The sequence below is a fragment of the Oncorhynchus gorbuscha genome, linkage group LG23 (assembly GCF_021184085.1).
Source record: "Oncorhynchus gorbuscha isolate QuinsamMale2020 ecotype Even-year linkage group LG23, OgorEven_v1.0, whole genome shotgun sequence".
NCBI lineage: Eukaryota > Metazoa > Chordata > Actinopteri > Salmoniformes > Salmonidae > Oncorhynchus > Oncorhynchus gorbuscha.
In genome coordinates this window covers 65286700-65358123 of record NC_060195.1, presented here as the reverse complement: position 1 = coordinate 65358123, position 71424 = coordinate 65286700, and the positions used below count along the sequence as shown (strand labels likewise).

The following is a 71424-nucleotide window of genomic DNA, read 5'->3' as shown; positions in this document are numbered from 1 at the left end:
TAGATGAATGTGACAGTGGTAGGGTTCAGGGTTAGGGCTAGATGAAGGTGATAGGGTTCAGGGTTAGGGTTAGATGAAGGTGGTAGGGTTCAGGGTTAGATGAAGGTGGTAGGGTTAAGGATAGATGAAGGTGATAGGGTTCAGGGTTAGGGCTAGATGAAGGTGACAGTGCTAGGGTTCAGGGTTAGGGCTAGATGAATGTGGTAGGGTTCAGGGTTAAGGCTGTTGGGGATATGATGTGTTAAAAGCCTATACCCAAGAATCCATGACAGATTAGCTCATGTACTTAACATTGATCAATAAACTTGATAGTGTCGAAATGAACAGAGTAATGGATGGGCGTGAGCTGGCACTAACAGATATCTGTGTGTGGTACAATGACACAATTCAGGGACACTAGGAAATGCTTATTGTAAAAACCAATCAATGAAAACTGAAACCTTTTCATATGGATAGCTGTTCCCTAGCGCAAATGATGATGTCACTGCACTCAGTTCGGACTTTGCACTTGAAGCTTTATCTTTTATCTGTGAGTTGTACTTGAAGTTCTGTTGAGTCAAGACTCACCCACAGACATGTCTGTCTGCCTGTCTGCCTGTCCGTCTGTATTTCTAGAAAGCCTGGAGAAGATTTTTCTTTAAAGGATGAGGGAAGGGACCGTTCTCTCCAGAGGAGTTGCTTGGATGGACAAGACGGAGACATAAAGGTGATTGGATGGATTAGAGAAAGAGAGCTTCTGATTGGAGAAAGAGATTCTGACCTCCCGCCTTCAGTAACAAGGATTCATCCTGTTGTTGTATTCTGAACTAGCAGGGAATCTCTGTTACTGGGGGTGAGGGTACAGAGAGCTCACACAAACACATTCCGTCACACACACGAAGACGCACACACAGACACACACGTTTGTTATTTTTCTGCTTACACTTCTCCTGTACTGTGCTATGTATGTACTGTATCTAATATGATTAAAGATGTGAGAAGATGTTCTTCACTTCTGGGGTCTGTATTACTAACTAGACTATGATTGTGTGAGAAATTGCTTGACTCAGTGTTAAGGTTCTGAAGGGAGACCTTATTGACTCAGTGTATAGGTTTTTCAGGGAGTCAGTATTGACTCAGTGTAGAGGTTTTGAAGGGAGACAGTATTGACTCAGTGTTAAGGTTTTGAAGGGAGACAGTATTGACTCAGTGTATAGGTTTTTCGGGGAGTCAGTATTGACCCAGTGTGGAGGTTTTTCAGGGAGTCCGTATTAACTTGGTGTAGAGGTTTCAGTGTAGAGGTTTTGCGGGGAGACAGTATTGACTCAGTGTAGAGGTTTTTCAGGGAGTCAGTATTGACTCTGTGTATAGGTTTTTCAGGGAGTCAGTATTGACTCAGTGTAGAGGTTTTGAAGGGAGACAGTATTGACTCAGTGTTAAGGTTTTGAAGGGAGACAGTACTGACTCAGTGTATAGGTTTTTCGGGGAGTCAGTATTGACTCAGTGTGGAGGTTTTTCAGGGAGTCCGTATTAACTTAGTGTAGAGGTTTCAGTGTAGAGGTTTTGCGGGGAGACAGTATTGACTCAGTGTTAAGGTTTTGAAGGGAGACAGTACTGACTCAGTATATAGGTTTTTCGGGGAGTCAGTATTGACTCAGTGTGGAGGTTTTTCAGGAAGTCCGTATTAACTTAGTGTAGAGGTTTCAGTGTAGAGGTTTTGCGGGGAGACAGTATTGACTCAGTGTAGAGGTTTTTCAGGGAGTCAGTATTGACTCGGTGTAGAGGTTTTTCAGGGAGACAGTATTGACTCTGTGTAGAGGCTTTTCGGGGAGTCAGTATTGACTCGGTGTAGAGGTTTTTCAGGGAGACAGTATTGACTCTGTGTAGAGGCTTTTCGGGGAGTCAGTATTGACTCAGTGTAGGGGTTTTTCAGGGAGTCAGTATTGACTCACTGTTAAGGTTTTGAAGGGAGTCAGTATTGACTCTATGTAGAGGTTTTTCAGGGAGACAGTATTGACTCTGTGTAGAATCTTTTCGGGGAGTCAGTATTGACTCTGTGTAGAGATTTTTCAGGGAGTCAGTATTAACTCAGTGTCATTAAGGTTTTGAAGGGAGACAGTATTGACTCCGTGTAGAGGTTTTGCAGGGAGACAGTATTGACTCAGTGGAGATGTTTTGCAGGGAGACAGTATTGAGTCAATGTAGGTAGTCTGTATTGACTTAGTGTAGAGGTTTCAGTGTAGAGGTTTTGCGGGGAGACAGTATTTACTCAGTGTAGAGGTTTTTCAAGGACACAGTATTGACTCAGTGTAGAGGTTTTTCAGGGAGACAGTATTGACTCAGTGGAGATGTTTTGCAGGGACAGTATTGCAATTTTCCTGTATGTGTTTTTACATTTCCCTCCTCTGAAATAAATAAATATTGTGTTTATCAACACTGAATCACCACTGACCCCCACAGCCCTTTGTTGGTCTCACCCTGTTGGTTTCAGGACAGGGCCAGAGTATGGGGAGGGTGGAAGGAATAATCCTCATGTGGGTGGGTATTTACTTATCTGACACTTTCATCCAGCACATTATGAACCCCCGGGAACCTCTACACAAATGCACACACATGGCACACGGTTCAGTTCCCGTGGTAACGGTCCTAAACTACCCCCTCACCCAGCCAACACACACACTCAGATCCCGGGAGCAGTCCTGTGAGACCTCACATTAACTCGCCGGTCGACGTTTGGCCATGACACACCGGCAAGGGTGCGATGCGGCGGAACGACCGGAAAAACAAACATGCCAAAACGATGGGCTGGTGAGGGGTAATCAAACAGAGTAGAGGAATACACACACACGCACGCACACACACACACACACACACACACACACACACACACACACACACACACACACACACACACACACACACACACACACACACACACACACACACACACACACACACACACACACACACACACACACACACACACACACACACACACACACACACACACACACACACTTAAAGGTTAAGTAAACAAAACAAAGTGCTGATATGAATATGAGAGGAGTTGAGAAATGCTCCAGAGAGATGTATGTGGACCCTGTAGGTCTGTTAATGATTCCAGCTCTTATTACTGGATGGGATAATATGATATTATGTAGTCATCTGGTGTGTTTTGTAAGTCCCTCCGGAGCCCTTTCCCTTAAATGACCTGGATAGCAGTAAACTTCAAGCACTGCATGAGCTGAACACAGCCCTGCTTCCCAAAACTACACCTGCACGTTCAATATTACTGTTGCCTACTACAGACCTGCCTGGTCAGGTATCTGGAAAGTCACTGGGAATCTGAAATCACTTATAGAAGGAGAGAAAGACAGATAGAGGGAGAGAGAGGGGGGGAGATGATGAAGAGAGACATAGAGAGAGAACGTTTTAATAATAGAAGAAAATAATCATATAATCGTCCCAGGATTGGTCTTCAATGAAGCTTACAGTAAGTTCTAATTGTGTAAAGAAGAAGATTTGGAGACACAAGGACATAACTTACTGTAAATACAAACATGAGAGAGAAAGTTGTCTCTAGCAGCCCGATTTGGATTCCTTTGTGGTTGAATTAAGCCAGCGCTGTGTCTCCTCACTCAGTCTCTCCCTCAGACCTGGCCGGCTAAAGTGTATTATTTTCTGGAAATGTTTTCTGTTCAGACTCAGGGTCGCTAAAGTTAACCCTTATAAGCGCACGCACACACTTGATTGATCGCACACAACACACACACCGTCCCATACAGCCATCCATCACCATGGAAACATGGACATCCCTAAACAGATTTCTTCCTGATATCCAATCAGAGAGACAGGGGACGCAGAGAGACAGAAAGAGAGGGATGGGATGGAGAGATAGAGAGAGGGATGAAGTTCACTGTGACTTTATGGTCGTCAAGGACAGGAGTATAGCGCTGTCTAACCACTAATCCTATTTCAATCACCAGCTCTAACCTTACACATGACCCTTAACCCTAATCAGAACACACCTTTACTTTGTCAACAGCTCTAACAATATCGGCAACATTTTCCTCTCTCGCATGGCCGTCTAGTGCCGAGCAGGGCTCTGTATTGTAGGGGAATATATCATTGGCCAGTGTAATGTATACAGGTATTGTAGGGGAATATATCATTGGCCAGTGTGATGTATACAGGTATTGTAGGGGAATATATCATTGGCCAGTGTGATGTGTACAGGTATTGTAGGGGAATATATCATTGGCCAGTGTGATGTATACAGGTATTGTAGGGGAATATATCATTGGCCAGTGTGATGTGTACAGGTATTGTAGGGGAATATGTCATTGGCCAGTGTGATGTATACAGGTATTGTAGGGGAATATGTCATTGGCCAGTGTGATGTATACAGGTATTGTAGGGGAATATGTCATTGGCCAGTGTGATGTATACAGGTATTGTAGGGGAATATATCATTGGCCAGTGTGATGTGTACAGGTATTGTAGGGGAATATATCATTGGCCAGTGTGATGTGTACAGGTATTGTAGGGGAATATATCATTGGCCAGTGTGATGTATACAGGTATTGTAGGGGAATATATCATTGGCCAGTGTGATGTGTACAGGTATTGTAGGGGAATATATCATTGGCCAGTGTGATGTGTACAGGTATTGTAGGGGAATATGTCATTGGCCAGTGTGATGTATACAGGTATTGTAGGGGAATATATCATTGGCCAGTGTGATGTATACAGGTATTGTAGGGGAATATATCATTGGCCAGTGTGATGTATACAGGTATTGTAGGGGAATATATCATTGGCCAGTGTGATGTATACAGGTATTGTAGGGGAATATATCATTGGCCAGTGTGATGTATACAGGTATTGTAGGGGAATATATCATTGGCCAGTGTGATGTGTACAGGTATTGTAGGGGAATATATCATTGGCCAGTGTGATGTATACAGGTATTGTAGGGGAATATATCATTGGCCAGTGTGATGTGTACAGGTATTGTAGGGGAATATATCATTGGCCAGTGTGATGTGTACAGGTATTGTAGGGGAATATATCATTGGCCAGTGTGATGTATACAGGTATTGTAGGGGAATATATCATTGGCCAGTGTGATGTGTACAGGTATTGTAGGGGAATATATCATTGGCCAGTGTGATGTGTACAGGTATTGTAGGGGAATATATGTCATTGGCCAGTGTGATGTATACAGGTATTGTAGGGGAATATATCATTGGCCAGTGTGATGTATACAGGTATTGTAGGGGAATATATCATTGGCCAGTGTGATGTATACAGGTATTGTAGGGGAATATATCATTGGCCAGTGTGATGTATACAGGTATTGTAGGGGAATATATCATTGGCCAGTGTGATGTGTACAGGTATTGTAGGGGAATATATCATTGGCCAGTGTGATGTATACAGGTATTGTAGGGGAATATATCATTGGCCAGTGTGATGTGTACAGGTATTGTAGGGGAATATATCATTGGCCAGTGTGATGTGTACAGGTATTGTAGGGGAATATGTCATTGGCCAGTGTGATGTATACAGGTATTGTAGGGGAATATATCATTGGCCAGTGTGATGTATACAGGTATTGTAGGGGAATATATCATTGGCCAGTGTGATGTATACAGGTATTGTAGGGGAATATATCATTGGCCAGTGTGATGTATACAGGTATTGTAGGGGAATATATCATTGGCCAGTGTGATGTATACAGGTATTGTAGGGGAATATATCATTGGCCAGTGTGATGTCTACAGGTATTGTAGGGGAATATGTCATTGGCCAGTGTGATGTGTACAGGTATTGTAGGGGAATATATCATTGGCCAGTGTGATGTGTACAGGTATTGTAGGGGAATATATCATTGGCCACTGTGATGTATACAGGTATTGTAGGGGAATATATCATTGGCCAGTGTGATGTGTACAGGTATTGTAGGGGAATATATCATTGGCCAGTGTGATGTGTACAGGTATTGTAGGGGAATATATCATTGGCCAGTGTGATGTCTACAGGTATTGTCAGGTGGGTCATCTCTGTTCTGAGCCTGGAGGTAACCTCATACTTCCTGGGTATTACTGCTCCTCTCATATTGGCGATACACTATTAATATATAGCTGGGAGTCTAAGACCTGATCCACTAAGGTCATTTAAGTTCGACATAGCAGATATTCATGACAGTGAGTGTAGTTGTTAAAAACAATTAGGCATTTATTGTAAATTCCTGGGTTATTCATATCAATTGATAACTAATGTACATGTTGCCAGATTGTACATGTTCATCAATGAATTGTCATTTTAATATGTCTGTAGGAAAATACCAGGTATAGCGGTCTGTAAATTGAAGCATAACCGATAGCATTTACAGAGACTGTAGAAGGCCGCTGTGCCTTTGTCTCTTCCCTGTGACTGTTGTCCTCTATTGCTCTGTATGAGCCAGACCTCAGTCCACTAAAGCACCCATCAATCAACCATAGAGTCAATCAGTGGTATTACTGTCCCACCCACAGCATCACTCATACTGTGGGGAGAAAGAAAGAATGAAAGAGGAGAATATATGGAGAAAGAGAGAGAGAGAGAGAGAGAGAAAGAGGGAGAGCGAGAGAGAGAGAAGGAGTGAGAGAAAGAGTTCTGCTAGAGGGGGAATAGGTGGAGAGAAAAGACTGAGAGAAGGGGAGAGTTATAGTGAGAAAGGAGAGAGAGGTAAAGTGTGTGGGAGAGAGAGAGAGAAAATGGGAGAGAGAGAGTGAGAGAAATTGGAAAATAGAGAGAGAGAGAGAGAGAGAGAGAGAGAGAGAGAGAGAGAGAGAGAGAGACAGAGTGAGAGAATTAGATAAATAGAGAGAGAGCCAGTGAGAGAAAGAGAGAGAGAGAGAGAGAGAGAGAGAGAGAGAGAGACAGCGAGTGTGAGAGAGACAGAGAGAAAGAGAGAGAGAGAGAGACAGTGAGAGAAATAGAGAGAGAGAGAGAGAGAGAGAGAGAGAGAGAGAGAGAGAGAGAGAGACAGAGTGAGAGAAATAGAGAAATATAGAGAGAGAGCCGGTGAGAGAAATAGAGAGAGAGAGAGAGACAGCGAGTGTGAGAGAGACAGAGAGAAAGCGAGAGAGAGACAGAGTGAGAGAAATATAGAGAGAGAGAGAGAGAGAGAGAGAGAGAGAGAGAGAGAGAGAGAGAGAGAGAGAGAGAGAGAGAGAGAGAGAGAGAGAGACAGAGAGAGAGAGAGAGAGATGTCAGCAGCAGTGGTACGTCATTTTTGCAGTAGGACTCTGAGGCGATCGATAGACCAGAACTGTCCCACTGTGACATCATCACCAGAGACATCGCCTGTCATTGGTCCTACATAGATCTCAAAAGTGTTTTACCTGGAGCCAAAAGGGTTCTTTCTACCTGTAACCAAAAAGGGTTCTTCAATGGGTTCTCCTATGGGGACAGCCGAAAACCCTTTTAGGTCCTAGAGTGTTCTCACCCTTTCCCTCATTCTCTTTCCCACCCACCTGTCCCCTGCCTCCCTCCCTCCAGTGGGGGTGTGTATGTATAATTCATCCATGTTAATGGGGGTCAGGAGGAGGGGCGTTGGGTTTCACCCTCCTGACATTTGACACCCCTCCGTGTGATGTTACATACCCTTTAATTACCGCTGCAACTGGAGCCCAGAGCTCAGGTAGCCACTGACCTCGAGCGGAGAGGAGGAGGAGGAGGGGTGAAGTAGGTGGGAGCTTGTCAAAGTCAACTGTTTTTGAGGAGATTTGAAGCCTGTGTGTGATATCCTTTCATGTTTCATAATGAAACCAGATATAGTGAAACATATTACTGTGCAGTCTAACTTTCAGCGGAACACAAGCAAATACATTCATGTTTGCTTTCCCCAATTTAAGGTCATACAGTTTTCCCCTTTCAGTATCGATGAGATGGTGAGAGACCAGGAACAGACAACTAGAGACACACAGAGAGAGAGAGAGAGAGAGAGAGAGAAGTGGTTCAGTGTGAGAGGATGAACTGAGACAATCTCTTTTCTCTCCATCTCCTTTTTCCTTTCTTTTCTCTTTTTTTTCGAGGGTGGGTGATTAAATATTTAGAGTTGTGCGTCGGGGGGCGATGGGGAGAGTGCGAGAATGATTGATGTGCTAGCGGGAATGCAGCAGTTAGCACTAAAAAGCAGGCGACTGTGTTACCCAACCCATCGATGGACCCACCATTAGTGTCTGCTAATAGACAGTGATCACAGGATTGGCCCTTTCCATATCCTTCAGGACACGACACATCGCCAAGCTAACTACATGTCAGCGGAGCCCTCTCCCCACCTATCTATCTATCTATCTATCCTCTCCTCTACCTCTCCTCTCTTCTCATCTCTCCATCTCTCCTCTCTATCTCCCCTTCAATCTTTCCTCTCCTCTCTCTTATATCTCCTCTCATCTCTCCTCTCTATCTCCCCTTCTAACTTCCCTCTCCTCTCTCTATATCTCCTCTCTTCTCGATCTGTCCTCTCATCTCTCCTCTCTATCTCCCCTTCTAACTTCCCTCTCCTCTCTCTATATCTCCTCTCTTCTCGATCTGTCCTCTCATCTCTCCTCTCTATCTCCCCTTCTAACTTCTCTCTCTATATCTCCTCTCTTCTCGATCTCTCTCTCCCCTTCTAACTTCCCTCTCCTCTCTTCTCAATCTCTCCTCTCTATCTCCCCTTCTAACTTCCCTCTCCTCTCTCTATATCTCATCTCTTCTCGATCTGTCCTCTCATCTCTCCTCTCTATCTCCCCTTCTAACTTCCCTCTCCTCTCTCTATATCTCATCTCTTCTCAATCTGTCCTCTCATCTCTCCTCTCTATCTCCCCTTCTAACTTCCCTCTCCTCTCTCTATATCTCATCTCTTCTCGATCTGTCCTCTCATCTCTCCTCTCTATCTCCCCTTCTAACTTCCCTCTCCTCTCTCTATATCTCATCTCTTCTCGATCTGTCCTCTCATCTCTCCTCTCTGCTTCTCAACTTTTCTCTCTCCACTCATCTCTATCTCTTCTCCTATCCTCCAATCTTTTACATTTTCTCTCTCTACTTCTTTTCACACGCTCACATTTTCCTCCTGGTGTTTCCTGATAGTTTCCTCCATTACCATGGAGTCTGGTGTCTGGAAGCCAGTTCCCCAAATCGTGTAGCTATATCAGTGGCTGTCTGAAGGCAAAGGGGGTAGGCAGGCAGGCTGGTGTTCCTGGTCGGTTGGCTCCATCCTACACCGTGTCAAAGAAGGCCGGTGGCCTGCGGCTGTGATTCAAACCACACTGGACACACAGACACACACACGGTGGTTAGAGGTTTCCAAACCCCTCTGAACCACACTGGCCTCTGGTGAGCCACAGCGTCCGCAGGGTGTAGAGTGACAACTGAACTGCCCTCAGAGCACGCACGCACACGCACGCACACACACACGCACGCACGCACACACACACACACACACACACACACACACACACACACACACACACACACACACACACACACACAGTCTCGGTCGAGAGACTCCGTTCAGACAGAGAGACAGAGAGCAGTGAATAGCTGGATGCTCTCAAGCTCAGATAATGATACACACATCACTCTCAGACTAAATCATCCCAAACTGCTTTCCATTCCATCACTTTCCATCAGTCTAAAAGCTTTTATCCCTGCAGTATGAACAGCTGATTCTATCACACACACAAAATCAAGCAGTCACACACACATGATCATAGAGTAATGTCCATTCAATCACAGCACATAGCCAACACACACACACACACGCACACACACACACACACAAACATTCAGGTCTTGCCCTTATTGTGTTTCTCAGTCTCTGGTTTCATCCTGACACATGGTAATAGATTCCGCTGTAGGGCTGCGGCGCTGCTAAGTGGGGGAGAACGCTCAAGTTTCACTGAAAACAAATCACTATTTTATTTTTCTCTCCTCTCCTTCTCAGCCCTGACCTTCCCCACGTCCCCCTCCTCATCTGTCCATCCTGTCTCTTCCCTTACACTCCTTTATAACCCCCTAGTTCCCCTCTCACCTCGTTCCCTCGGGTCCTCTCCTCTTCCTCTCAGTCATTCACTTCATCCCCTCGTTTTCCCTGAGTTTCACTATTTCTCTATTTTCCCGTTGGAATCATTCCTCTCATATCACTTTAGAACGTGTTAGATTCACCACTAATGCAGAAAGAGAGGCTGTACACAGATCTCTGTACCACCTAAAAGTGAAGCTTGACAAAGAAATTGAGCAAAAGCAATGGTGGAAATGTTGTCAGCTATGCTCACCTTGAAACCAAATGTCCCTATTTGGGGACTTAAAACAGAGTATGAATCTGTATCTTTCTTTTTTATATGCCTGCTGAGTTGAAGCCCTAGGCATTATCTTCAGAAGCTAACAACCCTACACCCAGTTGCTCTCCAGGGCTGGAGATGGAGCTCCCTACAGTGGAAACACCTGCTGTTGTCCTATGGAGGAGCAACACTGCCTCTCAGTGGCCACAGGGTGTAACCGCAGAGAGAGGTATCCACTAAAAGGCCCTTGTTATGTTTTACCTTACAGCACGATATTCATATCACGGGCGCAGCTTTAGTTTTAGAAGTGTGGGGGGGGGGCATCATATATATGTGTATATATATATATATTGTATCCAGTCGGATAAACACTCCAAACAGCCTACCCTACCGCTCAGAAGCGCCTGCATGGTCCTAAAGCACACAATTGCCTCGTTTGTATCGCATTCCAATTAAAAAACTGTGTGGGACAAAAATTACATTTCTGAATGTAGGGGGGGGGGGGACAGGTCACCCCATCCCCAGTGAAAGTTGCACCGCTGATTCATATGGTAATTGGAATATAATGAAATGGTAAGTGCATAATGGTTAAAGAACAATTTACCATTGAATATCATCAGCATTTAAAGAATCGTTTGGTCTTCTGGTGAAATAGGCGCCAGAGAGAGAGAGAGAGGTGGGGAAATGTTGAGCTAACGCATTATTCATGGTAGATTAGTCATTAGTAATTAGAACTGCCTCTGACGGCCAACCAGAGACAGATTAGATTTGACATTTGATTCCTTTAGCAGAGGCTCTGACCCAGACTGACAAATACAGAGGCTGAGCCAGACTGACAAATACAGAGGCTGAGCCAGAGAGGGACAGAAAGCGACGAACACAGACAGACATAGGGAGAAAGAGAGAGAAAGAAAGACACACAGACAGACATGGAGACGGACAGAGATAGAAAGAGAGAAAGAGAGACACACAGACAAAGAGAGACAGACAGTCTGGATTTTTTAGGACCATCAGGAATGATGAATGGATAGGAAAGGAACACACCGTCCCTCACTCACCACACACACACACACACACACACACACACACACACACACACACACACACACACACACACACACACACACACACACACACACACACACACACACACACACACACACACACACACACACACACACACACACACACACAAACAAATGCACGCACGCATACATGTGCACACACACACACACACACACACACCCTGTCTCGGTCGAGAGACTCCGTTCAGACAGAGAGACAGAGAGCAGTGAATAGCTGGATGCTCTCAGTTTGAATGTTCTCCTCCCAGCAACAAGTCCAAACCACAAATCACACACACACACACACACACACACACACACACACACACACACACACACACACACACACACACACACACACACACACACACACACACACACACACACACACACATAGTGTGCATTTGGAAAGTATTCAGACCCTTGACTTTTTCCACATTTTGTTACATTATTCTAAAACTGATTAAATAAATGTTCTTCATCAATCGACACGCAATATCAAAATCAAATCAAATCAAATTGTATTTGTCAAATGCGCAGAATACAACAGGTGTAGACCTTACAGTGAAATGCTTATTGACAAGCCCTTAACCAACAATGCAGTTTTAAGAACATACCTTTAAAAAAGTAAGAGATAAGAATAAAAAATCATTAAAGAGCAGCAGTAAATATCAATAGTGGGGTTATATACAGGGGGTACCGGCACAGAGTCAATGTGGAGGCTATATACAGGGGATACCGGCACAGAGTCAATGTGGAGGCTATATACAGGGGGTACCGGCACAGAGTCAATGTGGAGGCTATATACAGGGGGTATCGGTACAGAGTCAATGTGGAGGCTATATACAGGGGATACCGGCACAGAGTCAATGTGGAGGCTATATACAGGGGATACCGGCACAGAGTCAATGTGGAGGCTATATACAGGGGGTACCGGCACAGAGTCAATGTGGAGGCTATATACAGGGGGTACCGGCACAGAGTCAATGTGGAGGCTATATAGTCAATGTGGGGTACCGGTACAGAGTCAATGTGGAGGCTATATACAGGGGGTACCGGCACAGAGTCAATGTGGAGGCTATATACAGGGGTACCGGTACAGAGTCAATGTGGAGGCTATATACAGGGGTACCGGTACAGAGTCAATGTGGAGGCTATATACAGGGGGTACCGGTACAGAGTCAATGTGGAGGCTATATACAGGGGTACCGGTACAGAGTCAATGTGGAGGCTATATACAGGGGTACCGGCACAGAGTCAATGTGGAGGCTATATACAGGGGGTACCGGCACAGAGTCAATGTGGAGGCTATATACAGGGGGTACCGGCACAGAGTCAATGTGGAGGCTATATACAGGGGGATACCGGCACAGAGTCAATGTGGAGGCTATATACAGGGGATACCGGCACAGAGTCAATGTGGAGGCTATATACAGGGGATACCGGCACAGAGTCAATGTGGAGGCTATATACAGGGGATACCGGTACAGAGTCAATGTGGAGGCTATATACAGGGGTACCGGCACAGAGTCAATGTGGAGGCTATATACAGGGGGTACCGGTACAGAGTCAATGTGGAGGCTATATACAGGGGTACCGGTACAGAGTCAATGTGGAGGCTATATACAGGGGGTACCGGCACAGAGTCAATGTGGAGGCTATATACAGGGGGTACCGGTACAGAGTCAATGTGGAGGCTATATACAGGGGGTACCGGTACAGAGTCAATGTGGAGGCTATATACAGGGGGTACCGGTACAGAGTCAATGTGGAGGCTATATACAGGGGGTACCGGTACAGAGTCAATGTGGAGGCTATATACAGGGGATACCGGCACAGAGTCAATGTGGAGGCTATATACAGGGGGTACCGGTACAGAGTCAATGTGGAGGTTATATACAGGGGATACCGGTACAGAGTCAATGTGGAGGTTATATACAGGGGATACCGGTACAGAGTCAATGTGGAGGCTATATACAGGGGGTACCGGTACAGAGTCAATGTGGAGGCTATATACAGGGGGTACCGGCACAGAGTCAATGTGGAGGCTATATACAGGGGGTACCGGCACAGAGTCAATGTGGAGGCTATATACAGGGGATACCGGCACAGAGTCAATGTGTTGAGGTAATTGAGGTAATATGTACACATGTAGGTAGAGTTATTAAAGTGACTATGCATAGATAATAACAGAGAGTAGCAGCAGTGTAGAAGGGGGGAGGGGTCAATGCAAATAGTCTAGGTAGCCATTTGAAACCAGATTCTCTGGTCTGATGAAACAAGGTTTGAACTGTTTGGCCTGAATGCCAAGTGTCACGTCTGGAGGAAACCTGACACTGTCCCTACGGTGAAGCATGGTGGTGGCAGCATCATGCTGTGGGGATGTGTTTCAGAGGCAGGGACCGGGAGACTAGTCAGGATCGAGTGAGAGATGAATGGAGCAAATACAGGGTAGATCCTTGGTGAAAACCTGCTCCAAAGTGGTCAGGACCACAGACTGGGGCGAAGGTTCACATTCCAACAGGACAACGACCCTAAGCACACAGCCAAGACAACGCATGGGTGGCTTTGGGACAAGTCTCTGAATGTCCTTGAGTGGCCCAACCAGAGCCCGGACTTGAACCAGATCTAACATCTCTGGAGAGACCTGAAAATAGCTGTGCAGCAACACTCTCCATCCAACCTGACAGAGCTTGAGAGGATCTGCAGAGAAGAATGGGAGAAACTCCCCAAATACAGGTGTTCCAAGCTTGTAGCGTCATACCCAAGAAGACTGGAGGCTATAATCACTGTGTGAGTAAAGGGTCTGAATACTGCTAAAATGTAGATAAACAACTGGTTTTGCTTTCTCATTATGGGGTATTGTGTGTAGATTGAGGGAAATAAAACAATTTCATCAATTTTAGAAGAAGGCTGTAACATAACAAAATGTGGAAAAAGTCAAGGGGTATGAATACTTTCCGAAAGCGCGGTAAACTCCTCAGCCCTGTCACCAGTGTCATCTCCACAACATTCTCCCTTTCTCCTCTCTCCCTTTCTCCTCTCCTCCTCTCCCAACTCCTCAGCCCTGTCACCAGTGTCATCTCCACAACATTCTCCCTTTCTCCTCTCTCCCTTTCTCCTCTCCTCCTCTCCCAACTCCTCAGCCCTGTCACCAGTGTCATCTCCACAACATTCTCCCTTTCTCCTCTCTCCCTTTCTCCTCTCCTCCTCTCCCAACTCCTCAGCCCTGTCACCAGTGTCATCTCCACAACATTCTCCCTTTCTCCTCTCTCCCTTTCTCCTCTCCTCCTCTCCCAACTCCTCAGCCCTGTCACCAGTGTCATCTCCACAACATTCTCCCTTTCTCTCTCTCCCAACTCTCCCTGTTCTCAACATTCTCCCTTTCTCCTCTCCCAACTCCTCAGCCCTGTCACCAGTGTCATCTCCACAACATTCTCCCTTTCTCCTCTCTCCCAACTCCTCAGCCTTGTTACCAGTGTCATCTCCACAACATTCTCCCTTTCTCCTCTCTCCCAACTCCTCAGCCCTGTCATCTCTACAACATTCTCCCTTTCTCCTCTCTCCCAACTCCTCAGCCCTGTCATCTCCACAACATTCTCCCTTTCTCCTCTCTCCCAACTCCTCAGCCCTGTCATCTCCACAACATTCTCCCTTTCTCCTCACTCCCAACTCCTCAGCCCTGTCACCAGTGTCATCTCCACAACATTCTCCCTTTCTCCTCTCTCCCAACTCCTCAGCCCTGTCACCAGTGTCATCTCCACAACATTCTCCCTTTCTCCTCTCTCCCAACTCCTCAGCCCTGTCACCAGTGTCATCTCCACAACATTCAGTATTCTATTGCCCATGTCTTACAACTGCTCCTCTCCTCTCTCCCTTTCTCCTCTCTCCCAACTCCTCAGCCCTGTCACCAGTGTCATCTCCACAACATTCTCCCTTTCTCTCCTCTCTCCCAACTCCTCAGCCCTGTCATCTCCACAACATTCTCCCTTTCTCCCCTCCTCTCCCAACTCCTCAGCCCTGTCATCTCCACAACATTCTCCCTTTCTCCTCTCTCCCAACTCCTCAGCCCTGTCACCAGTGTCATCTCCACAACATTCTCCCTTTCTCCTCTCTCCCAACTCCTCAGCCCTGTCACCAGTGTCATCTCCACAACATTCTCCCTTTCTCCTCTCTCCCAACTCCTCAGCCCTGTCACCAGTGTCATCTCCACAACATTCAGTATTCTATTGCCCATGTCTTACAACTGCTCCTCTCCTCTCTCCCTTTCTCCTCTCTCCCTTTCTCCTCTCTCCCTTTCTCCTCTCCCCCCTTTCAACTCCTCCTCTCCCGTCATTCCAAAACGTCTTTCTGACATCACAGTGAAAGGACAATCAGTGCGTCCAGTACGCCGTCATCTTCCCGTGTGATTAAGCTTAGTGGCAGGCAGGAATAAAACCTCTTTTATAGACTGAACATGACTCTCTTTGACTGCATCTCCCTTTGACGTGTGTCACACAACACTGTCTGTCTGCATCTGATGATTGTGTGTGGGTGTGTTTGGTGATGCTGTGTGTGAGTGACTGTTGGTATATGTGTTTATTTGTGTGGGGGGGGGGGTCAGTCTGTTGGCCGGAATCAAGCTAACCTCTGCCTTTTGCAAACAAATAGTGTGTAGTGTTTTTGAGTGAGTGTGTGACGTTATCAATTCATGTCTATTCTTGTGTCTGCGACGTTTTCATTGTGTGTGTGTGTGTGTGCGTGGTCTGGGCCAACTTTGTGTTGGAGACAGGCTTTTGGACCTCCTGCGTCAGAGGGTCTTTCTCTTTGGGCCCCTGAGCAAACACATTAAGAAGAATCTTATCACTGCTTATACAGCGACGTGCTGACACACACACACACACACACACACACACACACACACACACACACACACACACACACACACACACACACACACACACACACACACACACACACACACACACACACACACACACACACACACACACACACACACACACACACACAATGGCGAGCCTGACGCCAAACACGCCAAATGTCATCACGCCGCTAAGAAGGAGCGGGCGGGATTACAAGAAATTAGCAGCCCACTCATTGGGCAACGGCGAGGTGTTGGTTTGGCCCGTCTTGAAGGAACCGTTGGGTTTATAAAGAGAGGATGGGACAGGTCTACGTTAGAAGCGACAAGAGCTAAATTTGCACACACACACTCTCGACAAGCCTTCTTCACAGAGGCGCATCGGTGCTGAACGACAAGTGTGTTTACGACAAACAAGTTAGTGACTTCAGAGACAGAAATTAAGAAACAAACTTTGGACAAGAAGACGAACAGACACCCAAACAATTGGCTGAACTCTGACCCCCAGGAGACATACAGGTTCTCTCAACGTGCAGCTAAAGAAGACGACAGAGCTAACTCAGCTCTTTGAGACTAAAACGAGACCTTGTTGGTACCCGAAGACCTGAGCTATAGAACCAGACCGGTACTTGTGGTTGAAGCCCAGAAGCTGTGGTCAGAATTGGTTCAGAAACGGTCAGAAGTTCCGGTAAGAAGGTGCAGTCATGCAGAAAGTATCTGTGGTCCTGTTGGTGGGAGTCCTGACGGTGCTGGTGACTCTGTGGGCTGGAGTGGACACAGCCCCCACCCTGCTGACTGACAGAGGTAAGGAGAGAGGGATGGAATGGAGACTTAAGGGATTGAGGGAGGATAGAAGAAGGGTGAGAGTCGAGGTATAAAGGGAACATAGAGGGAAATTATGATGGACAGAAAGAATGGAAGGGAATGGAGAGAGTAGGAAGGAAGGCTGAGATTGAGTGGCTGAAGGGAGAGTGAAGGGATGGGATGGAGAAGGTGAAGGAAGAGAAGGATGGAGAGATCACGGTTAAGGATGAAGATGGCTGAATGAAAGTATTCAGGGAGGCTCACACTCCTCTCTTCCTAGAATACTTTCCTTGCCCACACAATGCTGAATTATCCTTTGTACACACACACACAAACAAATGCAAGCAAGCATATACACACACACTCAAAGCAGCTCATGTCCACTCTCCACTTCGACACTAGCTGACATTGGTACTGAGTGATTCCATGGCGTTGCTATGGGACCGCTGTGACGTTCAGAGGGTCTTTTGGTGGCCACACAACAATACGGCTCAGTTGACACAGTGACCCTCTGAAGACCGTGGACAGACAGAAAGCTGAGAAAGGCTGGGAACTTTGTCTACATCACACAACAGACTGTCTAGAGCTGAGACTACGTCTGTCTCTGAGCTGCTGGGGTTTGGTGGAATCAATCAATCACATTTTATTTGTAGGACACTTTCTACAAATAGCAACCCTGGCCTGAACCACCATGGAGCCCACAGAGGAGAAAGGTCAATGTGTCATCATCCAGAATCATTATGGGAGGCATTATAGAAGGAGGATGGCATTCTGCCAGGCGTTGAATATGACTCTGAGACCACAGAATGTTCATGTGTGTCTGTGATGTTGTCTTTCAGGAGACATAAAGCTAACAGGTCCAGCTACAGGCGACTCAAATGTGCAAGAGAGAACGGAACCGTCAACGGTCAACGCTTCTAGACCACTGAAGACCACCATCCCTGTTGGTCGAGAAAAGACCTCCACACCCACCAGCAGTCTGGATAGACGATTGAAGATGGATCAGGTGACGAGCAGTCCAGATAGACGAGCCCAGATCCTGAAGATGCTGTCAGCGCTGGAGGAACTCAGCAGGGTGATCAACAGCACTCTGAGCACACGGATGACCATGATGCCCAGAGGGTCAGCAAACGGCAGAAATTCAGGAAAGAAGAAGAAAGCGGTAAATCAATGCTGTTTGTGTTTTATGATATTCCTACCTGCCTTGGGATAGAATAGTTACTTTCACACCAGGATGTGTTTTAGAATGTAATACATCTATGGAGTGATAGGGGCAACCGTGCAATTTTTCTCAATTCTATGGCCAGATCAACTCAATATTTTGTTTAATGTTACTTTAAATGTGATTTGGCCATATATGTTTTTTTACATTGCACTTTTGCCCCTGTCACCTCCATTGATTGCTAGCTAGCGATTGGCTAAAGCTACCTGATGTTTGTAGTGGCTGTTTAAAGAAAACTTAACCATGGAATACAGTTTCTCTTCGCCAGTAGACTACTTTCAGGGTGCGGAACCATCTGACATTAAGTTGTGAACCTCAACTTCCCCTTTGTAAAATGTTAAATACTGTACCTGTGATACATCATTTCAAAGGATCCTCCTGCCTGCTTGAAACTAAAGTGTGACTTCTTCTATTCCTGTACTGAAGGTAGCTGAGGCGGATAGAGTGAAAACCACCACAGTGCCTCCTGTGGATGTTGGAGGTAGCGTCACTGCATCCCGGCCCAGCACTGACGGCATAGACAGTCTGAGTGGCCGAAACTTCAAGAAGTCCCTCCCACAGCAACCCAAGAAGCCCAACAACAAGAGAGGTGACAGCAAGGGGTCAAAAGTCAATTAGGAAGTATTTTTCACTGGTTTCCTGTTTTGTGATGTTTGCTAATATTTGAAGATAATGCTCAACTTCCTAATCTCCTTCTCTTTCTCTCCAACAGTGTGTTTCTGGAAGTACTGCTCCCAAAACTGATCCTCCACAGACCCTGACAAACACCCCTATGAACATCCATGGTACCCGCCAAACCCACATTCCCCCCATCCTACTCCCACCCTGCACCCGGGCACTAGGCAACCAATGCGGCGAGGCATCAGAGGCCCGGCGCCACCACTGACCTTTTCATTGGCTCATGAATAACAGTACTGACCAATCAGGTTGCCCCATCATCGACGTGTGTACTTGTGCCTATGTGCACGAAAGTCTGTTAACCGTTTATAGAAGAGAAAACGCTGTGTGTGATCTGTAATAAAGATGACCCGAGCATGATAAAACTATAGGACAATAAAGAGGTTTATTTTTCTACAGATCCCTCTCTCCCTCTCTCTCGCTCTCTCAGTTGTTCATTATGGAATGACCAATATGTCCAAAATGACTGAAACTGTGTGCAGTTGGCTGCTAAAGATGAGGTTGAGGGCAGATGTATTGCTGTTTTTTTGAGGGGCTCACAAGATCATCTGAAAGGGTTCGAGGCATCATCACAAAGCTGAGAGACTATTAGGTCTCAGTCTTAAAGGTTATGTACACATTGCTTGTATAATGTAATGTTACTGGACTGCTTACATTGGTGGTAGAGATTTACATAAGAGATTTACACACTTCTTGCAAAACTCTAGAATTCCTGGAGAGGATGTCCCCATGGTAGCCCATGGTGGCACTGTAAACTACGTTTGTTGATATTAGGGCTTTTACGTTTTGCTTCCACAGAAGAGTCAGTTGTACCGTTGCCTTGGTGACTGTGGGTGACTGTGGGTGACTGGGTTGAGGTTTAAAGGGAAAGTTCACCCCATATTCAAAAGTCTGTCAGAAGTTGTCAAACATCAAAAGATACACAAAGCAAGGTAACAAAAATATCAAAGACAAATCACTGTTCTGAAATCAGTTTAATAAAGACTCCTCTGGTGAGGATTATAAGGCGAGTACACAGGGTTCTGTCAGTATTTGTTTGGTGCGTACAAAACGTACAAATAGATAAGTCAGACCTTCACTATTGATTATTATTCACCAATAGATAGCCAAAATAAGACGGGGGAGAAACTAAAGAAAAGTTCATTTATAAAGTATATGTATGTTAATATTTATATATAGGTTAATACTGTGATCAAGGCCAAAGTGTTGCATTTTCATATAAGTATGGCATGTCTACCTGTGCTCTGCTATTCCTCTAAGACACAGAGGTTATAACACTCTAATTAATGCTTATGGCTGCTTTAGGACAGTTTTACAATGTCGCAGTATAGATAGTACTATACATTTCTAACAGTGTCTGTGTTTTCAATGACACCATACAGCTATATTATAGTTCACTGCAGAGGGCTTTGGCCAAAAGGACTGGATGTGAAATGGATGCAGACCTCTCTGTCTAGTGGTCTTACAATCACAGCAGCCATGACACTACATATGAGTGCCGTGCAACCCAACCTGTGAGTGCACAAAGACACACACACACACACATGCACACACACACACAATTTGGGATTGGGCCTTCTCAGTTTCTCCCTCCTCCCCCTCTCGCTATTTGATTCGTTTGGCCACATCTATGTAGGCAAATTCGATTTCGCGCTCAACAGGACAGGTGTTAGTAAACTCTTCCCTCTTGTAGGCGTGGTTCAGATAGCGCCACACCCCCGCCATCTCCGCCGGGATCTCAAAGCCACGGTACTTCCTGGCCACCACCTGAGACAGGACCGAGACACAGGTGATGTCATGAAACAGACCAGGAAGAAGCCTAAACATGGGAATCACTTTGAGAGAAACAAATCACAACTCATATGAATCAGTGATAGAGGTCAGTGTTGATGTGAGAATTTAGAGGATATAATTCATTAAAGTAGTTCCTTTATAATGTGTAGTACTAGTGGCAATGAACTTGCAACCTTCCGGTTACTAGACCAACGCTCTAACCACTAGGCTACCCTGCCGCCCCTTTATAATGTGTAGTCTGGGCAGCAGTACCTTTATTACATTTACATTTAAGTCATTTAGCAGACGCTCTTATCCAGAGCGACTTATAATGTGTAGTCTAGGCAGCAGTACCTTTATAATGTGTAGTCTAGGCAGCAGTACCTTTATAATGTGTAGTCTAGGCAGTAGTACCTTTATAATGTGTAGTCTAGGCAGCAGTACCTTTATAATGTGTAGTCTTGGCAGCAGTACCTTTATAATGTGTAGTCTGGGCAGCAGTACCTTTATAATGTGTAGTCTGAGCAGTAGTACCTTTATAATGTGTAGTCTGGGCAGCAGTACCTTTATAATGTGTAGTCTAGGCAGCAGTACCTTTATAATGTGTAGTCTAGGCAGCAGTACCTTTATAATGTGTAGTCTAGGCAGCAGTACCTTTATAATGTGTAGTCTAGTGCAGCAGTACCTTTATAATGTGTAGTCTGGGCAGCAGTACCTTTATAATGTGTAGTCTAGGCAGCAGTACCTTTATAATGTGTAGTCTAGGCAGCAGTACCTTTATAATGTGTAGTCTAGGCAGCAGTACCTTTATAATGTGTAGTCTAGGCAGCAGTACCTTTATAATGTGTAGTCTAGGCAGCAGTACCTTTATAATGTGTAGTCTAGTGCAGCAGTACCTTTATAATGTGTAGTCTGGGCAGCAGTACCTTTATAATGTGTAGTCTAGGCAGCAGTACCTTTATAATGTGTAGTCTAGGCAGCAGTACCTTTATAATGTGTAGTCTAGGCAGCAGTACCTTTATAATGTGTAGTCTAGGCAGCAGTACCTTTATAATGTGTAGTCTGGGCAGCAGTACCTTTATAATGTGTAGTCTAGGCAGCAGTACCTTTATAATGTGTAGTCTAGGCAGCAGTACCTTTATAATGTGTAGTCTGGGCAGCAGTACCTTTATAATGTGTAGTCTAGGCAGCAGTACCTTCATAATGTGTAGTCTGGGCAGCAGTACCTTTATAATGTGTAGTCTAGGCAGCAGTACCTTTATAATGTGTAGTCTGGGCAGCAGTACCTTTATAATGTGTAGTCTGGGCAGCAGTACCTTTATAATGTGTAGTCTGGGCAGCAGTACCTTTATAATGTGTAGTCTAGGCAGCAGTACCTTTATAATGTGTAGTCTGGGCAGCAGTACCTTTATAATGTGTAGTCTAGGCAGCAGTACCTTCATAATGTGTAGTCTGGGCAGCAGTACCTTTATAATGTGTAGTCTAGGCAGCAGTACCTTTATAATGTGTAGTCTAGGCAGCAGTACCTTTATAATGTGTAAGCCGGTGCAGCAGTACCTTTATAATGTGTAGTCTGGGCAGCAGTACCTTTATAATGTGTAGTCTAGGCAGCAGTACCTTTATAATGTGTAGTCTAGGCAGCAGTACCTTTATAATGTGTAGTCTAGGCAGCAGTACCTTTATAATGTGTAGTCTAGGCAGCAGTACCTTTATAATGTGTAGTCTGGGCAGCAGTACCTTTATAATGTGTAGTCTAGGCAGCAGTACCTTTATAATGTGTAGTCTAGGCAGCAGTACCTTTATAATGTGTAGTCTGGGCAGCAGTACCTTTATAATGTGTAGTCTAGGCAGCAGTACCTTCATAATGTGTAGTCTGGGCAGCAGTACCTTTATAATGTGTAGTCTAGGCAGCAGTACCTTTATAATGTGTAGTCTGGGCAGCAGTACCTTTATAATGTGTAGTCTGGGCAGCAGTACCTTTATAATGTGTAGTCTGGGCAGCAATACCTTTATAATGTGTAGTTTGGGCAGCAGGTTGCAGTCTGCCAGTGTGAGGTCAGGTCCATCCAGGAAGCAGCGTGTGGACTCCTGAGGGTCTTCTGTGCTGTTGGCATCGATCTCCTCCGGCAGGGGGGTCCTCAGGTATTCATCCAGCCGCCTCAGAGACTTCAACAGGGCCTTCTCCAGGCCTGCACCCCCCCCACCCCATGCCCCACACACACACACACACACACACACACACACACCCACACACACACACACACACACACACACACACACACACACACACACACACACACACACACACACACACACACACATACACACGCGCACACACATACACACACACGGTATACTGTGAGTGAACACAGACAGACAGAGAAGCACACACACAGACATTGTAATCACAGTCAGAGACACACAGGCTACAGTGTAAACACGCAAACACACAGTACATACACACAGTACAAACAAACGCAAGCCTTACCGTCGTTGGTATCTTTGCGGGGGTTCTTGATGTAGGCAGAGAACTTGGAGAACACATCTATACCTGCAGTGTTTGACTCTGGGTGATTAGTCGCCAACTTGGGGTACCTGAGAAAGATATATCAGACATCAGGATTGGTCAGTTGAATCCAGGAAGTGGTTGTTTGATTGACAGGCAATAGACAGGAAGTGGTGAGTGAGTACCGTGGTGGCGTGAGTTTTTCCTCAAGGAACTCTTCTATCTTGTTGACGTCGACCTTCACCTCCCCGTTAAATGTGACGAATGGAGGGTTGGTCCCCGGGGCCAGGTCCTGCAGGTCCGCCGGTTTCCTGTGTAACACATTATTACAAGGTTCTTACAGGGCTCCTGTGTCAGGGAACCCACATAAACTTCATCCAGCATTGATGGCTGAATGTCTTTAGAAAGTATTTCAAACCCTGTTGATCTTGATATAGAACACAATTGATTGATTGATTGATAGACGTATCGGCCGATGGGATGATCCATACCTTTTGAGGTCGACTGTGGTGACGTTGAAGATAACTCCCTTCAGCCACAGGATCATGAAGAGGCGCTGGGAGAATGGACAGTTCCCGATGCTCTCACCATCACTGCCAGCCTAAGTTGGAGACACACAAAAGGTTCAGTCCAACTCATACACACACAGTTCAAATACATACAGTACATACAACAGGCCCCAATCACAAATGCCCTGGTCATTATTCCCTGTCTGGTAAAATACACTACCACAACACGTTGAAGCAGCCCTGACGATCTCTTGCCACTACTGGGTCCTCAACAAACCTGAGAGATCATTAACAACACTAGCACCACCAGCAGCACCAGCAACAACAACAGCACCACCACCACCAGCAGCAACAACAGCACCACCACCAGCAACAACAACAGTACCACCACCAGCGGCAACAACAGCAGCATCACCACCAGCGGCAACAACAACAGCACCACCAGCAGCAGCAACAACAGTACCACCAGCAGCACCACCAGCAGCAGCGCCAGCAGCAGCAACAACAACAACAACAGCACCACCACCACCAGCAACAACAACAGCACCACCACCAGCAACAACAACAACAGCACCAGCAGCATCCAATTCCTCCATACTTCAAGCTCAACTCTTACCTTGACAAACAGCTCGATAGTTGGGAACCCCAGCTTTTTGGCTGCTATGTCAAACCAGGCCATGGTGACAACACAAGTCAAGGTATCAGTTTATGGACTCATAACCTAGAGGTCCAAAGACAGCCCGATCCGTAAATCAATCTGCCTCCAATCAGTCAGGTTCTGTCAGCGAAACTGGGCTGACTGAGACCGGACCGGGTCTGAGGGTTCTGTAGCTGTGGGTGTCCATGATTGGGGTGGTAAGATCGAGGGGAGGTGGGTTTAGATATGCAGAGCAGGACAGTGAGACGTTTTGCACAGCACACTCCCTCTTTGTTAGCCACACACAGCTAGCATAATAGACACACTGTTTGGGTGTTTTCCCTGTCTGGTGGGGCGTCTTTCGTTTATAGATTGTAGTTCTGATGTGTTGAATTCAGCTACAGGTACTGATGGAATGAATTAATAACAGCCCATGCCAAACAGAGAACAGTGTGCAAACTTGTTTAGATACGTAATCAGGTCCATGTGCCCCTCTACAATCATTTCTTCCTGATGCAAAAGTTTCAGTTTATGATTCCAATAAAATTATCTCATTCACTGCCCTTAATAACCTACAATGCAGAAACTCTGCCTCTTTTGGTGCACCAGGATACGTTTTAATCAATCCTCAAACAACAGCAACAATAGGCACCAACTGACTGACCCAGAGTCTGTGGGTATGGTGTCAGTGTAGGCTGGCAGAACAGTGTGAGGTCTGTTCTGGGGTCAGTGTGTGGGAGTTGATGGAATCCTCAGGCCTGTTCTGACCCTGATGCAATGTGTTTCTCACACAAACACACACACACACATACACACACACACACACACACACACACACACACACACACACACACACACACACACACACACACACACACACACACACACACACACACACACACACACACACACACACACACACACACACACACACACACACACACACACACACACACACACACACACACACACACTGAAAACGTACTCCTCGTAGGCAACCAACCATACTGTGCATGCATATCATAGAAGTACCTCATTGGGTAGAAAGTTGTCAACAACATAACATTGTTTGATCATGTATATTTCTACCGAGATCATTACAAACCCAACCAACTCTGACTCATCACACTTCAACTCTGACCCCAAGCTCATGGCAATAGGTGACCATTCAAGTGTGCTGTGTGACTTTGTTACCATAATGACAACAACAGCGGACCAATAAGTCAAATATCTGCATGTGTGTAGGCAGAGTGGGCCCTGTCACCCCCTCTTGTCCCCAGACACCCCAGTCAGCTCCATACCAGCAGGCCTGATAATCAGCTTATTGTCAGAGAGAAATAGAGAGAGAAAGAGAGAGAGAGAGAGAGAGAGAGAGAGAGAGAGGGGGAGAGAGGGGGAGACGGGGGGGAAGAGAGGGGGGGAGAGGGGAGAGAGAGGGGGAGAGAGAGAGGGTCGAGAAGGAGAGAGGGAAAGAGGGAAAGAGAAAGAAAGAGCGAGAGAGAGAGGGGGGGTCAAGAAGGGAAGAGAGAGAAAGAGAGAGAGAGAGAGAGAGAGAGAGAGAGAGAGAGAGAGAGAGAGAGAGAGAGAGACAGAGAAAATGCAAAAATAATTTCCTCCATGTTTTCCTTACTCTCTAACTCTGTTGAAAGCCACAGTTGGAGCTTGCTCCTGCCTCCTGCCTCCCCTGACCTTGGCCATGGAGCATACCTACAGTTGCTCTCACACCAAGAGCTTCTACACCTGCATTGCTTGCTGTTTGGGGTTTTAGGCTGGGTTTCTGTACAGCACTTTGAGATATCAGCTGATGTACGAAGGGCTATATAAATACATTTGATTTGATTTGATTTGAAGAACAAGACAAAGGTGTCTATTGTACTATGTGAGCAGGCGTCCCGGGAGAACAGGCCAGGATATTAGGACATTTTCCCCCAGGCTTAATCCTTCAGCTGGGCGCCAGGGCACCTTCATCAAACTCTGGAATGTGCCTTTGTTGTGTTGGTCACGTCCTGGGCCCATGGCATGCAGCCCTCCAGACCTACAACGCCATAACAATATGCCCATTTTTAGCAGGAGGTTTTATCTAGGCGACTGACGGTTAGCACACATAAAGTATTATGTAGCACATGTGGGAGTCAAATCCACAACCCTGGGGTTGCTATAGAGAGCCACACTCCAACCAATTGAGCAAAAGGAGGTACCATGTCAGGTAACTTTTTAATACAGGCTTTTTATAGACAACTGACCAGAAATGCGTGGCTCAGAGCAATACAGTTGCGGCTAGAATGGAGCGTAATGATGTAGTGGCTCAATGTAGTACTCTCCACCTTGTCCTCAAAGCACTGTTACTAAGGAATATTATACAACATGCCTCACACCCAAACCGTAAGTATGCTTGATGTTTCCTTAGCAACAGATTTTCAAAATGGAGGTGTGTTTTTGAATAAGTCCAGCAGGCTAATACTTTACTGGCCAGACACACAGACCCTCTTCTTTCCTTACTACATCACCTTTGACCTGCAGGGCCAAACAGTGTCTTTATTTCGACGTAAATTAAGTTACCTGCTAACTACTCCCTTACAGTATATTTTCCAGGCCCAGATCTGAAGCGAAGCCAGTATCATTGTATGTTGCCTTGTCGCTACACTCGGTGGTAAAGAAGAACAGGCCACAGAAAGTAGGCTAATGATAACAACAACGTCCTCTCTCTCTCAAAGACTCCCGACAGGAGGCCATTTCAAGTTGTCAAATCGCATTACTTTAAACCAGCCAGGGGAGAATAGACCACAACAACAGAACAATGTCTGGGGCTTTGAGCGGACAGTGTCTGAGCTAGCCTTTATGACCAACTGAACATGACTATAGACCAGACACTAATATAATTAGCAACTAAGTAGCTAAGATAAGCTAAAAGGTGGGCTAGGGCTAGTGGCTGGCATGAGTTTTCCTATGATGCTAGCTAGCACGCTACATGTAGCCCCATGTGTAATCTATAGAACAGGATGACAGGAAAGTTCCATTACGAGCTAAGTAAATCATTCTCGAGGATTCCGAAACACTGATTGGATTACCATGTGAGAGTTGGATGCAGATAGAGAGCGAGAAAGAAGGAAGGAAGAGAAGGGGTGGGTTTGTATTGTTGTGACATGTGGACAGATACATCTTGTAGCCGTTACCTGAATAGAAGCTACACTTGACTTTAAACACATGCTAAACTATATCCTGCCACAAGTGGAGATGCCAATACACGGAGACAATGGCAGAGAGATCTGTACATCTAAGACCACACCCCTCAGTGTTCTTCAGTCCTAGTCCTGCGCACCCACAGGATGTGCAGGGTAACACACCTGATTCAGGTAATCAGCTGATCGATACAGCCTGTAGCTCTACAGGACCAGGGAGCCCTGGGGTCTGTTCAGGAAGATGCACTATAACAGAACTTTCAAATATAAATACTACACAGGGTGTATTGTAGATAGAACACATGTGATTGCCTGTCGTCTAAAAAAGGGAATTGTGTCAGCTTTATTCATCACATGTCTATCTGCAACGTTCTTAACGTCATAGCTAACCCATAGTTAACCCTTGGTGCTACTGTACCTTGACATAGAGGGAGATCTCGTACTCCTGGGGGTCCGGACTGTCGCTGTCTTCCTCGTAAGGAGTTGGGCTCTGCAGCCTCACAGACTTCTTTGGCGTCTTCTCCTCCCCCTGCGCCTCCTTCTCTTTCTTCACCTCTATCTTCACCTCTGTCCTCTGGTGCATGAACGTGGGCACTTCGTCCATGACCACCACCTTCTTCTTCTTTTTCTTCACCTGCTCCTCTCTCCTCTGTGGGGAAAGTACCTCCTCTTTGAGCACCGACTTCAGCTCCTTTATCCAGTCCTCCCTCCTCTCGGGGGTCTGAGCTTCCTCTGGGGACAACTTCTTAATCCCGTCCTCCTTCCGCTCAGGGGTCTGCGCCTCCTCTGGGGCCTCCTTCTTGATCCAGTCGTCGCTCCTTCTGCGGGTCTGCGCCTCCTCTGGAGACAACTTCTTAATCCAGTCCTCACTCCTCTCGGGGGTCTGTGCCTCCTCTGGGGCCTTCTTGATCCAGTCATCACTCCTTCTGCGGGTCTGCACCTCCTCTGGGGCCTCCTTCTTGGCCCAGTCCTCCCTCCTCCAGGGGGTCTGTGCCTCCTCTGGGGCCACCTCCTTGTTCCAGTCGTTGCTCCCTCTGCGGGTCTGCGCCTCCTCTGGGGCCGCCTTCTTGTTCCAGTCGTTGCTCCCTCTGCGGGTCTGCGCCTCCTCTGGGGCCGCCTTCTTGTTCCAGTCGTTGCTCCCTCTGCGGGTCTGCGCCTCCTCTGGGGCCTCCTTCTTGTTCCAGTCGTTGCTCCCTCTGCGGGTCTGCGCCTCTGGGGCCGCCTTCTTGTTCCAGTCGTTGCTCCCTCTATGGGTCTGCGCCTCCTCTGGGGCCGCCTTCTTGTTCCAGTCGTTGCTCCCTCTGCGGGTCTGCGCCTCCTCTGGGGCCGCCTTCTTGTTCCAGTCGTTGCTCCCTCTGCGGGTCTGCGCCTCCTCTGGGGCCTCCTTCTTGTTCCAGTCGTTGCTCCCTCTGCGGGTCTGCGCCTCTGGGGCCGCCTTCTTGTTCCAGTCGTTGCTCCCTCTATGGGTCTGCGCCTCCTCTGGGGCCGCCTTCTTGTTCCAGTCGTTGCTCCCTCTGCGGGTCTGCGCCTCCTCTCCTCTGTTCCAGTCGTTGCTCCCTCGCGGGTCTGCGCCTCCTTCTTCTTGTTCCAGTCGTTGCTCCCTCTGCGGGTCTGCGCCTCCTCTGGGGCCGCCTTCTTGTTCCAGTCGTTGCTCCCTCTGCGGGTCTGCGCCTCCTCTGGGGCCACCTTCTTGTTCCAGTCGTTGCTCCCTCTGCGGGTCTGCGCCTCCTCTGGGGCCGCCTTCTTGTTCCAGTCGTTGCTCCCTCTGCGGGTCTGCGCCTCCTCTGGGGCCGCCTTCTTGTTCCAGTCGTTGCTCCCTCTGCGGGTCTGCGCCTCCTCTGGGGCCTCCTTCTTGTTCCAGTCGTTGCTCCCTCTGCGGGTCTGCGCCTCCTCTGGGGCCTCCTTCTTGATCCAGTCGTTGCTCCCTCTGCGGGTCTGCGCCTCCTCTGGGGCCTCCTTCTTGATCCAGTCGTTGCTCCCTCTGCGGGGTGTCACCCTATCTCTTTTTACTGTCGACTCCTCTTTAATTTTTCCTTGTCTCAGCCTTGTGGGAGTTAGCAGCATCTCATTCAGCAGTTGTTGTTTCACCTCCTCTGTTCCAGGGAACCCATTCTCTATCCTGGCTTTGCGACTTTTGACCCCTAGCTCCACCTCTTCTTTCTTCTCTTTCCTTCTTTCCTTCGCTGTGTATTCATTCCCAAACTTTACTGGCTCATCCTTAGTGGCAGGCCCTGGCTGTTCTACTCTCTTGCAGCCTCCCTCTAATGCAGATTTAGACTCATCCTCAATGAGATCTTCTGGCTCTTCCGCCATCTCAATCGCTACCTCTGATTGTGAGTCTAGATTATCGTCAATGTTTGTCACTGGCTGTTCCTCCAACTCACCCCCTCCCTCTGCTCCTCCCGTCCCTATCTCTGAGACCGGGACTGGATTATCCATCTCTTCAGCCCCTCCCACCTCTGCAGCTCCGGGCTCATCCAAAATGACCTCTCCTGGCTGTTCTTTCTCCATGTCTCCTCCCTCCTCAAGCTCAAAAGCCTCCTCGACATGCTCTAAATCCTTGTCGTCGTCCTCCTGTGTAGCTTCTTCTGAACCCTTGAGTATCTGTACCTGTGGCTGAGCTACAACTTTGTCTTCTCTCTCTTCCCCCTCTTCTCTGGCAGCATAATCAGGCTCCAAAGCCTTTTCCGTCTGTTCCTCCATACCACCGCCACCTCTTCTCTCTTCCTCTGCTATGTCTACATTATCCTCCTTCTTTTGCTCCTCCTCTACTTTGCTGCCTTCTGTGTCCATCCCCACCACCGCATTATCTCCAACCTGTTGCGGCTCTTCCCTCTCCCTACCACCTCCCTTCACTGCCCTATCACTGTCAACCTCTTCCACCTGTAGCTGCTGTTCTGTCTGTTGTAAACCTCCCTCCTCTTTAGAGCCGTTCTCACCCTCCTGACTCTCATTGGGCTGTATCAGTGGCTGTGCCTTGCTCTTTCTCCCTCCCTCTACCTCAACAGGTGGAGTGACAACATCCTGTGGCTGTTGAGCTGTGGTTGCCTGACTCTTGATGACTCCAAGCTCTGTGAACTCATTGGTAACAAACAACGGGGGCTGGTGCTCTGTCGCTTGATCCCCCTCCTCTTTTTTCTCTAAAACTGCTTTAGTTGTCTCTCCCTGTTCTTCTGTAACATGTCTTTTAACCTCCTCCTCTTTTTTCTCTTTACTCTTCTCACTTCCCTGCTGGTTCTCATCCCTCTCTTCTTGTGAAACCTGTCGATTTTTTGCCAATTTATTGTTACTTTCCTCGCCCTCTCCTTCATTGTCATTGGCTGGCTGATGTTTAGGCTCCTCTTCCCGTCCTCCCTCCTGCCGTGTTTCTCTGACCTCATCACTAGTGGACACCGTTTGACAGTCATCGGTCACTTGACTCCCGCTTTCATCACTCACTCTCGCCATGCCATCATCATTAGTCACCTGGCTGATGGGCATCTCTGCATCCTGACCGCCACTCTGCTCTCCCTTCGTTAACTCATCTGTAGTGGATGTGGTTTCTGGCTTTCGACTCTCTGTCCACAGGTCTTCTTTACTCTCCACCTCATCATTAGTTGACGGGACTGGCGGTTCTGTTGTCGTCAAACCGACATTGTCCTCTGTCTTCTCTGTCTCATCAACAGGCAAAATTATTTGTGCCTTTTCTGCCTCTGGAGATGTCTCCAAGGCTTTCCTCTCTACCTCATCATTAATGGACTCAGTTTCAGGTAAACTAGGGGGTGGTGGGGGGAGAGGATCTTCTCTCTCCTCTATTTCTCTCTCTTTGTCCGCCCCTGCTGACTCTTCCTCTCTCTCAGCGAACTTCTCTTCTTCAACAGCCTCTACAGATTCCTCCTGCTCTTTCTCCTCCTCTTCAATTACAACAACTGTCACGGTCAGCTCCCGCTCCCCTTTATACCCCTCTCTCTTTTCCTGTAAACCAACCTCCTCTTCAATCCCCCTCTCCCCCTCCTCTCCCTCCTTTCCTCCGCTCCCGCTAGCTTGCATCGTCACTTCGAAATGATCAGCTGCACCTGCCATCCCAATGTCCTCCATGTCCTCGCCCACCTCCTCCCCCAGTTCTAACACCTCCTCTGCTAGTTCTACATCCTCCTCCTCCTCTTCATCTCGTTGTCTCTGTCTGTCCAGGTTGGTACAGGTTCCTATAGGGCTGTGGATGATGGCTCCATTGGAAAGGTCCGGGCTGAGGCCATTAGCTTCAGACTGAGCCATGGTTACTGGAAGACCAACACACACTGGGAAGGAGTGTGTTCAAGGTTCCAACGAGTATGTGTCCAGGAGTTCAAGCCAAGTTTGAGAAAGTTAGATAAGTGTGTGTTTGTAGGTTCCACGGACACACGCACAGCTTCTAGTTGTCGCTGCCTGGGGCTCCAATCTGTAAATAGTGCCTGTGTACAGTTGGTCAAAGTACAATCTCTTTCTCTCTCTCTCTCTCTCTCTCTCTCTCTCTCTCTCTCTCTCTCTCTCTCTCTCTCTCTCTCTCTCTCTCTCTCTCTCTCTCTCTCTCTCTCTCCCTCTCCCACTCCCTCCTTCTCCAAAGGATTAGGCTGAGTTTCAGAAGTTGATCCCCACATGACCAGCCTGCCTCATTTAAATCCGCCCAGAGCCTATATCCTCCCAGCCCAGCCCAGCCCAGCCCAGCCCAGCCCAGCCCAGCCCAGCTCCAGAGCTTATATCCTCCCAGCCCAGCCCAGTCCAGCTCCAGAGCCTATACCCCCCCCCACCCAGCTCCAGAGCCTATATCCTCCCAGCCCAGCTCCAGAGCCTATATCCTCCCAGCCCAGCCCAGCTCCAGAGCCTATATCCCCCCAGCCCAGCCCAGCTCCAGAGCCTATATCCCCCAGCCCAGCTCCAGAACCTATATCCCCCAGCCCAGCCCAGCTCCAGAGCCTATATCCCCCAGCCCAGCTCCAGAGCCTATATCCGCCAGCCCAGCTCCAGAGCCTATATCCCACAGCCCAGCCCAGCTCTAGAGCCTATATCCCCCAGCCTAGTCCAGCTCCAGAGCCTATATCCCCCAGCTCAGCCCAGCTCCAGAGCCTATACCCCCACAACCATGCCTAGCCCAGCATAGCCCCAGTATCCCACATCCCTCTCCATACCCCAGGCCCCTCTACTCCACTCCAACCCCCATCCATTCAACCACTTCCCTAACAATCTCCTCCTCACATGCCCACCCCCAATCGTAAAACACATCCAACAAGTCCCCCCCTCTCCTTGCCCTGACCCCTTGGCAATTTTCAGTTCTCCTTTAACATAACTCATAGGCTGAGCCTCTGCTGAGGTCAGTGAGGATGCCCTGAGTTGGCTTTTCAGTAAACCACAGTTGTCCTAGTACAATCCCTTATCCCCTTTCAGGCTTTTTAGGTAGAGTAGACCTATAAAACCACTGTCTGACAGTCAGAGGCATCGGAAGGTAAAGGATTGCATTGTTGACCAAATTGAATTATTCACACAAGAGAATTTTGGTACAAAAGGATGAATAACCTTAGTAATTATTTATCTTTTAAATTTCATTCTTCGATATAAAGATATTGATGATGCTGCCATCATACTCTTCAAATAAAGAAGATCATCTAATACTGACTGTAGGCCTTACGTTTTTCAACGTTAGAGGGCAGTAATTGCTTTGTCTATAATGGTAGTAAATATGATAAAATAGCAGGTCATTTACATATAAATAAATAGACTTCACTTCAGTAGACATAAGTATGGCATTTGCAACGAACAGTTCAGGGCAAAATGACAGTGTCCTAAAACTCAACACCGACAGTGGCAGCTAATGTGCCATCACCTTCAGAGCGTTCCAGTCATTTGCAATGGGGTAAAGCGCTGCGTAGACATCACTGATCTAAAACAGACTGTATGAGTCAAACTCGTTATCATGTAATCTTTTGGACAATCCCGAATTGCAATGATCAGTGAAGCTGCGTTGCGACAGTTCTAAACCGGAAAATCGCATCAGCTGTTTTTCGTCCCCTTGACGTCATCTCCTTTAGTCGATGTGCCACCAGCTCTTTTCCAGTACTTTCAGTTTTTATTGTAATATGCGTTTTGAATATCATTTACTGAGAAATATTTGGCCATAAAACAACATAGCTACATTAGTTATTTAACTTTTGCTCATTAATTAATGACGACTCTAAGGAGCTTGCGATGAGATAGTAGCTAAGCGCTTCTGCTAGCTAGTAAGCTAGCTGAAAGCTAACGGAGGACCACAGTATATTTAGCTACAGTGACTGCTAGGTCCGAACTGCAAGTTGAAACAACTAGCCTGGCGCGACTAGAACAAGTACAAGATGCAGAAATCAGAGAAAAGCGATGGTGCTGAGGCAACGGTCGGTGTGCAGTTTACCGACCTTCCCAACGCCCTTATCGCATGCAAAGTAACTGAAGATGTTTTCAATGACCAAACTCTGAAGGTAAGGACGTGTGTTATGGTGGATCAAAGCATTCAACCAAAGCAAGCTTGCATTACATTACAATGGTTCCCTACTAAACAACTTAAACCTACGTGTGTGTGTGTGTGTGTGTGTGTGTGTGTGTGTGTGTGTGTGTGTGTGTGTGTGTGTGTGTGTGTGTGTGTGTGTGTGTGTGTGTGTGTGTGTGTGTGTGTGTGTGTGTGTGTGTGTGTGTGTGTGTGTGTGTGTACTCATGTTCACAATCCAAAGATAGTATTACATTCCACTCCTCCAAAGAATTGGCATCTTTCTAAAGATGAGTCTTAGGCTCCTAGTTGTGTAGTTCCAATCCACCACTCACACCCTCATCACACACATGGAAATGGTTCCCTTCCATCCCCTGATTCCATAGGGGTTGGAACAGTTCCATCAGCAAGAACATTACTAGATTTCCCCCCATAACAAGGCCAGAATACAGGAAGCTTGGAAAAACTGAGATTCTGTCCTAACTGGGCCAGAATCTCAGAGTTTAGCCAAGGACAGATGCACACCGGCAGAGTGTTTATTTTAATCTTTCCTTTCCTTGTCTTCTTTCCTTCATGACCACTTAGCTAGCCAATAAGTGAAAGTGATATGGCACAAACATGTCTAGTCATCGCTGCTCCTCTCACCGATCTCTTGTCAGGGGTTTTGGCTGATGAGGCTGTGACCTCTTTGTCAGTCAAATGAAGGCCACTGGAAGTAGACTATGTCATAACACACTGTAATCAGAACAATGGAAAAGGGTGTATGCTCGTAACTATGCCAGATGTCATTCAGGAGATCCCCTGAGAGGGAGAGAGTTGGCAAGCAGAGGCCCTATTCAGTCAAAAGCGTTTCTGGACTTTGAGGATATAGCCTAAATTATAAAACAAAGATTGGTATCTTTAGTAAAATGCATATCTGGTACACACTCCCATTATCTCAGTCTCTGATAACATCTAGCCTTCCTGAGGTCAGGGGAATGTGTCACAGGGGCTGAGTTTTTGTGTTGGAAATCTGACTAATGTATTTTTCAGTGTACACAACATTCTTCCGCTCTGTGTAGGCAAGTCTTTGATTCAGAGAGATTTTCCATTGGAGCTGGCAGGACGCAAGGAACAGTAAGGACAGCAGTCATAAGCAGGAAGAGATGAGATTGAAAAGGGGAGAAATTAGAGACTTAGTTTTATGTAAAGACTAGGCCCTATGCCTTGCAATTTGTTTAAAGCAAATAGAATAAATCCACACACTAGGGCTGTCCCGATAAAAACATTTATAAATCGAGCGCGCTCAAACTACCCATCATTCTGATTACGGTAGTCATTTTGTCACCCTCATCATGGCAAAGACACGGAGAAATGCATATGATGCAGCTTTCAAGTTGAAGGCGATTGATCTGGCTGTTGGAAAAAGAAATTAAGCTGCTGCATGGGAGCTTGGCCTTAATGAGTCGATTATAAGACTTTGTAAACAGCAGCGTGAGGAACTGACTCAGTGCAAAAAGACAACAAACCTTTCAGAGGGAAGAAAAGCAGATGGCCCAAAGTATTTGCAGCCACTCGACATCAATGTAAATCGTGCATTTAAGGTGGCGCTCCGTGTTCAGTGGGAGGCTTGGATGACCTGTGGGGAGAAATCCTTCACTAAAACATGCGAAGAGCAACTTCTGGTCAAGTCTGCCAGTGGGTCCTGACAGCGTGGAGCATTGTCAAAAAATCCACTATCATCAACGGGTTTCGAAAGGCTGGACTGCTGCGTGTTGAAGGGGCAGCATGAGCTCAGCGGGGTATTTGCCTCCGGATGAAAGTGACGAGAGCGACAATGAAAACGATCCAACATCGGATGAAGCAATTCTGAGGCTATTCAACTCCGACACCGAAGGAGATGACTTCAGTGATTTCAGTGCACAGGAGGAAGATAGTGACCAATGACTTTACTGGTCGGCTACTGTTTTAATTTTTGTTACAAGCCGTGTTTCGTTAAAGCCTATTTATTTTTGTTACAAGCTGTGTTTCGTTTAAAGGCTGTGTAAAGTTAATTTGTTTCAATGTACCGGTAGGCACCTGCGGCTTATAGACATGTGCAGATGACTCAAGAGGGAGCCAGAGATCAAGATAACCAGAAGAAAAAACCTAAACCTGACCCAACCATCCTCCTGAAGTTGCTGGTAATGGGCTACACAAGGAGTCCACAACCTTTCTCATGAGCAATGCCAATTTATCTTACAATTTCTACTGATTTGCATGCTAGTTATGGTTTTCAAATGCACTTTTTCATGGAACAGTTTCATTTAATTTAGAATAACATCTTCACATCACAAAATATGAATGAATATGAATGAATAAGAGCATGACATCTTTCCCTTTCACACTGAGTTGTTATCGAAAGGGAGAGAGCTGTAAAGATTTTTCAAATACACTACCGGTCAAAAGTTTTAGAACACCTACTCATTCAAGGGTTTTTCTTTATTTGTACTTTTTTCTACATTTTAGAGTAATAGTGAAGACATCAAAACTATGAAATAACACATATGGGATCATGTAGTAACCAAATCAAAATAGCCACCCATTGCCTTTATGACGGCTTTGTAAATTCTTGGCATTCTCTCAACCAGCTTCAGCTGGAATGCTTTTCCAACAGTCTTGAAGTTCTCACATATGCTGAGCACTTGTTGGCTGCATTTCCTTTCCCACTCTACGGTCCGACTCATCCCAAACCATCTCAATTTGGTTGAGGTCAGGTGATTATGGAGGCCAGGTCATCTGATGCAGCACTTGGAACCCAAAATCTCCAATTTGGACTCCAGACCAAAGGACACATTTCCACTGGTCTAATGTCTATTGCTCATGTTTCTTGGCCCAAACAAGTCTCATCTTCTTATTGGTGTCCTTTAATAGTGGTTTCTTTGCAGCAATTCGACCACGAAGGCCTGATTCACACAGGTCTCCTCTGAACAGTTGATGTTGAGTTGTGTCTGTTAGTTGACCAGCGTTGGACTAGTAACCGAAAGGTTGCAAGATCGAATCCCCGAGCTGACAAGGTAAAAAGCCGTTAACCCACTGTTCCTAGGCCGTCATTGAAAATAAGAATTTTTCTTAACTGACTTGCCTAGTTAAATAAAGGTAAAATACAATTAAAATAAAGCATTTATTTGGGCTGCAATTTCTGAGGCTGGTAATTCTAATGAACTTATCCTCTGCAGCAGAGGTAACTCTGGGTCTTCCTTTCCTGTGGCGGTCCTCATGAGAGCCAGTTCCATCATAGCACCTGATGGTTTTTGCGACTGCACTTGAAGAAACTTTCAAAGTTCTTGAAATGTTCTGTATTGACTGAACTTTGTCTTAAAGTAATGATGGACTGTCGTTTCTCTTTGCTTATTTGAGCTGTTCTTGCCATAATATGGACTTGGTCTTTTACCAAATAAGGCTATCTTCTGTATACCCACCCTACATTGTCACAACACAACTGATTGGCTGAAATGCATTAAGAAAGAAAGGAATTCCACAAATGTACTTTTAAGAAGACACACCTGTTAATTGAAATGCATTCCAGGTGACTACCTCAAGATGCTGGTTGAGAGAATGCCAAGAGTGTGCAAAGTTGTCTTCAAGGCAAAGGGTGGCTATTTGAAGAATCTCAAATATTAAATAGATTTGTTTAACACTTTTTTTGTTACTACGTGATTCTATATGTGTTATTTCATAGTTTTGATGTCTTCACAATTATTCTACAATGTATAAAATAGTAAAAATAAAGAAAAACCCTTAAATGAGTAGGTGTTCTAAAACTTTTGACCGGTGGTGTACATTGAGGAACGATTGTAATTCTCAATGGATGTAAAAACAGACTTTGTTTGATTTCTCTTTTAGGTGAAGTAAACATTACTTTGAGAAGCTCCACAGCTCATTAGTGGTGGTGCATTAAGCCAATCAGAAATACAATCAGATCCCCAAATGGGCACATTTATATGCCTACATTTGCACATAGGCCAGATAGCATATAAGCCTACTTCAGAGCATAATCAGGTGCACGTCCTTACTCGACGTTGACAGGAGCGCTGCAAACAAAGGAGAAAAGAACAACCATCAACCAGTCAACTAATTGGGGTCAGCCCTACCACACACGGTTGCTTTTGTTCATGAGAACCAAGTGTCAATTCACCATGGGTCTACTACACACTACTATGGGCCATACAAACAGTACTGTTGTGCGAAACAACAAACAAGTCAATGCTGTATGGAATTTACACATTGTTTGTTTAACATAGAGGCCTAGCTGGTGTGGTGACATTGGTGAATAGTGTCAGATTCAGCTGAAATGTATTTTCCTACTGTGGCCTCTTCCATGGAAGGGAGGGGGCAGAAACAGTGAGACAGGTGCTCAAACCAGAACAGCTGGTCAAGTCACACATACTCCAACTCTCACTCACTCACTCACTCTCACACACACTCTCTCACACACACAGATCAATGATTGAAAAATCAATTGGGCTTAGAAGGAAGTGAAACAGGGTCAAGGTCATAAAAACTTGACTGTTTGGAATAAAAGTGTTTTTCTTTTCAGAGGGTCACGTCCTTTAAGGAGCTTTGAGTCAGCAGAGAGATCATGTGATGGAATATTCCACTGTGTGCATCAACACTGTGTTCTCCTTTAGGAATGTTTGACAAAGACACACACCGTTTCCATCCTATTCAGATATTCATCTAGTTTTAAGACCCGTCCCTGCCCTTAATCAGGTAAACTGTCCTGTCCAAATCAGAATGGCTTCCCTCCTGCAGTAAGGGCCACACATTATTACAACAGGTCATTTTAATACAGGTCACCACCAGGGACTGGCCACACACGTGACACCCCAGAGGTTACCGAATGGAAACTGTGACCTGTACTGTCTTACTGTACTCACTGAGGGATTTGCGTGGCAGAGATATTTGATTTACAAAGCCTTAGGCCTGGAGAGAGAACAGAGCAGGTAGTGTGTGTGTTCTTGCACGCTAGTACCAGACTGCAGCTGGTAGGCTTAAAGCTACATGATGTAACTTTTTTTGGGGCAATTTGACCAAATTGACATATAAATGTGAGTTATAGATAGTTATAGTTATATTAAGTCTAAGAAGTGGTATGTATATCTGTTCTATGTGTGCTATTTCTATTCTTCCCATTAAGTTTTGTTTTTGCGTCTTTTACTTTCAGTTTTGTACACCAGCTTCAAACAGATGAAAATACAATATTTTTGGTTATAGAAAATATATTTGACAGCGGTTTAGATGGTACAATGATTCTCTACACTTGTTTTGTCACAAACTGAAATTAGGCGAACAATTTAGAATTTTAGCAACCAGGAAATGGTAAATTGTGTAGAGATTTCTGCATATTTAAGTACTTTAAGTACTCTGCCTGAGTACAACCTCTGTGCACCTCTCTCTCTACGCTGTGCTGGGGAGACAGAATCTCTTTGTTGTCTAGTCTTTGATGTAAAGGTGTGCATGCGTCTGTGCTGTCTGGTTTCTGGTGCTCTTCAGAACTATCAGTGACACTTTGGTCTTTCCTGCTGTTTCTGCCACTCAGATCAGACAATGGTGGAGTGTTCTAGAATATACAACCAGTTCTGAGGTTCCACCTGTCACTGTCTGAGGTCACACTCTGCTGTTCTAGGTTCTGTCTTCTAGCCGACTGGCTTGTCAATCACAGCCAACGGCTAGTATGATTTGTTACTCACTACCTTTCATGTAGCGGCAGCTGGAGACGACATCTCAGACAAGAGTTGATGATCTCTGCATGCAGAATACAAGTAGTGCTGTCAAAAAGTGTCAGTCGAGCGTCCAGACACAATACCTCGATACTGTTCACTTGCATGTAGGCCTGTGGGTGTAGTCTTGAGAAAATGGATGTGTAGGCTAGTTTTAAAGTTTGTGGGTGTTGTATGGAAACATGTGCCTCCCTCCTCTTCCTCCCTGCAGAGCAGCTGAGGTTTAATGCGAGTGTTTGTGTTTGTTGTTGTTAACCATCTCCAGACCTGTGTGTGTGTGTGTGTGTGTGTGTGTGTGTGTGTGTGTGTGTGTGTGTGTGTGTGTGTGTGTGTGTGTGTGTGTGTGTGTGTGTGTGTGTGTGTGTGTGTGTGTGTGTGTGTGTGTGTGTGTGTGTGTGTGTGTGTGTGTGTGTGTGTGTGTGTTAACCATCTCCAGACCTTTGTCCTACCCTGTTAGTTAGTCTCACACACACACCCACACTATCTTAGTAGTGCTCCTTTGCATAACACTCATTGTGGGGGGGGGGGCTCTCAGCCCTGCATTTTTTCCGTCCTCTGTTTTGGTTTCATATTCCTATTTTCCATTCCCTCACTGGAACATTTGCTTTCTCACACACACACACAAACACACACACACACAGATTGTCACTTCACTGCTAACACACAAACAAGTGTATACTACATTTAGCACATACATTATAGACACACTTGCTTAGCCTTTAGTCTCTCTCTCATACATTTTTCCTCTCACAGCACCTCAGTGCTATTAATACCACTCTCATAAAAGCTTCTGTGTTATCAAGTCTCCAGCTGCATACTTTCCATAAGAACCAGTTCTCCTTCATCTCTCTCTTCGTCCCTTACTCTCCACACAGACCTCTGTTTTTCAGGCCGGGTCTCTCCCTTTCTCTCATGTACTCTGTGCTTCTGCCACCTCTCTCTTTTAGTCTATCTCTCTCGTCTATGTCTCTTTGTAGTGAAGCTCTCGGGCGTATTTATACCCAGAATGACGTGTGTTTTCCACAGTTGACGCTCAGCAGGCCAGAGTCATGTGCTCCGATAAGCTGATTCAGTGTGTGTGTGGTTTTATTGTTTCAGAGTCATGGCTCAATTTCTGATTTGCACATATTTTCCATTCACAACTAAGCAACATATTTGTCATATGTTTTGTGTGTGAGTGAGAGAGAGAGAGAGAGAGAGAGAACAAGAGAAGAGTGAAGAGATTAACACTTCAGTCTGCTAAGGATTGATTTAGTTATTTTCCAGTCCTCTGTCTTTCTGTCTCACTGCCTCTCTAATTAGTCAGCAAAGGAGAGAGGGAGGGACCATGTCTGAGTGAAGGAGGGAGGGAAGAAAGGAAGGACACAGCGGGTTGGCTGGGAGTGAATGAACCATGGAACGAAGGAAGAGAAGAGAGCGAGGGAGGGGCTGTGGTGTACGTCAGTAGTTGTGACTCTCATATAAGTGGCTGCAGAGGCAGAGAGAGCTGGAGACCAGACAGAAGGCTGTATTATGAGACTTTTACAAATGCAGCCCATAATCTCGTTGGAATGTTCTACAGCCTAGACGGAGGACTGTTTTCAGCTGTCGTGTAGCTGCCTGTCTCTGTCCTACAGACCTCACTGCCAAGGGTGGAACCTGAGAGCTAACTCTGCATCTGGGCTAGCTGCTCAGTAGCTATCTGCTTCCAGCTTGAACGTCACTGGACATTTTGGCTCTTCATTTGGCCGGGACTGCAGGCTTTAGCAGCTCTCTTAGAGGGGTGAGGACTGTACAAACAGAGAGAGATAGAGAAGAGGAGGAAGTAAGGGAAGCGGGAAAAATACGTTCTTTTTTTTTGTGGGAACGAGATCTCCCTCAACCCTCACGCTGGGGAAGGCGGCGCAACCCCCCCACACCTGTCATCTTCATCCCGGCCCCTCCTCACAAACTCTGACCTCCCGCATTATCAGGTGGAAAGGCCTCTGCCTCCCTGCCCTTCCCATCATGCACCTCAAGACCACCAAGTGTAACGCCTTCTGCCTGGTTGCCTCGGTGACCAACCAGGAAGTGTTTGACAGGCCTGAGTCCCGGGTAAGAAGGCTTTATATGTCGCCTCTGATCTGTCTCCTAAAACTGATCTAAAGTCAGATTCTGCAGCCTTTGAGGTCCATTTCCCAGTGGTTGTAATGGTTAAGTAATCTGTTCCAAGATCTGTGCTTGGCTGCAGCTTGTGATTAATTCTCTCTGAACTAATCGTTCCAAACGGCTTTAGACCAATGAGATGCAGCGGTCCTCATGGTCTGAGCTGAGCTCCTTTCAGACCGCTGTCACACTGGGTCTTTCTTTAGCGACGGACCCCGACGCTCACCAAGGCCAGGCACGCACACAAGTTGAGCGGGGTTGCCATGACAACCGGGCAGTGTTCCTCATTTTAAGGGGACAGTTTAGTCAAGCATTTTGCAGCAGCTATTTTTAGAAGGGCGGGGGTGGGTAACGTTAGGCCTGAAAGACTGAAGATATGAAACGAGGTTGGTGACAGTGTTTTCGGGAAAGGTACTTATAGTACAAGTCTTCATACACTTGACAAATGTGCCTTTCAAATCACAATGCATTTGGCCTTTATAGGGTTTGGTTTTATTGTCATTGTGCCTGGACTGGTCTTGGATTTTTATTTTTTACCCCCTTTTCTCCCCAATTTCGTGGTATCCAATTGTCCAATCGCTGCAACTCCTGTACTGACTCGGGAGAGGCGAAGGTCGAGAGCCGGGCATCCTCCGAAACACGACCCAACCAAGCCGCACTGCTTCTTGACACAATGCCCACTTAACCCGGAAGCCAGCCGCACCGATGTGTCGGGAGGAAACACCGTACAACTGGCGACCGTGTCAACGTGCATGCGCCCGGCCCGCCACAGGAGTCACTAAAGCGCGATGGGACAAGGATGTCTCGGCCAAACCCTCCCCTAATCCGGACGACGCTGGGTCAATTGTGCGCCGCCTCATTTGTCTCCCAGTCGCGGCCGGCTGCGGCACAGCCTGGGATCAAACCCGGGTCTGTTGTGAAGCCTCTAGCATTGCGATGCAGTGCCCCAGACCGCTGAGCCCCTTGGTTTTAGGCTTTGTTGGGCTTCTCTCCCACTGCTGGTTCTCTCCCAGGCCACAGTCTCATAACTGTAGTTAATGTTTGTTATCTGTGGGATCATGGTGACTGAGCAGTTTTGAGAAGCATAGCCTATTTCTGGGTAAACAGACCATTATGTATTTAATGTATTATGTCATCCCATTACTAATGATGCGTGGCAACATCACTATCCAACTCACTTGTACTGTACCTTCTCTATCACCCTCTCTTTCTCTCTCACCCTCTTTCTCTCTCACCCTCTCTTTCTCTCTCGCCCTCTCACCCCCCCTCTCTCTCACCCTCTTTCTCGCCCTCTCACCCCCCTCTTTCGCTCCCGCCCTCTCACCCCCCTCTTTCTGTCTCGACCTCTCACCCCCCCTCTTTCTCTCTCTCTCTCTTACACCCTTTCTCTTACCCTCTTTCTCTCTCTCTCTCGCCCTCTCTTTTCTCTCTCTCTCCTTCTATAGGCCAGTTTTGAGTCTCTGTTCCGCTCCTTCGACCCGGATGTAAACTTCCAGTTCTTTAAGAGTTTCCGGCGCGTGAGAATCAACTTCAGCGATGCACTGGCTGCCGCTGAGGCGCGGCTCCGACTGCACAAGAGCGACTTCAACGGCAAAGAGATGCGCCTCTACTTCGCACAGGTAGAGACACGACTTCTGTACATCACCCAGTGCCCCTATACTTTCAGTTACTTGGATCTTATGGTAGTGGAAATATGCTATGCATTACAAATAATAGCTCCCAAGTGGCGCAGCGGTCTAAGGCACTGCGTCACTAAAGACCCGGGTTCGATCCCGGGCTGTATCTCCGTGACCGGGAGTCCAATAGGGCGGTGAACAATTGGCCCAGCGTCATCCGGGTTAGAGGAGGGCTTTACAAGTAGGCCGTCATTGTAAATAAGAATTTGTTCTTAACTGACTTGCCTAGTTAAATAAAGTTAAACAAATTATTTTTAAAATGTGTGCATCACTTTGGTTTAGCTAGCAGCAGTGTTGGCACTGATTGATTCCATTGATCTACATTGAGCCTCGTGTATCGCCCCCCCCCCCCCCCCCCGTCTGCCCTGCAGTCCGTCCTCATAGGCAGTCCCCGCCTGGAGCCCCCTAAACCTGACAAACAGTTCCTGATCTCCCCCCCCAGCTTCGCCACCAATAGGGTGGCAGCAGGCCCCGGACGCCGTGCCTGTCATCAACTACGACCTTCTCTGTGCCATCTCCAAACTAGGGCCAGGTACAACACACACACACACACTTGCTACAATGCGGATGGGAACCTAAAATTAGAATTGATTTTAATTCAATGTGATGGAATTACAGTAGCTGTCCTTTATATTGCCATCAGTTTGATTGTGGCCAGTCCTACAGTGTTAACTGTCCTCTCTCCAACTGTAAATTAGGTGAGAAGTACGAGCTGCACACCGGCACCCCCACCACCCCCAGCGTAGTGGTCCACGTGTGTGAGAACGAGCAGGACAGCTCGGGGGGCGAAGACGACACAGAAGGAAGCACCAGCAGCAGCAACCGCCCCCCTCGCCCCAAAATCATCCAGACACGGCGTCCGGACATCACCCCGGCGTCATGCAGTGAGCAGCAGAGAGAAGGGGCGCTCTAACATCCACAAAGCATGTCTCCCACATCTGCCTCTCAGAAGTCAATGACAACCTGGCCCCTGGGAGGATGCTGTTGGGACATGTAATACATCCTCTCTAACACTAGGGGGAGTCGCATCTCATAGCCCTGCCTTTTCATGGAGAGAAAGAGAGAGAGAAAGGAAAAGAGAGAGAGAGACATTCATCTCTTATCATTTCACATTTAATTTCTCTTTCGTCCTTCATTTGGAACAATATTAGACACTTGAGAGAAAGAGAAGTAGACAGAGAATAAAGAGCAAGGGATGTTTTGAATATTTTTGCTGTAAAAAAACCTGTTTTACTTCATTTGCTTTGTGACCGTTGTATATGTTCATGGTCAGGCATGGTAGTGTGAGAGAGATGTTGTAGTCCTCTCTAGAGAGACACGGGGGGATCAACTTTCTTTGGATTCATTGTGACTTGTAATTCAGGACCCCGTAACAAACCCTGTCTATAGACTCATTTCATACTGTGTACTGGATCCATCATTTTCTTGTCTATAAGATGTGTGCGCATGCTGCAGAGGAGGCCGGCTCGTAATAATTGCTGAAACGGCGCGAATGGAATGGCGTCAAACTATGTGTTTGATGTATTTGATACCATTCCACCTATTGCGCTCCAGTCATTACCACGAGCCCGTCCTCTCCAATTAAGGTGCCGCCAACCTCCTGTGGAACGCTGCCATCACTAGCTCAGCGATTTACAATGTTTCACTCATCGAGGAGTACAAATGACATTTCTATTTGATGACATCACAATAGACCTAATTATTATTCATGAATCATTCCTAATGGTCTTTACTCCAGGCCTAACATTTATGAGCAGAACACTTCAAAGTTACTTTCTTAGCAAATGAACCTGTCAAGGAGTGAATTCTATGAAAGGGACTTTCTGCTTCCATAGCATTGAGATATGTTACTGTATGTTAATACAAGCTCCCCTCTTAGTCCATCTTCCTTTGACAGAAATGGCTGCCATATCACGCTGGTCACATGGGGCAGGGATGGCCTCCTGCATGGGTCTTCATAGCTTACTGTACATTTTTGCTGCACATCTTCCTGGCCAGTATGGCTGGTATCACTTGACTTACACGGCTATTTTGGGACCGACTGGGGGGCCATTAGGGCTCTGAACTGCAGTTACTGTAGGAGGGTTGGTTGTGTGCGCTGCTGTCAGAGGGGGGGGGGTTCATAGGTTGTAGTGGGAGGCTTGTGTAGATGCACTGTGAAATGTTTAATGCATGCGCCATCACAGCACATCTGGAATGAAGTTATCCACCCCAGCGGTTTAGTTGCATTAGTCATTTAGCTACTTTTGTACTCAAACTATTGACATTCATTATAATACTTTGAATAATAACCTAGTGAGTTATCATGTAATAAATACTTCACCGCTAAAGTCATGTGAATGTGTGGTTTGTTTTATTTTCATCAAATGTTCATAGGCAAGTACTGTCTGGAGCCACTTCACATTCTGGCCATTTGGTGGCACTTCGCTGCCTCCCCATGGTGACAGTTGGATGTGGACCCTTTCAAACGATCACCTTTACAAGTTAAAGTTGTCACAGGCACAAAGGTACAGTGAAATGCTTAACTTGTAAGTTCTACCCAACAGTGCAGTGCTCAATATCAAAATAACTACTAATTGTTTTAGAAAAACATCAGAAAGAGGAAGCTTTATAAACAAGGTCAGTTCCAATGCCAAATTTACAATGTGCAGGGAACAGAGCCATATACAGACTAAGACTTCTCAATAGTCTAATAATACATTTGATTAAGTGCTTTTCACTTAACGGAGTTAATCAGCAAGTTTTAAAAAATCATTCAAATAAGTACCAGAAGTACACTTATCATACAGACGAACCAGGGAAAACAGTCAACATGATAAGACTTTAGTGCTATAGTGGCTTCCTCATCTCCTTGATCAGGAAAAATTAAATGCCCCCTAATGTGTAGTCAATAGACTGACCACCTCTCCATCACACCACTGTCTCCAACATTCAGCTCTATACATCAAATGTGTCAAAGAAAGGCCGCTTCAGAGGTACAAAAACAGTCTTTATTTACAAAACATCTGGTGGCTCTGAAGTTAAAAGTTTGTGTAAAAAAAGAATGACAGCAGCAATGTCCAGGACCCCAGGCCTGTTCTGGGTGAGTACTGTCCAACAGGAACTAGACATTCTCAACACTTCCTCCCCAGACCAGCCAATCAGAGCTCCGCCCCATCCCTGGAGCATGTAGGTCCCCAGTCTGGTCAGGTGACATACTGTAGTTCCTGGGAAGAAAGGGGAAATGTTTAGCTCAAACTGACCAATAACTACTGTTTTTTATTTATTTTTAATTTTACCTTTATTTAACCAGGCAAGTCAGTTAAGAGCATATTCTTATTTTCAATGACGGCCTGGGAACAGTGGGTTAACTGCCTGTTCAGGGGCAGAACGACAGTACCTTGTCAGCTCGGGGGTTTGAACTCGCAACCTTCCGGTTACTAGTCCAACGCTCTAACCACTAGGCTACGCTGCCGCCCCAGTACGTTAAGACATCATACCCTTTGAAGCAGCTTCGAAAACACCCATTGTTATCTCCCAGTCTATATTGCTGACTGATTTCCAAATGGACTCATTTTGTATTGTATTCACTTTCACCTTTCATCTCCTCACACTCTCCCTTGTTCCTCCGGGTCAGTCATCCTTCTTGTTGTCCAGGAGCTCGTTATCCAGGAGCTCCTGCACCTGCTCCGCTATCCTCCTCTGCTCTGCCCTCTGTATCTTCAGCTTGGCCTCTTCCTTCTTGGCCTGATAGATCTTCACTCCAGCGAAACCCAGGCACAAGACCAGGGTCTTCAATGCCAGGATGTAGAAGAGCAGAGGGACATTGTCCAACGCCTGGAGGGAGGGAGAGATAGAAAGGAGCAGGGTGATGAGAGAGAGAAAATGAGGCTATGTGCTGTGTGTTTAGGTCATGAAAGCTCATGAAGGCTGGTAATGTACAGGTTAATTCACTATAGAACAAATTAATAAAATATAAATCAGCCGTTCTGTGGCAAACTAGATGGAAAGAAAATGAGTGTTTGTTTGACCAACAAAGTTGTCCGACTTAATATAATCTTCTGTCATGCTCAATTGCACAGTGGACCAAGTAGAGGACCAAGTCACTCTCCAACAGCCCCTCAAGGAAGGAACACTCTAGAACAACGATTCCCAACCATTTTTGGTTACTGTACCACAAACTGAATTTTGCTCTGCCCGGAGTACCTCTGAAGTACCCTCTCGTGCATTTTACCATTAAGCCTATGGTCTCATGAGCCTTCTCAGGTACCCCCTGTGGATTCCCTGGTTGAGAACCACTGCTCTAGAATTCCACAAGGGACCAAAATACTACACCGACACCCCCTCAACCCCCACACCAAAAAGTCCAAAGACTAGAAGTCAGCTGACACCCAAACAGTCACCATAGTTGGCAGGACAGCTGCAACCATCCGTATACTAGGCAGGTCTTCTGTCACACACACACACACACAATTAGCTGATCTTTTTATAATTAGAACCTGTCCGTTCAGTTACTTGTAAAATGAGCTGACTTTTAAATCTGCTTCTCAGCGCAGCGCCTGCTCAAGACGACCCTCGTGAACTAGACCAAATACACGGTACTGCGTAGGCTGCAGTATTTATAGCAATACTATCCTAAAAACGTTTCAAATGCGTCACTGTACAAAGCACTCATAACAATGTAGCTAACCAACAACAGAGAATAAAAAATATCTTAAAACGTAACACTGCACTGTCCATGCAAATAGCAAGTGTCACTATCAAGTCACAACATTGGAGAGGATGGGCAGCTTGCCAGACGTCAACGACCTCGTAGCGGAATAAGGGACGATTTATAGAACACAATACAACAAAATTGTTACTATTGAATAGACTTTTATTAATATATCTGACTTACCTTCCAGTTGATCATGTGGTCCATGTCTGCTGTAATGTGACGTTGGACGGAACTGTGTTAAGAAAGTGGCTTTGGGTGAAGTTTCCCTTAGCACAGATATATGTGGCACTGCTCCGGGAGGAGGTAAAGTATAATGTATTACTTCTGGGGGCGGGGCTTAAGACATTTTACCAATAAGAATGCAAACTTTGTTTGATGTACATTATTTGGACCAATCGTCATCTAAGACTCGTAGAACAAACCGGTAGGTTAGCCAATGAATGGGCACTGAGAGTTTCACGGGAAACATGTTATGACGAATGGAAAAGAACCGTCTAGAAGTGACTCCAGAGATATTCTTACTTCTTACTATAAAGTTACAAATTTGTAACGGGGTTTGCTAATCTGATTAGCCATGTTATTATTGCTGAATCAGACCTACTCCATCACCAATTATGGATTTAACCATTCGAGTTTCACAAACTTTGTTGTGCTTCTAGCCAACATCTAGCTATAGACGCCGCCATACAGTTCTTATATTATATTTATAGCCTATTATAAAATAAGGCACCTCAGGGGTTTATGGTATAGGTCTATGGCTAATATACACTACCCCTGCTAGGGGCTGTGTCCAGGCACTCCACTTCACGTCGTGCTTAAGAACAGCGTTTAAGGGGGGTATATATTGGCCAATACCACACACCCCCTCTGGCCTTAATGCTTAAAGGTATGCTTGTGTTCTATGGAAAACAATGTTGGCTATTTGAGGTCAAGCTACTATGACAATGCAGTATTGTTCAGTATCCTCTAGAGGGCGATAAATTACCTCTCCATCAGTCTGTTTAGTAGGGCGTTTATACTCCTAGGCACAGATCTAGAATCAGCTCATGAATTCAAAATCAAAACCATAACCATCAAGACCAAAACACCAAACTGTCCTTAGATCAGTGTCTGGAGGCTGTTAGAGATACTGAAGAAGACACGGGCATGGAGCGGATCACTTTTGTCAGGGCAGGATCATTGTTGGTCACCACCCTGACAAAAGTGATCCGATCCAATGGGCCCGTGTCTTCTTCTTCTACATGCCAGGATGGAGAAGAGCAGAGGGACATTGTCCAACGCCTGGAGGGAGGGAGAGAAAGGAGCAGGGTGATGAGAGAGAGAGAGAGAGAGAGAGAGAATGAGGCTGTGCTGTGTGTTTAGGTCTACAAGAAAAAGTTAGAGCCAATCAAGGCTCATGAATGTTGGTAATGTACAGGTTAATTCACTATAGAACAAATATTTCAAATATAAATCAGCCATTCTGTGGCAAACTAGATGGAAAGAAAATGACCGATTGTTTGATCAACAAAGTTGGCCTTTCAAGGTGTGTTGCATTATGGTTATAAAAAGACTTGCGACGACATGTCGACTGAATTCACTTGACAAAAATCAAGTCGCCTTCAAGTCGCTGCAGTTACTTCTCAGCCATCACCTGCATTTTGGGAAGCGCTATTTGTCAATCAATGTTTTTGTTTGACTGAAACCAACATTGCCAAGATTCTAAAGCTACAGGGGATACAAATGAAAGTCTCTCTAACCAATGAATTGCACACATGTTATGTTTTTCATTTATGAGTGTGTGATATGGGTTAGAAAAGTTTATTTGGATATTTATAAATAAAAACAACAACAATAGCAGCTATGTTGACACTGCCCTATTGATATGAGCCTTGCTGTTGGAAAACCCTTACACTGTATGACCTTCGGCTGTCGCAGGTGCACCTACCCCCAACTTCACTCTCCGACTTTCATCTACGGTCGGCTTCGTTAGGCTTAACGCTCGAACACACCAGCAGGAGGACACACACGTGTGTATGTGCATTTGGAATGGCTGTGTTCGAGAGAATCAAAAACACAAATTGTGACTGACTGACTGACTGATATACAAATAATAAGGAGTGTTATTTCTGATTTGTAGATCAGTCAGTTAGCAGTCGCCTGCAGTCGTTTTGATGCTCTTGAACACGGCCAATGTATCACCCCCTTTCCACATCTGCACTGATCTGAAAATAACTTGACAGGTGGGAAGAAAAGGAAATGGTATTTTGACCTCTAACCCCTTCCTCCGCCCCCTTCCATCTCTCCCGGGCCACACCACCCAATGGGCTGACAGGGCGCAGAGCCTGCTGGGAGAAACAACACAGGATTCTGGGAAAAGCAGAGGGAGGTCTTTTCTTCTTAATGAAAACACCACCTGTGTCTCTCTTTATACAGTAGAATATCTGGGTATCAAAGAGGCCTTATTTGTTTAAAGATGTTTTTTTGTTGAGCGGTTAGATCTGAACATGTTTGTTTGCTTTCTAGTCGTCTGAAGAGTGCTGGAGAGAAACACTTCCCTGCTGAGGACACACAGCTGATGGGGGAGGATGGATATCCACACACACACACACAGGAGTAAAACAGGCAATCCCCCATGACCTGTGCTCAGCTGTATGGTCAAAGGTAAATAGGTCCACCAGTCATGAGATAGCATCATCATGGCTCTTGTAAATGTTAAAGAGATTCAGCCAAACATGGCTCCCTACCCAGGATTCCATGCCGCTCCCTACCAGTACTCTAAAGGACTGGTCATTCACTAGCAATGTACTTGGCAACATGATATGCCAGAGACAGAACAGTGATATGACGCCCACTTGGCAGCCAGTTACTTACTCTGACCTTTCAGCTAAACCACAGGAGTGTTATTTACTCTGACCTACCTTCAGTTAAACCACAGGAGTGTTACTTACTCTGACCTACCTTCAGTTAAACCACAGCAGTGTTATTTACTCTGACCTACCTTCAGCTAAACCACAGGAGTGTTATTTACTCTGACCTACCTTCAGAGTAAGGCATGTTTTCTGCTTTTGGCTCTATACTCCAAAAGTTTAGATTTGAAATCAAACGTTGACTATGAGGTTATAAATCCTCTTTGGGATAGACGTTCCGCTAGCGCCCCACCTCGACAACATCCGGTGAAATTGCAGAGCGCGAAATTCAAAATGTGTAATATTAAACATTCATGAAAATACAAGTGTCTTACATCGTTTAAAAGCTTAACTTCTTGTTAATCCAGCCGCTTTGTCAGATTTCAAAAATACTTTACTGTGAAAGCACACCATGCGATTATCTGAGAATAGCCCCGCATACAAAAGCATTAAACATTTTCCAAACAAGCAGAAGCTTCACGAAAGTCAGAAATAGCAATAAAATAAATCACTTACCTTTGAAGATCTTCCTCTGTTTGCAATCACAAGGGTCCCAGCTACATAACAAATGGTCCATTTGTTTGATAAAGTCCTTTAAATCCCCAAAAAGTCAGTTTAGTTGGCGCGCTTGACTCAGTAATCCACCGGTATCCCTCGTTCAAATTAATCCCGAAAGTTGCCAATAAACTTTGTCCAAACAAGTCAAACAACATTTGAAATCAATCCTCAGGTGCCCTAATGTGTAAATAAACAATACAATTTCAGTTCTGTTATACTCACAGACATTATTTTAACAGTGTTGGAAACTGTGTTTTCTATCCAATACTACGAATTATATGCATATCCTAGCTTTTGGGCCTGAGTAACAGGCAGTTTATTTTGGGCACCTCAGTCATCCAAACTTCCGAATACTGCTCCCTATCCCAAGTGTAGACTGTCAGCTTTAATTTGAGGGGATTTTCGTCCAAATCGGATGAACCCACTTTTTGTACAGAGTCCCCCAATTTTAGGGGAGCAAAAGTATTGGGACAAATTCACTTATATATATGTATTAAAGTAGTAAAAAAGTATTTGGCCCTGTATTCTGTCGAGTAATTTTAATTGTAAATAAGAATATAAAATGTTTCTAAAGACTACCATGATTACAGATTGTTACGAAGCCCTTTTGGCCCGACAGTCTAGGGGGAATGGTAATGAGACCCGTAACATAATTCATGCAAATTATTATTGTGACAAAGTAAAAGTGTGCACGAAATAACCACGACAACAGAAATCTACCGTCAAACTCTAGGTTTATTTATAAACACACGGTAATGGGGGGAGCAGGAAAAGGGGCTGAGCTGGACCCAAGGAAAGAAACAATATACAAAAACACACCCCTAAGCTAGACTAGCCTACTTTAACAACTAACTAACTAACCAAAAATACAGTGGGTGGTCCACCCAGTGCTAACTAGTGTATTTAACAAAGTTCACCTACGGGTAGTGTATGCCCATGGGCGACTTGTCTTGGTTTCCCCTTTTCCCACCAGCAAACAAACAAACACCATAACCAAAAACAATACTCACAGGTGATGGCAAAGTGCTATGGAGGTGCTTTAAACAAAAGAGGTTTAAGACACAAAGCGAGAGTGAAACACAGAGACCTACAGACATGGCATTTACAGAGAGATTGAGCTGAGCTTTAGAACAAACAAATGATGGGGTTTTTAAACCATCGGGAAGGAACTGTGATAGGTCAGGAAATAGGAGGAGGTGTGTCTTCTGATTGATGATTGATTGTTGACTGATTTGGGAGTGATGATTTTCACCTGTGAGGGGAGAAGGAGAGAAAAGAAACACACACAGGATACACACACACACAGGATAACTGTATCCGTAACACAGATAATCCTGAATGGATCGTCAATAATGATGAGTGAAAAAGTTACAGATGCACAAATTTCATACCACCAAGACGTGCTAACCTCTCACCATTAAATCATAACAGGGGAGGTTAGGATTTATAGGGGGGATATGATATTTGTACGTCTGTAACTTTCTCACTCACCTAAGTTTGTGTGTGTGTGTGTGTGTGTGTGTGTGTGTGTGTGTGTGTGTGTGTGTGTGTGTGTGTGTGTGTGTGTGTGTGTGTGTGTGTGTGTGTGTGTGTGTGTGTGTGTGTGTGTGTGTGTGTGTGTGTGTGTGTCAATAGGCAGTAATGCAATGCCTCATAGGACCAGAGATAATTACATTTCTTGCTTGAAGTCACATGGAAAAGAAGTGTAAAACAAGCACAAACGTAGTTTCACTGTATGCTACATTGGTTGCATATGGTGGTGAGGGATCATACTTGGAGAGAGGTGAAGAACCATTGATTATGTCTGCACCACATGATTGAGCATTCATTTCATGTCAAGTTGACCTGTCCTTCACATGAGCAATGACATCTAAACTTTTCAATGTTTTTGTCATGTATGGATGGAGTCTCTATATGCAGCAGGAGAATACTGTATGGACCACAGTATCTGCCTCAGACAGTGCTGCAAGTTACATCTGAGAATATGGACCACAGTATCTGCCTCAGACAGTGCTGCAAGCTACATCTGAGAATATGGACCACAGTATCTGCCTCAGACAATGCTGTAAGTTACATCTGAGAATATGGACCACAGTATCTGCCTCAGACAATGCTGTAAGCTACATCTGAGAATATGGACCACAGTATCTGCCTCAGACAATGCTGTAAGCTACATCTGAGAATATGGACACAGTATCTGCCTCAGACAATGCTGTAAGCTACATCTGAGAATATGGACACAGTATCTGCCTTAGACAATGCTGTAAGCTACATCTGAGAATATGTGAATAAAGGCTTGAATAAAAGGAGGGCAGGATATGGATGTGTGACATTGGTACTTGAGTTTTATCAGTCTCTGGAGAATCATTCTGTTTGAGAGAGAGAGAGAGCGAGAGAGTGAGAGAGAGAGCGAGAGAGTGAGAGAGAGAGAAGAAATAGGGAGAAAAAGAAAGAAAAAGTGAGAGATTGGGAGAGAGTGAGATAGAATTACATTGTGATCCACGGTCGATCTCTGAGGCTCTGGTTTCCATGGTAATGGCTATTGGGGTGTTTGGTTAAGGGTGTTAGGATGTTGTTCATACAGGACGTGGTTATTTTACCATAGAAGGACAGGAACAAGGGGATACAATGCAGACCTTTTCCCATAGACATTTCAGAGGTCTTTTTTATACAGTGCATTCGGAAAGTATTCAGACCCCTTCACTTTTTCCACATTTTGATACGTTACAGCCTTACTCTAAAATGGATTAAATACACATTATTCCTCATCAATCTACACACAATACCTCATAATGGAAAAGTGAAAACAGGTTTTTAGAAATAAAATGAAAACAGAAATACCTTATTTACATAAGTATTCAGACCCTTTGCTATGAGACTCGAAAATTGTGCTCAGCTGCATCCTGTTTCCATTGATCATCATTGAGATGTTTCTACAACTTGTTTGGAGTCCACCTCTGGTAAATTCAATTGATTGGACATAATTTGGAAAGGCACACACCAGTCTATATAAGGTCCCACAGTTGACAGTGCATGTCAGAACTAAAACCAAGCTATGAGGTCAAAGGAATTGACCTTAGAGCTTAGAAACCGGATTGTGTCGAGTCACAGATCTGGGGAAGGGTAGTAAAACATTTCTGCAGCATTGAAGGTCCTCAACAACACAGTGGCCTCCAGCATTCTTAAATGGAAGAAGTTTGGAACCACCAAGACTCTTCCTAGAGCTGGCCGCCCGGCCAAAGTGAGCAATCGGGGGAGAAGGGCCTTGATCAAGGAGGTGACCAAGAACCCGATGGTCACTCTGACAGAGCTCCAGAGGTCCTCTGTGGAGATGGGAGAACCTTCCAGAAGGACAATCATCTCTGCAACACTCCACCAATCAGGCTTTTATGGTAGAGTGGCCAGATGGAATCCACTCCTCAGTAAAAGGCACATGACAGCCCGCTTGGAGTTTGCCAAAAGGCACCTAAAGGACTTTCAGACCATGAGAAACAAGATTTTCCGGTCTGATGAAACCAAGATTTAACTCTTTGGCCTGAAGAGGAAACCTGGCACCATCCCTACGGTAAAGCATGGTGGTGGCAGCATCATGCTGTGGGGGTTGTTTTTCAGCGGTAGGGACTGGGAGACTTGAGTCAGGATTGAGAGAAAGATGAACGGAGCAAAGTGCATAGAGATCCTTGATGAAAACCTGCTCCAGAGTGCTTAGGACTTCAGACTGGGGAAAAGGTTCCCCTTCCAACAGGAAAACAACCCTAAGCACACAGCCAAGACAACGCAGGAGTGGCTTTGGAACAAGTCTCAAAATGGCCAGAGCCCGGACTTGAACCAGATCGAACATCTCTGGAGAGACCTGAAAATAGCTGTGCAGTGACACTCCCCATTCAACCTAACAGAGCATGACAGGATCTGCAGAGGAGAATGGGAGAAACTCCCCCAATACAGGTGTGCCAAGCTATTAGCGTCATACCCAAGAATACTGGAGGCTGTAATCGCTGCCAAAGGTGTTTCAACAAAGTATTGAGTAAAGGGTCTGAATGCAAACATTTCTGAAAATCTGTTTTTGCTTTGTCATTATGGGGTATTGTGTGTAGATTGATAAGGAGGAATAAATGATTTCATCCATTCTAGAATAAGGCTGTAACGTAACAAAATGTGGAAAAAGTGAAGGGGTCTGAATCCTTGTATATGAACATATGTACTTGAGTGCATTTGTGTAGGTGGCTGCATGTGGGTGGACGTACGTATGTAACAGTACTCTTCTTGCGTTGTGTACAATCAGTCATCCACACAAACTCCAACTTGTAGCACCAGTCATGGAGCTTTATTCTGATAGAAAAAGCACAAAATGGCAATCCGTCATGCAATCCACAGCTCACCATCCAACTCTGCACTCACGCACTGTACAAAATATACGAACCCCCCCACCAGACACAGTAAGTTGCTAGCTAGTATTAGCTGGAATTCTCTACAACAAAATGCACAACAAATATGCTACATCTTATGTGTGGTGTTCTAATAACATTTACAAACATACTGATATACATTGTACATTTAAATCATCACTTGGGAGTATAAAAATCACTTTTGACGTACAGTGCTTTGCAACCAACAACTTACCGCTGGCTTGGTGCTTGTTCACTGGGACGATTCTAACTGGAACATCCTCCCTCGTAAGCAAGCTACGCAAACCAGCCAATAAGATGCCATGTTGAGTAGGTGAAGGCAAGACACAACTAAAACCAAAAACCCATTGGCTTAACAATAAAGTGGCAAGGGGAATCACCAATATAACCCTGTTACACATATAATATATATCTTACAGTGATATTACACATATTACACATATAATATATATCTAAAGCAGTGATATTGATGGATTTGAGCCAAGTATGTTGGTTGGGTCAATAGTAACCATACACAGACTCAGACACACACACACACTGGGCTATTTACATCCATCCCTGAGGCACTGAAGCCTCTGATATTAAAAGAGCAGGTCAAAGGTGAAAAAACAACCTCCAACCTCTCCAGGTGAACAGTAATCCAGATGTTTCTGACACTGATGTTCAATAACCTTTTTGGATTTCTGTTCACAGGAAAGATGCTCTCACACACACCCACAAACACACACACGCTCACACTGCCTCGCACTTGCTTGTTTGTGTTCCATTATTGATATGCCTGCCTTAGATCTCTCGTAGCTCAATGAGTACCAGTGGGAGAGATAAGGCTGTTGATGCTGTGTGTTGTCTTAGTAGTTAGTAGCGTTGTTAGCTGTGTGAGACAACATGCTACCTTTCATTAGCCACAGTGTATTAGCTGTGCTATATTGACATGGATGTGTCGTTGGTTGGCGTTAACTGAGGTAGAAGACTGCTCGCTAACTAGCGATGTTAGTTACAGTAGTCAGAAGAGAGGATAGGGATGGACAAAGAGAGGAGATGAGTGAAGAGAGACGAAGAAGAGAGGAGAGGGGGAGAGAGAGAGTGGAAGAGAAGAGAGAGAAGAGTTGATTGTGCTCTCTACTCGTCCCCAACATCTGTCGTCCCTCCTCTCTTATCTCCGTGGAAACGCCAAAACCTGCCTCCTCCCTGTGAGGATTCTTTCATCTCTATCACCAGGTGTCTCTCCTACACACTCTTCTTCTTAATATACACACTCTTCTTCTTCTTCTTCTTCTTCTATTCTTACAGATGAGAAGGAACAGTGTAGGTGTTCTGGGACCCAGAGGATTTGAACCCCAGATTGTCATTCCATTGAGCCAACGGCTCAGGGAGCCAACACAAGTGTTTATATCTAAGGTTAGGCTCCTCATAGTTCACCCAACCACTCCTTGTTCCTGTCATACAACCCCTGTCAGACTGCTGGTTTTCAGTCGGTTAGGAAAAGGTTAGTTGCCTCCCTGCTTGTAACCAACACCTCACACATTCAATTCACATGGTGCCTGCAAGGATGTTCAATTCACATGGTGCCTGCAAGGATGTTCAATTCACCAAAAACCCATTGGCTTAACAATAAAGTGCCTGCAAGGATGTTCAATTCACATGGTGCCTGCAAGAATGTTCAATTCACATGGTGCCTGCAAGAATGTTCAATTCACATGGTGCCTGCAATAATGTTCAATTCACATGGTGCCTGCAAGGATGTTCAATTCACATGGCGAATGCAAGGATGTTCAATTCACATGGTGCCTGCAAGGATGGTCAATTCACATGGTGCCTGCAAAGATGTGTGTGTGTGTGTGTGTGTCTACACATGACAAACAGTGGGCCAGGGGGTACAGTATATGAGGGCATTGGAAGACCACGGTGGCGAGGGAGACCAAATGGCAACGCTAGACTGATGAGCATGTAAGCATTTCACTCTAAGGTCTACCTCCACCTGTTGTATTCAGCGCTCGTGATAAATACATTTTGATTTGAGAAGGAGAACCCTAGGGACAGGCAGCAGGAGCATGGAGATGAGAGAGAGGGAGAGAGAAAAAGATGGGGGAGAGAGGAGAAGTGTCTGCAGTAGGCAGACAGATGAGCGTCTTGCTTTCCAGTGAGATTTGTCAGTGCTAGTGTTGCGTCCCACACAGTAACCTTCAGCCCCCAGGGATATAGAATACAGGCCGATCCTATCAACTCATCTCTGCACACTAATGTTAAAACAGGCACCAGGAAGACTCCCATTAAATAGGATTGCCTATATTTCTGCCTCAAATTGGTCCCTATAGGGCTTCCTGACTAGACAGTACAGCCATGTTCCAACACGTTACAATCTCATATGTCCATTCCCTGATGACTTCACTGAGGGACCTCTTAATGACTACTGTACAGCAGCAGGATTTAGCCCTGTGTATGTCTATCAACAACACCTCTTAATGACTCTACTGTACAGCAGGATTTAGCCCTATGTATGTCTATCAACAACACCTCTTAATGAATGTACTGTACAGCAGGATTTAGCCCTGTGTATGTCTATCAACAACACCTCTTAATGACTCTACTGTACAGCAGCAGGATTTAGCCCTGTGTATGTCTATCAACAACACCTCTTAATGACTCTACTTTACATCAGGATTTAGCCCTGTGTATGTCTATCAACAACACCTCTTAATGACTCTACTTTACAGCAGGATTTAGCCCTGTGTATGTCTATCAACAACACCTCTTAATGACTCTACTGTACAGCAGGATTTAGCCCTGTGTATGTCTATCAACAACACCTCTTAATGATTCCGTACAGCAGGATGCTGTAGCATACTGTTGCTGTTATCTGTTGTCCTGAGTGTTATTGAACCCTAGTGTCTATTGTGTGTGTATGTGTGTCTGTCCGTGTTCGTGTATGTGTGTCCACCCCCCCTCTCAAAGGCGTATCATCACAGGATAAAGCATATACTGTATACACACACACACGTGACAGAGAGTGATGAAGTGATCACATGAGCAGATGTCACAGTGTGATTACAGATGTTTGACTCAGGGGGACATCAGGTTAAAGGTGAAAAAAGCTCTCTGATCTCTCTCTGTAGCTCTCTCTCTTTCTCACTTCTCACTATTCACCACGACCCTTTCTGTGATGTCCTGTCCCTGTCCAGTAATGAGACGTCACAGTGTATGTGCGTGTCTTAGTTCAGAGTGTTCTGTTTTTCTAGTATTTTTCCATGAGGGAACACCAGGGCCCCAAGGGAATGAGAGAAGAGGCAAAGAATGGAATTTGGGAAGAGGAGGGGGGAGGGCTTATAATACACCTGCCTATTGGGAAATTGAGTGAGTTAGTGTCATTGACAGAGGAGAGTGGGGGCAGTATTGTGTAACACCGGAGTCCCTCCATTCAGTTCTGCCAATAACCAGAGAAAGAGAGAGCGAGAGAGAAGAGAGAGAGAGAGAGAGAGAGAGAGAGAGAGAGAGAGAAAGAAAGAGAGAGAGAAAAGAGAGAGAGAGAGAAAGAAAGAAAGAAAGAGAAAGAGAAAAGAGAGCGAGAGAGAGAGAGAGAGAGAGAGAGAGAAAGAGGAGAGAGAGAGATAGAGAGAAGAGAGAGAGAGAGAGAGAAGAGAGAGAGAGGAGAGAGATAAGCGAGAAGAGAGAGAAGAGAGAGAGAGAAGAGAGAGAGAGAGAGAAGAGAGAGAAGAGAGAAGAGAGAGAGAGAGAGAGAGAGAGAGAGAGAGAGAGAGAGAGAGAGAGAGAGAGAGAGAGAGAGAGAGAGAGAGAGAGAGAGAGATAGAGAGAAGAGAGAGAGAGAGAGAGAGAGAGAGGAGAGAGATAAGCGAGAAGAGAGAGAAGAGAGAGAGAGAAGAGAGAGAGAGAGAGAGAGAAGAGAGAGAAGAGAGAAGAGAGAGAGAGAGAGAGAGAGAGAGAGAGAGAGAGAGAGAGAGAGAGAGAGAGAGAGAGAGAGAGAGAGAGAGAGAGAGTGAAGAGAGGTAGGAGAACAGAGGTCCCTTTCAGTTTGTTCTGTTGAGGAACAGAGATAGACAGGGGTGGGGGGAAGGGGGGAAGAAACACAAAAAGAGGGTTGTAAGGGACAGCAATGACCTCCTCAAGGACAGACAGGTCATGTGACCAGAGAAGGCCAGCCCTCCCCCTCCTCCCCTTCTGCTCATGAGCTCAAACTTTTCCACTACTCTTTTTTCTCTCTCCTTCTCCCCATTCATTTCCTCTCCTTTATTCTGCTAGTCTCCTCACTCTTTTCAGTCTCTCCTTTCAATTCTCTCTCCTCTCACTCTCTCTTTCACTCTCTTTCTCTCTCCTCTCTCTTCTTCCTTCGTGTGACCAGCCTTGTCACTGGTCTATAATTCACTGGTCTATAGGTAGTCTACTGTATAATGGGTCTATTAACACATTTAACGACATAATTTTCACTGATTTGGTGCTTATTTTACCTCAAACAAAACAATACCCAACAATTTCTCAAGTATCCTGACATCCAGGACAGCAGACAAACTTCACATCTCTTATGCTTAGCTTTGTTTTCTACAGGGGTATATATCAATTAGGTTCTCTCTTCAGAGTTAAATATTTGATTCTGAACATTTTGTTTGATATATTGTAATTGCAGTAAACTCTGAGCCTTTGAAGTTCATTTGTAAATGATGAATCCACAGGTCTCATTAACATCCTGCTGCAGCAGCAATACTAACATACCTCCCAACACTGACATTACTCACTGGACCCGGGTATATGTGTCAGACAGCCTGGTCTATTCACACTGTTTGCCCATTCAGTTAATTCAGTGTGTGTGTGTGTGTGTGTGTGTGTGTGTGTGTGTGTGTGTGTGTGTGTGTGTGTGTGTGTGTGTGTGTGTGTGTGTGTGTGTGTGTGTGTGTGTGTGTGTGTGTGTGTGTGTGTGTTCTTTCAGCTCTGTATACTTTTGTTAAATAATTCACAAGCGCTTCAGCAAGGCTTGTGTGTGTATAGGGAGCTGTGGCGTATTCATGCAAACCTATTCCAAACACACAGGAAGCCCACATTCACCCACATACACAATACAAACTGATGGTACAGTATGACTATACACACACACACACACACACAGACAGACACACACACCAGCTTTTTTTCGTTTTAGTTTTAGTCTTTATGAATAAAATACATTTTAAACTTAGTCACGTTTTGGTAATTTCATCCTTCTTAGTTTCAGTTATTATCAGTCGACTAAAACTCTGAACAACATTAGTCTAGTTGAAGTCACAGTCATTTTAGTCACATACAGTATTAGCCAGTGCATTTTTTTTCCTGCGTTAAATAAATCATATGTATGAGCACATTCAGATAGCCTGGTCCAACTAGACCTATCATCCCTTCATATATCTGGCGCATTGCTGTTGTGGCCGATTGTAAGCAATGCCATGCATGTTTACCGGGTAGGCTACGAAGCCTTCCCTCTGGGCACAGACGTCAGTTCAACGTCAAGTTTTGATGTCAATTTGGTTGACTGTCAACTAACGTGAATTAAACGTAAAATGAACACACAAAAAAGTTCACCATGTCATTGGATTTAGGTAGTTGTGTGAGAAAAATACGAAATTCCCTTTCCTTGATGACTTTTTGCAAATCCTATCATTTTCCCACGTTGATTTTAAACATTTTAGGCAAGTTAAACCATTTAGGTATACAGCTCTCTCCATCATAATCTTGGGATGGGGGTAAATAACAGTGATTCGCTTAAAAGGGGTAGATTCTGAGCTTTCCAACCATGCCAGAAATATTACTATACTCTAATATTCAGCAAATTAATATTTCCAATCAGAAATAAACAACTGCACTTCATTTGCGGACCGCGAGAGTAGCAACATAGACGAATTGCAGCGCACATGGGAAAATAGAGATTCTGATATGATCAAATCTAAAATAGCCAAGATGAAAGTACAAGAGTAAACATGATTGTTTCTAGTTTAGTTCGTCACAAGTGAAGTGTCCTGGCTGGCTGCGCATCAGTTCAAAAGATTGACGAGCGACTGAAGTGACTGCTCAGGAGCTGTGTCAGCCTAATCAGACAACCAACTGAAAGAAGTTCATTCTGCCAATGAGAGGATTGCATGACATATCCTGCATGCTTGCTTATGATTGGACAAAGAGATGAAAAAGGAGCTTCATGTCAAATTGAATGTCCGTTAGTCTCTCATATGGAATTCCTGTCATCACATTTTCGTTGACTAAAATATAAATTAATTTGTCGCAGTTATCGTTTTTTTTTCATGTAATTTTTTTTATTACCGTCATTCGTTTTTGTCAGGAAAAATAGGTCATTTACATGTTATTTTTAGTCAGAGTTATTGTTGACGAAATGAACACTGACACACAGAAACACACACATTCGTTGTAAACTACTTGTAGTAGTCAACTGTATTCCATTCCACATGCGCAACCTGAGGCCTAAAATGTTATGGCACTGTCTGTTCTTCTACGAGCTTTTAATGTCATGAGACAATCTTGAAATGATTGGCATGCTCAAACCAGACCCTCAGAATTATACATTTTTTCAGGAAATGGACTGTAAAATGCCCAAATTTGAGCTTGACGTGCTGCCGACCAAATTGGCAGTTTGAAAGTTCAGTTACCCTTGTGTTCAACTTTTATTTTCCTCCCAATTGCAGACATTAAAATCTTGGAAAGTTGTCAGTCTGTAGTGACACGACTTGAGGAGAGAGTGACCGCCACTCTGTACATAAGACCAAGTTGTATAAAATGTGAGAGTGCTGTAGCTAGATGTATTGACGTGACAAACAAGAACAGTGTAAAAAGCCCTTTCTCCTGGATTTATGCTTCTAAGGGCTCTACAATGAGACATCAAATGATGGATTGAACGGGATATTAAGCACAAACACGTTTTATACAGGAAGTAACATGTTATAGAAAATGGATGAAGTTGTACACAATTGTGCAACATTTTCGGGACCCCTTTTGGCTCGTGAGCACTTCCTTCAGAACTACTGGCTGAAATGATACAAAATCTTCATAACGCATATGCAGGGTTTCATATTTTGCCTCAGCACTGAGCTTAGATAGTCAATATGGTAGGTACAATCTCTAAACAAAAGCACTGGCACTGGTTTAATTCATACCCAGAGAGAAGAAGCCCATACCTCTTTCCAAAAGCAAGCGCCACCATCTCCTCTTGGCCCTCTTGTGTAACCTCTATGTGTGGAGTGCATCCCTCATCGTATCCCCTCTCCATCAGCAGGGCATCCAGCTCTGCATGTCCCCTACAGGCCGCCAGCATCAGCGGAGACACAGCAGAGTCAGCAGGTATGTTGACCTGTGCCCCGCTGTCCAACAGCAGCCGTTGTGTCTGTGTGTGTACTCACCATACAAGCCTCCATGAGTGCTGTGTGCATCTAATCAGTCCCAGCTTCTAACAAACAGGAAGTGCACCATGTCCAGGTGCCCTGTGTGTGTGGACAAGAGGAACAATGATACACAATGCTCTGTGTGCTTCTTCCCTACAATGATCATTACCTGTTTAACCTTCACTCGATGTCAACAGAAGTGACAACATTAGATCCCTAATGCAATGTGTCAGATGTCTCCCGTGTGGTTCTGTGTTATACAGGGAGGGAGCAGAGGCACACCTTGGCTGATTAGAAACTGTACAGTACTCTGGCTGCATTCATCACCTCCCTTCGATTCATGTTCCTGAAAGACGAACAGGAAGACAGACTGAAAGACAGGAGTGAGTAAAGTGGACACACGGAAACACAGGAGCAACAATGTATCCCAAGATAAATAGGCAGCATGTGCGTGACTGATTACATTAAAGGTGCTATACATTTAATTTCTCCCCTACAGTTTGTGGAAGCTAGTTGAATTGCAACAGCACTAGGTTGCAATCTAAACAAATCTCCCCCTCCCCCGTACAGCATCAGGGACCAGCTTCAGTCAGCTCGAGAGGAATGGAAATCATCAAAAACGGAACCCAACTCCTCTCCTCAGGACCGTAACCCTCCCAATCCACTAAGTATTGGTGACCCCGTTGATATGTACCTTGTCGACAAGGACGGGAGGGAGGGAAGACACGGGGTGCGAATGCTTGACACAGGAGCATGGAAACAGCTGGACAGCGACGAAGATGTAGCCGTTGTGTCAGGATTGTTATCGGACCATACAATTTCACAGATGAGTGCACCTTGGACTCTTGTTCATCTGTCATGTCCCAGTTTTCTAACATAAACGGAGAAACAGGAACAGTGTGAGCGTATTTTACCATGTTCCAGGATTTATTTCTGATTGGCCCTTAACGTTAGACTGGGATGAAACCCAATGGCCAGCACCAATGCAAAACTGTTATTTTTCTGATGAAAACATCCACAAAACTGCTTATTGTGCCGTAGCGGAAGGGACGGTGGGAGTGAAATCATTAGGAACCTAACAATGATCACAATGCAATGTGTCTGCTTACCCACTTGAGAGTGCCTCGAACACCGGGATGACCAGCTTTGGCAAGTAACTGAAGAACTACCAGTGTTACTAGGAGAGCAGAGTGTGCGTGAGTGACAATTATCCCCTCGGGTTCATCACAGAAGAAACTAAACAGACGGGATAAGGCAATGTGTGAAAAAAAAAAATGCATTTTCTGTACTGTTCTTATACAGGTCAGGTAAGCTGAGGCACCCACCATAGTTGGCTGATTAGAAGGATAGTCAGAAGACAGCTCCCACACCTACTGAAAGTCAACAGTCTATGCATAAGTGGAAATGTTTACGGAAACAAGAAAAGTAACGGACAACAGAAATTAAGGAGCACCGTTATGTATTGTCCACGCAGTAAAGTCTGATTACATAAAACAGGAGCACTACAAATGTGAGGAGGAAGAGAGATTCCCAAGATAATTTCCTAGGCAGCCTGTCAAACAGTTTTGACAATTACAGCCATGCAAGGTGCTCCATCTAAAGGCGAACAAATTTCTCCAGTCCATGGCAACCCCCAAATGACAGTGGACATTTATTGCAACATGGTCCACCAACTCCCTTGCAAACAGCTGTAAAACAGCCCTTGCCTCCCAGCTGTGCCCCACAGTAAGGAGTGAAATTAAGCAACCGACTAAGAGCTCAGTGACCTCTCAACACATCTAACAAGTCAGTTGGCCTGAGGCCCCACAAGCTTGAGGTCAAACTGGAGTTGCCCTTAAAACACATATTGTTATTGAACATATATTTCACAGATGGTACAATGATTCCCTGCACTATTCCGTGCAAGTTTTCTAACATAAACAGAAATTGAGCGAACAGTGTGGAATTTTACCAACCAGGAAATGACAGTGATTTATTTCTACATTGGCCACTTGCCCCACTTTGGCCACTTGCCCCAGTTTCCACTAGATAAAACATCCACAAAACCAAAACAGCTTATTTTGCCGGCCGGTGGGAGAAATCAATAGGCCAATATCACAGCCAATCACAACACTGAAGTGATACTGTGAAACACTACCATTCCAGTATTAGTGCAGATATATTATGGACATTTTCTGAAATTACAATGCAAAAAAAAAAAAAATGCATTTTCTGCTCACAAGCTATGTCAGGTAACCTGAGGTCAGACTAGGGTAGCTAGGTAGCTACAGCAGCTATGGATAAGGGAAATGTTCAACACAGCAAATAATGACTATGATTAAATTAATGGAGCTTACCGTCTAATTAGCAAGCTATGTTCACTATATATATATATATATACAAAAGTATTTGGACACCCCTTCAGATTAGTGGATTCGGCTATTTCAGCCACACCCGTTGCTGACAAGCACACAGCCATGCAATCTCCATAGACAAACACTGGCAGTAAAATGGCCTTAATGAAGAGCTCAGTGACCTTCAACATGGCACCGTCATAGAGGAGGCCACCTTTCTAACAAGTCAGTTAGTCAAATTATTGCCCTGCTAAAACTACCCTGTTCATCTGTAATGTTATTGTGAGGTGGAAACAGCTCAACCACAAAGTGGTAGGCCCCACAAGCTCACAGAATGGGACCGCCGAGTGCTGAAGCACGTAGCCAGTCAAATGTGTCTGTCCTTGGTTGCAACACTCCTTTTGGAGTTCCAAACTGCCTCTGGAAGCAACGTCAGCACAAGAACTGTTCGCCAGGAACTTGCCTTTCTTTGATTGCTGAAAGCCATACTTTTTCAATAAACATGAATCAAATACAACCACAGACTGTTTGCTCATTGCTGTTGCTCTAAGAAGGCAATTGTTCCAATTTGTATTTGATTAACGTTTATTGGAAAAGTATGGATTTCAGAAAACAAAGAAAGGCACACCACTGCAGAGGACACTTTTGTAAAAGTTAAACAAGTATATTTATATAATGAATATGAGTTTGGAGGGCTAAAACTATTCAATATCAAAGCATTACACCTCTCTCGTAAAGCTTCTATTATTCTGAAACTGTATCTAAATGCAAACTGGTTTTCCAGTAGGCTATGAAGAGAGGCACATCCAATGTTAAAAGAGAGGCTCTTTGCTCTTATAAAGATTAAAACTATCCATTTCCGGTGGATTGACAATGGAACCCTCTTTAAATAATCCTCATGGAGGAAGCCATGTTGGCTACAATTCCAATTTTATCCTCCAGAAGAGGCAGAATATATATTACAGCAAATATATATATATATTTTTAACCTTTATTTAAATAGGCAAGTCAGTTAAGAACAAATTCATATTTACAATGATGGCCTAGGAACAGTGGGTTAACTGCCTTGTTCAGGGGCAGAAAGACAGATTTTTACCTTGTCAACTCGGGGATTCGATCTAGCAACCTTTCGGTTACTGGCCCACTAGGCTACCTGCCGCACCTAATATTAATATAATAATATGGCTAAACTCCTGATGTACTGATGGAGGATAAACCAGAGAGAATGTATTTGAGTATCATGTTTATGAAAGACATTGTTTACAATGATGGTAAAATGATGTCATACAAGCAATTAATCAAGGTGTATGGAGATGTATGCTCAATACAAAATGATAACCAACTCAGCTGAGCTCTCCAACAAAATTGGAAGATGCAATTACTTAAAAGAGAAAGTAATGAATTAGTTTGTTTGCCTCCAATTCAAGATGTCTTAAAATGACCAACATAAATCATGGCATGTATCAGTTTTACTTACAGTCAAGAAGTTTGACAACTGTGCAGCATAAATTTAAAGATAGTTGGGAACAGATTGTCCTAGTCTCAATACTATGGCATCGGGTTTATGAACTGATATACAAAACAACAATTGATGCATCAATCCATTCTTTTCAATTTAAGCTATTATACAAAAATTCATGCCTCAAAAACAATGCTCAGTTTATGGGGCATTGAACAGTCAGACAGGTGCAGACTGCCACGTGGAAACAGAATCAATAGAGCATCTCTTCTGGTACTGTCCATCGTTGGCTTGTTTTTGGAGTCCGGTTGAACCTGCAAACTGTGTTGTTGGGGTCAATAGGAAATATCATTGTGCTCTTGGGTAAAACAAAATGTTTTGGAGATGGGGAGGTTCAAGTCACTAGTGAGACACCATGGTAGAATGGAGGGATGTATTGCAAGAGGAAATGGTAGAATGATGATTTACTGGGAAAGAAGGGTTGATCTGAAGGTTGGAATTAATGAGGGTTGTAAATACATACACACATGCACAGCATCAAGTTTAGGTTGGAGGTCCTCCAATCAGGAGTGAGGGTGGGGATGTTTTGTGTTTAGTTATGTATGTTTGGTGTTTTGGTTTCACACTGTGAGCGATGTGTGTGTGAACAGTGTGTGTGCTGGTCCTGTTGGTTATGCGTGCGCTCAGCCGGTCATCGGGCGTGGCTTGGTCCATCCCGCCCTTGGAAAATCCCTTTTGGGCCGGGGGCGGGGGCTTCGGCGTTTCGGGGAGAGTGGGGGCGAGAGCACCTTTTGACGGTAGCGTCTATTCATACTGTTTTTGTATTGTATTGTTTTAATAAAAACATTTTTTTTAATGACACTGTGATATATTTCTTCACAATCGGTCAAACGTTACACTTTCAATATCTCTATTTTACTAACCATGCACAATAACAAATGTATTTTAAATCGTGTGTGAACCTAATTGAAAGATGTACCAGAAATTGTTGCTACAGTTGTTTCTGAATTTAAAAGTAATCCAAGAAGTAATCATCTAGTTTTTCAAAAGCAGGTGTGTGTGTGTGTGTGTGTGTGTGTGTGTGTGTGTGTGTGTGTGTGTGTGTGTGTGTGTGTGTGTGTGTGTGTGTGTGTGTGTGTGTGTGTGTGTGTGTGTGTGTGTGTGTGTGTGTGTGTGTGTGAGGTCTCAGTGTTACCCAGGACTCAGTGATGATTAAAGAGAAAGACTTCTGCTGTCAGACTCCCCATGACATCCACAGAGTGTTCCCCTGCTGTTCCATTCACTCAGCAGGCCACCAAGTGTGTGTGACTGTGTATGTGACTGTGTGTGTGACTGTGTATGTGACTGTGTGTGTGTGTGACTGTGTATGTGACTGTGTGTGTGTGTGACTGTGTATGTGACTGTGTGTGTGTGTGTGCGTGTGACTGTGTATGTGACTGTGTGTGTGTGTGACTGTGTATGTGACTGTGTGTGTGTGTGTGTGTGTGTGTGTGTGTGTGTGTGTGTGTGTGTGTGTGTGTGTGTGTGTGTGTGTGTGTGTGTGTGTGTGTGTGTGTGTGTGTGTGTGTGTGTGTGTGTGTGTGTGTGTGTGTGTGTGTGTGTGTGTGTGTGTGTGTGTGTGTGTGTGTGTGTGTGTGTGTGTGTGTGTGTGTGTGTGTGTGTGTGTGTGTGTGTGTGTGTGTGTGTGACTGTGTATGTGACTGTGTGTGTGACTGTGTGTGTGACTGTGTGTGTGTGTTTGTTTGTGTGCCCTCTCTGGATTTGGACAGAGGCTCTTTGTTTGTGGTGCCAAGTCTCAGCTCAGGCGAGGAGGCTGGCACTGGCAGACTCTCTCCTTTATTTCATTCTTTTGTTTTTCTACTTTCTGTACTAAACTTTTGGTCTTTCTCTCTTGCTCTCTTTCCTGTTTACTTCCCTTCTTTATTTTTTTCCACTTTTCGCTTCTTCCGTTCTCTTCTTTCTCGCATTCTCGCTCTTTCTTTAATTCTCTCTTTCCCTCTCTTTTTTTCATTCTCCCTCTTTCTCTCATTTTCTCCACTGCTATTTCTGTCTCCATCTCTTTCTTCAGTGTCACTCTCTTTCTCTCACACCTGAGTCTCTCTCTCACCTCTCTTCCCTAACGAATGTCTCTCTACTCTACCCACATCCTTTAATTCCCCCTCCTCTCCCTCACTCGCTTCTAATCAAGACAGTAAACTGTATCTGGATTGATCAGATGTGTATCCCTGTAGGATTAGGAATGGAAAGATTGTGAATGGCCGATGGGATGATTGCTCAGACGTCAAGGCCAGGATATGAATGCCCCTGGATAAGGTCTTTCACACTGGTACGAATGCATGGTGGTTAAACCTTGTGTAATCCACAATAATTCCACATAATCAAAGACGCTGTTTAGGGACACATACATGTGTGTGTGTGCGTGTGCATGCTTTTGCGTGTGTAAGCATCAAAGCAATGAGGTTTTATTGCAGTGTGATGAGCTCTTAACCCCTCTTCCTCTTTCCTTCCTTCTACAATTCTATTTCTCCTTTTCCTCTTTCCCCTGCTCTCTCTGTCCTGAATCCCTCCATCCACAACTACCCCCCCCCCATCTCCCCAACTCTCTCTGTGTCCTAGTCTGGGTAGAGGACAAAGCCATGTCAAAGTAGGATGGAGAAGAGCAGGACCATCCAGATAGACCACTGTTCTCATCCACAGTGATGTGTGTGTGTATAGTTATATGCAGTTGTGTGTGTTTCCTTTCTCTCTCTCTCTCTCTCTCTCTCTCTCTCTCTAGTCAGTGAGTGTTGGAATTCCACAGGTGTTGAGGGATTATTACAGTGTCCTTTGTTGAGATTCAATTGACACAGTGGCCAATTTAGGGCAACAGAAATGAGTTCCCTCTCAAAACAAAACCGATTCACCATTGGGATATTAAACACATGAAAACAGGCCCCTGTGCTAATGCCCCAGAATCATACACTTCCGCTTTGATTGTCAGTTTTCCAAGAACTTACCTCTTTTGCAGTTATCTGGGTAGCAACAAATGAAACGGTGAGAACGGATGGGGCTCAAGCATTTCAAATACAGGTGCCAGTTCCATTTTGTGTTTGTTTGTCCACAATCGTTTTTTTAATGCAGGGAGTGGTCACCTCTAAAACGTGTAAACACTGGTCATGTTTGCTCTAAATAAGGAGCAGTTCTCTATTTGACACACAGACACACACCACACACATAGACACACACAGTTTATCTCCATATTTATCTCCTCCCTTGTCTCTGTAGCCAGTTGCACCTGTGGGCTGGTATGAGATGAGGTGAGCGATGCCATAAATACCTTTGTTTTGGGATCTTTGTTTCCACCCCGGAGGACAAGAGACGGTGCACTTCATTGTTCATCCATCCATGCTGGCTGTGTTTGTCCAAGTTAGTCGAACTTTGGGTAAGCTAACTTTTGTTTCTTGGTCTGTGAATGTTTTACCGCTTGTTAAAGTACACGACAGCCATGTAAAACAATGATTTGTGTTTCAGTGACGTGTTCGGCGCAGGTTTGAAACGCGATCAACGCTGTCTGCGAGACGCAGCATTGAAACCGTTTTGTTGGCTGTGTAGGCCTGGAGAGTTAGCGATAAGTGAATTTGTCCATAGTTGCCAATATATCTTGGCTAAGTAGAAAGGGTTGGAAGCAATGTTTCAACTAACCAGGGCCTCGTTTCCCAGAGCCGTTGTAGCGTTAATATCATCGTTAGAACCTTCTTACCATGTAGCTTTAGTAGCCCAGGTGTTTCCCATAGCCTCCGTTAGTAAAGCAGCTCTGAAAAACCTTTGCACATCTCTGAGTGATCCAGACCAGCCGTAGAGCAGCCAAGGTGCACCGTTAGATGCTTTTTGTTTTGCCATTCCGCGTCTCTGTATTCATAGAGGATCTCCGCTAAACATAGAATCAACATGTTGATTCTATCTGTCTGACTGCGACTGTCGCTAACTTTAGAACGAAGTTGACTACAAATACAAAGTATCCAAAGTATTTGCAATTGTTACAAACAAGTGAAGGATAAATGAATGCTTCAAATGAAAACTGAGATGACTGCATTAAAAGATATATAGGCTGCATGGGCCCATATGGGCTATTTCAGTTATACTGAAATCTATTTCATGTTCAGTCAATGGAGTTCCATTTTGCTACTAGGCTACTGTCTG

At 45.2% G+C, this 71424-nt stretch overlaps 3 protein-coding genes, 1 long non-coding RNA gene and 1 pseudogene across 6 annotated transcripts; 2 read left to right on the top strand and 3 right to left on the bottom strand.

Annotated features, from left to right (window-relative positions):
- Nucleotides 1-16557: 16557 nt before the first annotated feature.
- On the top strand, nucleotides 16558-19334 carry LOC124010492. Its single transcript, XM_046322977.1, has 4 exons — nucleotides 16558-17024; nucleotides 17864-18186; nucleotides 18673-18835; nucleotides 18959-19334. The coding sequence occupies exons 1-4, from the start codon at nucleotides 16925-16927 to the stop codon at nucleotides 18988-18990; spliced, it is 618 nt and encodes a 205-aa protein (XP_046178933.1). The 5' UTR covers nucleotides 16558-16924; the 3' UTR covers nucleotides 18991-19334.
- Nucleotides 19335-19883: 549 nt separating this feature from the next.
- On the bottom strand, nucleotides 19884-39848 carry LOC124010469 (chloride intracellular channel protein 4-like). Of its 3 annotated transcripts, XM_046322913.1 has the most exons (7): nucleotides 29308-31940; nucleotides 27947-29056; nucleotides 23695-23804; nucleotides 23389-23514; nucleotides 23186-23292; nucleotides 22705-22886; nucleotides 19884-20691 (listed from the first exon to the last, which is right to left on the bottom strand). In XM_046322913.1, exons 1-7 carry the CDS (start codon nucleotides 31780-31782, stop codon nucleotides 20530-20532), a joined length of 4272 nt encoding a protein of 1423 aa, XP_046178869.1. In that variant the 5' UTR covers nucleotides 31783-31940; the 3' UTR covers nucleotides 19884-20529. The 3 variants fall into 3 exon arrangements, with proteins under 3 accessions (XP_046178869.1, XP_046178871.1, XP_046178870.1); XM_046322915.1 differs by lacking the exons at nucleotides 27947-29056; nucleotides 29308-31940 and adding an exon at nucleotides 39712-39848; XM_046322914.1 differs by lacking the exons at nucleotides 27947-29056; nucleotides 29308-31940 and adding an exon at nucleotides 24329-24550.
- LOC124010470 lies at nucleotides 33531-45872 on the top strand (annotated as a pseudogene).
- Nucleotides 45873-46509: 637 nt separating this feature from the next.
- Nucleotides 46510-48572, bottom strand: LOC124010471 (small integral membrane protein 11-like). The gene is made up of 3 exons (XM_046322917.1): nucleotides 48415-48572; nucleotides 47115-47354; nucleotides 46510-46744 (listed from the first exon to the last, which is right to left on the bottom strand). The coding sequence occupies exons 1-2, from the start codon at nucleotides 48436-48438 to the stop codon at nucleotides 47151-47153; spliced, it is 228 nt and encodes a 75-aa protein (XP_046178873.1). The 5' UTR covers nucleotides 48439-48572; the 3' UTR covers nucleotides 46510-46744; nucleotides 47115-47150.
- Nucleotides 48573-53037: 4465 nt separating this feature from the next.
- LOC124010413 lies at nucleotides 53038-63370 on the bottom strand. The gene is made up of 3 exons (XR_006834429.1): nucleotides 63250-63370; nucleotides 55925-56009; nucleotides 53038-54049 (listed from the first exon to the last, which is right to left on the bottom strand). It is a non-coding gene; the product is annotated as an uncharacterized LOC124010413 (long non-coding RNA).
- Nucleotides 63371-71424: the final 8054 nt, after the last annotated feature.

What these genes read in the sequence shown, in the direction of transcription:
- LOC124010492 (XM_046322977.1), top strand. Translation starts at nt 16,925, where the DNA reads ATGCAGAAAGTATCTGTGGTCCTGTTGGTGGGAGTCCTGACGGTGCTG. An exon ending in CACCCTGCTGACTGACAGAG is followed by an intron (nt 17,025 to 17,863) that starts GTAAGGAGAGAG and finishes GTTGTCTTTCAG; the next exon opens with GAGACATAAAGCTAACAGGT. An exon ending in CAGGAAAGAAGAAGAAAGCG is followed by an intron (nt 18,187 to 18,672) that starts GTAAATCAATGC and finishes CCTGTACTGAAG; the next exon opens with GTAGCTGAGGCGGATAGAGT.
- LOC124010469 (XM_046322913.1), bottom strand. Translation starts at nt 31,782, where the DNA reads ATGGCTCAGTCTGAAGCTAATGGCCTCAGCCCGGACCTTTCCAATGGA. An exon ending in AGATCTCCCTCTATGTCAAG is followed by an intron (nt 23,805 to 27,946) that starts GTACAGTAGCAC and finishes TCTCCAACTTAG; the next exon opens with GCTGGCAGTGATGGTGAGAG. An exon ending in CCAAACTACACATTATAAAG is followed by an intron (nt 20,692 to 22,704) that starts GTATTGCTGCCC and finishes GTCCTGTCTCAG; the next exon opens with GTGGTGGCCAGGAAGTACCG.
- LOC124010471 (XM_046322917.1), bottom strand. Translation starts at nt 48,438, where the DNA reads ATGGACCACATGATCAACTGGAAG. An exon ending in ACCACATGATCAACTGGAAG is followed by an intron (nt 47,355 to 48,414) that starts GTAAGTCAGATA and finishes CCCTCCCTCCAG; the next exon opens with GCGTTGGACAATGTCCCTCT.